Below are 63,695 nucleotides of genomic sequence, written 5' to 3'. Positions count from 1 at the left end.
AACTGCCACAGGAGCTGCTGAAACAGTCTACTCAGTCCGTCATTGAGTCTGTACTTTGTACTTCAATAACTGTCTGGTTTGGTTCAGCAACAAAATCAGACATCAGAAGACTACAGAGAACTGTTCGGACTGCTGAAAGGATTATTGGTGCTCCCCTGCCCACCCTTCAAGAACTGTATACATCCAGAGTGAGGAAAAGGGCTCAGAAAATCACTCTGGATCCCTCACATCCAAGTCACCCCATCTTTGAACTTTTGCCATCTGGTCGGCAAACACCAGAACAGCAAGGCACAAGAACAGTTTCTTCCCCCAGGCAATCTTCCTCATGAACAGTTAAATGTTCCCCACTTATGCTTATGCAAAAAAATGTGCAATATCCTTATATTTATTTGTTACCCCTCCATCATAGTACATCCCTGCATCTTATTCAATCCTATTCCATTATCATTTATAGCACAATTGTGTCTTATTTTTTGCCTAAATATATATATATATATATATATATATATATATATATATATATATATATATATATATATATATATATATATTGTCTGTATGTTATTGTCTCTGTGTACTGGAAGCCTATGTCACTAAAACAAATTCCTTGTATAAGCAAGCATACTTGGCAATAAAGCTCTTTCTGATTCTGATTTGTTCTATCTATGTAACATTTATCTGTTGGTCTATCTATCTATCTATCTATCTATCTATCTATCTATCTATCTATCTATCTATCTATCTATCTATCTATCTATCATTTATCTGTTGGTCTATCAATCTATCTATCTATCTATCTATCTATCTATCTATCTATTCATCAAGCTGTGAGGAAATGCACTATTATATTTTTCTCGAAGTGAAAAATTGGCAAAATTAGCAAAGTTTTCATTTAGTATGTATTTTTTCTTAAAGCTGCCATATGCAAAAGTTGAGGTAAAAATATCCATAACATGACCTACACGCATCAAAAGAATGAGGAGAAATAAGGGCGATGATGTCATAAAAAAAATGTCAAGTTATAGTGCTGCAGAGATATCAACCTTAATTAACATTAGCATTACTAGCCCCGGCCTGACAGGTGTTGTAATACCAGTTTCGGCCATGGGAGGCGATATGCGGGCAACATAACCACCAGCCAACCTGCAATACACGAAAAACTCGCACGGGTTGTGGGCGTACCTGAACCTGATGTCAATCATGTGGAAAGTACAGCCCAGTACTTCATTTCAGTTCAGGGAAGAGAGAGAAAGGATGACTGAAGCCCTTGGCAAGAGACCACCACCGCGCTCGGAATCACAAATCAAATCCGATAAGAAAAGGAGCCGAACCAGAGTAAACATCGGCACTGCTTTTAATCGCTGGAGACAACTGATGGACCTGAGAGAAATGAGGTTCTACTCCGAACTTGCAACATTTATTTTGCATTGGTAAGTTAGATGCTGTTAGTATTTCGCTAGAAGTTTGTTTTCTATGTTTGTGTATTTGTTTTCGGGAAGTTATAACATAGAAATGTATCGAAGGCTGTTCGATAAACATGCTAATGTTAGCGATGGCTAACCGTAGCTGCGTTTGATAATTAGCTAGCTATAACTTAACGTTACCCATTTTATTATATCATAACTAACCTGCTCTGTCTAGTCTGTTGGTCTCCGTGTCGTTGGCGTGAAAGCGTGTGAAAAGAGTCAATTGCGTGTGTCTCACGGTGAATGCTTGAGAGTTGGCACATTAGTTCTCAAGCAGAATAAAGGACAGGTTGATTATTGCTGTTTAGCGTTTGTATTAATCTATGATGTGTAAAAAAAATAAAATTAAAAAATAAATTAAAAGTGATACGTGGACCAAGGTGTCTGAGATTGTTCATTTTAAGTAAAGGATCCTAATATTTCGTCCACAACAATATTTAATGAGGTTAACTTATAACTCCTTGTGGTTAGTCTGCACTAGATCAACAAGCTTGTTTGCTTTGCGGCCGCTTTAAATACAAAATAAGCATTCGATCTACGTTAGAGCATCTGAGTGCTCACAAATCTTTCTGCAGCGTCGTGAGCAGAGCGGCAAGAGTGATTTTTGACGCTCTAGACGCCGGCGGTGTGAACGCACAGTTAGGCTTCAGCTATGGCTGTAGTGTTGTTGTGAAAGTAGTGGCGGAGCATAGAGACTATGCCGTTTCTCGTTTGTTACTCTAGAGTAGACCAATTCACTTTATTGAGGCATACTGCCCCCATCTGGTATGGAATGTGGAGTATGACTTGATTTTTTTTGCCAAACATTACAGATGGCACCTTTAAATGGATTTACAGTAGACATGTGCCATATTCGGTAATGCCATATATCACGAAAATGAATATGCACCATGAGGTTACCGTGGGTTCTTCTAAATACCTTGAATAATTTTATATTGCAAACTATTCAGAATTTGGAATGCATTTTAAGAATAATTTTCCCATCAACTGGTCAAAAAGCAAAACACCGCTCTATGATGCTTGAAAGACACATGTGCTCTGATGTAAATAAGCACGTGGCAGAAGCACATGGAGGAACACGTGAGAGACGCGCTGAAAGAGAACACATTCACTCACTCTCTGACAGCAGATGGCGCTAAACTGCAGAAAATGCAGTCGTTACCCTGGAAACACTATAAATAAAGCAGCTGCTACTTTCTAAAACATATTTAAATCATTTTAAATAACCATTCAGATCTTGTGGATGGTGTTCATCACACAGCACCGAAAATACTTAAATATTTAGACTTAGTAGGCCTTTTTTTTTTTTTTTTTTTCCTTTTCTTTTTTTTTATAATCTGGACTATAACATGCCCTAGATATTGTTTGAAAGTGCTTACATTTTTTATTTTTCATTCACACTTTACATTAGGGCTTCATTAGTTAACATTAGTTAATTCATTATTTAACATAAACTGCCAATGAGAAATTCTTAATCTTAGGTATTCAGATATTTAAGAACTGTTAAAATCGAAAGTTGCAGCTGTGTTATTTAATGCGCTAACATGAACTGACTTTTTTTTTTTTAACAAAGATGAATAACTTCAGGTAGCAAATGTAGCTATTGCTCATTGTGAATTTTAAAGGTTAACTAATGAGGTCTTATTGTAAAGTTTTGGTCTTTCTGGTTCTTCTGCCCTTTAATCTGTGTAAAAAATGATAACTACCTATATATTTTTCTGTATTGCTTTATTGTATTTAAATGATCAGTCATTTTTGATATAATAAAAAAGGGATTTAACCTGTGATACTGTATTATGCCCACTTTTTTAAACTAAATTTCAAAGCATTAGCAATTAATGGCAACAGGAACATTTGATATATCCCGATTTTACAGTGGTGGCTAATATCTAGTTTACTATTAAAATGTGCATCATAATCATGGTTACACTTTAAGGACTGTCATTCTGCTAGAGATCACAGTGAAGCCTGGTCGCCCACTGAAGCTAAGCAGGGTTGAGCTAGTCAGCTCCTGGATGAGAGACTCCTGGGAAAACTATTGCTGTTGGAAGAGTGAGGCCAGCAGGGCCTGCTCACCCTGTGGTCTGTGTGGGTCCTAACGCCCCAGAATACTGATGGGGACACTATACTGTCAAAAAACACCATCCTATGGTTGAGACATCAAACCAAGGTCCTGACTCTCTTTGCCCATTGGCCTCTGACCATCATGGCCTCCTAACAATCCCCATATCTACTGATTGTCTCCTCTCCACCAGTAAGCCTGTGTGTGGTGGCTGCACACTGGTGCTGAATGAGGAGATACCTTCTGACAATTTAAAGCACTTTTAGTGCCTAGAAAAGCACTATATAAAATGTAATGAGTTATTAATATTATTATTATTAAAAATGCATCTTGCGCTATATTGATTTATTAGTTGTGCCTTATTTTAACTTAAATCTTTTTTTTAAAGATTTAACTTTAAAAAAATATATTTTTGTTAAAAAATAATGTTTTCTGTTTGATCCCACACTTGTGCTTTTTTAATCTTATAAATTGGAGGTTGGGCAGTAGCACTTCACTTTGAGACAGAGAATGTGCAGCAGGAAGTTGTTCGAACTAAACACACACACACAAAAAAAATTGATTCATTGAATTCATGCAATCAATTTACTTTAGCTACATTTAATTAACGTATTTTGTTGAAAGTTAGTCAGCTACATTTATTTAAATGTAGCTAAAATAAATTGATTGCAACCCCTTACATTACTTTTTGTTTTTTTTTGTAAATTCAATGAATCATTTATTTTCCATAATAATAATTTTCACATTTTTGTTACCCTGTTTACGAACACTCTCAGAAATTTATTTTCAAAATGTACATCTTTGTACCTCATCTGCCCCTGAGGCGTGCATTGGTACTTATTTTAACTTTTTGAAATGGTTCCGCATTCTGTTTTTTTTAGCGTGAAAAGTATAGTTAAAGAAGTGTTGTTAAAAATCTGATAACAGACTAAAATGTCGGTAATCTTTAAAAAATACGAATAATTTTAAATTAAATGAGGGTACCAACATTTGTTGTCAGTACTTAAAAATGTAAAAATAAAAATAAAAAAAAGAGGTAAAAAACAAAGATGATTCATATTCAACTACTTGCACCTCAGATGTAGATTCCATACAGATTTATAATGGTTTTACAGTAGCAATTTAAACTGTAGTAACTATGGTTAATATAGTAAAACCCCAAACTCTTGGTTTTGTGACGTCTGTTTATTTAAATATCTTTTCTGAGAGATTGAATAGCTCTCCCTAGTGGACAAAACTGTAAATGTATAATATATACTCAGCCGTGTACTATAAATGTTATACTACAAATGATAATTATTATATACATTTATATTAATAATAATATATTAATAACATTTCTCTTTATTATTGATGCTTAAAAAAGTTTGAATATTTTTGTGGTCATTGATTCTGAAGAGAACTTCTCTTGGTTTCTCTGATGAAAAGAAAGTGCAAAAGAACAGCATTAATTTAAAAAATAATACATTTATTTATTAATATAAAAGTCTTTACTGTCACTTTTGATCAATTTAATGCATGCTTTCTGAATAAAAGAAAGGTATTATTTCTTAGATAAAAAATCTAACTAACCCTTAACATTTAACTGTGTGTGAAGAGCACAATAACGGTAACTTTATCACTAAAAACACCAATAAGCGGTATTCTTCATACATAGACATAATGAGAATCCAGAATGTGACGTCAGTGACCACAACAAAAGCTTAAGAGTGAGAATGTGTTTGAAACCTCAGTAACTGCTGAGAATCGCACTCTCTTCTCAGAACTGGGTGATTTCCAGCATTATTTTTCAGGTGCAAGCTAAAGATGCCCTGCACCTGCCTGTACAGAAGACACATGCCGCAGAAAGAGGAGGTTTGTTTAGGGTTATTTATTTGTCCCTACAGTCAGGTTCTATTATAGTGACGTTATGTCACACTCCAAGACTCGTGTTTCGAAGAACAGGCCATCTCTGTATGTGGGCTCTGTTTCACTGTCCCTTGAAGTGCTGTCTGTCATGTGAAAAGGCTCTGGCAGCTGGAGCATCTGTCCTCTGTAGCTAGGATTCGGATAGCAACAGGATTTCATAGAGCTGAAGTCAGTAACTCCACCCTCTCCATCTTCCTCATCCTCCTCTTCAAAGACAACAAGCCCAAAGTCTTGCAGTAAAGTGCTCTGCTCAGGAGTCACGTTCTCCCTGCGTTTGCTGAGATCTTGGCGCAGTAAGAGAATGAACTCATGCACCTCCTCCAACTTCGGCCTCTGGTCCTGCGACACAAACGGTTCTCATTTGGAATAACTTGCACTGATGACTCATGCACAAAACAATTGATTTAATTACAAAATATACTTTGCATTTTTTTGCATCAAATTTATTAGTAGGTCAATCTATAATTTATGTAAATAGGTTGAGCTCTGTGAGATGCGGGACAGCTTTCCTTCACTCTTTTTCTCTGTCCGATAGCTGCTTTCAATGTAAGTCTCTGCAAATGTGCTGATGTGACGTGTTGTGGTTGGTATTTTGAACTCACCACAGATTTTTGTCTGCTGACAGTGAAGGGAGATTTCAGATTTTGGGTCATTATAATATATTCTGTCGAGCCTTTTTAAAAAATTAAGGCTGTTTTGTTGGAAATGCTTTGATTCTTCAGCAGTTCGTGTTACTAACCTGTTCTTCCGGACATCTGAATTCTGCTGCATCGATCACAGGGATGGGTACCTCAGGTAGCAGCTTCAGTCTGGAAAATAAAGAGACAGTCACAGACATTCAACATAAATATGTAAATACGTTAAGCAGAAGTGTAAATATATGTATGTGTGTGTGTGTGAGTTTACAGTTGTGAGTTACAGTGGGTTACACTAGATTAAAGTTGTAATATATTTAATAAAATCTAAATTAGTACAAGAATAGTCAGTATTACAAGAAAAACTATTTTGAAAATAAATTCATAATTACAAAAACAAAATTGTAATAATACAAGAGCAAAGTTGTAATATTTAAAAAATTTAAAAGTCAAAATAATTAGATTCGAGAAGTAGTATTAGAATAAAGTTATAGTATTATAAGAAAAAAGTTGCAATATTAAAACAAAATCAAAAGTCAAAATTATTAAATTAAATAATATTTTGGAATAAAGTTGGAATAAACTAATAAGAAAATTAGAAAAACTAATTTCAAGAATTTATTTTTAATATTTTAAGAATAGTCTAGATTAAGATAAAGATTAAAGTTGTAATGCTTTAACCATAAAGTCAAAATGATGCAAATTAAGTCATTGTATTACAAGAATAAAGTTGTGATATTTTGAAGAAGTCAAAAATATGACCAATACAAGATTAAAGTTGTAATGTTTTGAGAATAAAGTCAAAACGATGAGATGAAGTCACTGTAATATGATATTAAATTCATAATATGAAAAAATTGTAACAATAAGAAGAATAAAGTTTTAATGTTTTAAGAATACATAAAAATTACAAGAATAAAGCAGTATTTTAACAATAAGTTATGACAATATTAGGTTAAAGGTGTAATATTTGGAGAAAAGTTCAAAAATGAGCACATTCAAGATTAAAGTTGTGATAATTTATGAATAAACTCAAAATTATTAGAATATAGTTATTTTGAAAAAAAAAAGTGATATTACGGGATCAAAGTTGTAATATTTTTAGAACTAAGTCAAAATGATCAGAAAATCAGAGCAATACAAGATTGTAATATTTAAGCAGTGGATTAAAATTTACTAGAATAAAGTATTATTTTGAGAGTAAATTTAACGCAGCAATGCGAGAATACAGTTGTAATGTTTTAAGAAAGTCAACATTACAAGAACAATTTATTTATTTTACAGTAATAGTTTGAGAATAAAGTCAAAATTATTAAAATGAAAGTCGCAGCAATACAGTATTTTTTTTTTGGCCTTGCTGGCAGTCGATCCCATGATCTTGGTGGTGCTAGCTCTATGCTCTGCCAGTCAAGCTGCAGGTTATGAACAATATAACATATCTTGGCCTTCAGTCAAGCTTTCTGGTTTATGGTAATCTCACCTCCTGGCAGCTACAGAGCAGATTACAGTACACAAGAGGGCCACCACGCAGACGATCAGGATGGTTTGGTCCTGCCACGATAAGCCTGAATGAAATGGCAGAACACATTTGCTGTTGGCAGGTATATTCTCACACCTCATTGTGTTTCTTTGACAAAAAGCAGACAGTCCAAATAAACCTTTCAGTTCTGCATAATCATTTCTCATTTGGCAGTGACTGTGCTTCAGTACCCATTTCTTTGGAGTGTGTTTCGAAGTTCACCGTTGAGTTCGGCCCATTACCAGCTTTCGTCCTTCCAGATATAGATACAGTGTAAGAGGCCCCTGGGTGGAGCTCCTTGATCAGGAAGCTGCTTTGATTTGCTGGGACTTGATGGAACTCTGAAGCAAGAGGAACAGAAAGCAAAAAATGTATGTCTGTAATGGATTAGACATACAAGTAAAAACTATCTACGGCTGTGACTTCCAAAATAGTAATACTATAAACGTTCAGCTTACTTGTGTTTCCCTGTCCAGATATCCAAATCCAATAATGCTGTAGAAATCCTTGCTGCGCCGCCACAGGAATGGAAAGCCAGCTTAACACAGCTGATTCATGTGTGATATCAGAAATATTCACATTGGCTGGACCATGATTAGGTGCTAAAACAAATGCAAATGTTCCATTGTGAAATTAGAAATCACATTTTTTTAATAACCTACTCTAAATAGTCTAAACAAGGGATGCACCTCATGGTACCATATCAGTTATATTTTAAATTGATCAATATCAGACAATATTGGATATTTAATCATCTAATTTTCATTATTTTGACATTTATTCATCGTGAAACACTTTTTCTAATCTTTCCAACATATCTGAGTGTTAAGCTTCCATATTTGTTGGTTATTTTGCATTTAAAAATGCATGAAAATTTCGTTTTATTTATCTTTGGAATATTTCGCCTATTTTTGGTATAGTGCCTTAAAGCTGCAGTAGGTAACTTTTGACGCTCTAGTGGTTAATAAACAGAACTGCTTGCGTCTTGCAGAAGAACATCGTAGCCGGAACTACTTCTCTCTGTTTATGTCTATGAAGAATCACAAAGGTACTGGGTTACTCCGCCGCGGTACCCCCAAAGCAATCTAAAATAGTCTGAATATAAACACTTATTATAGGTGCACCCTAGTGATTCAGGACAAGCTAAAAACACAGTTTGGAAAATGGATTCATGGTGTACTCGCTTATTATATACACTTTTCTACATTTTGAACACAAACAAAGTTACGGACCGCAGCTCTGATTGGTTGTTTCTTAACGGGAGCTATGTATTTCTGCAAATGGCAATAGCTTGATTTTTTCACACAGTATCTGTCTCATATTCTACTGTCAGGACATTATGACAGCTTTAAGAAATATGTAAAAAATATATTTTTTACAAAAGTTACCTAACTGCAGCTTTAACACAGGAACCTCAATTTTTGTGATGTCAATTTCAAATTTGGAATGTAACAGTTAGACTTGTGTTTTTGATTTTACTTCAGATGTTCAAATATATAAATTTTACATATTGTACATTATAAAGATTACCTTGAAGCATTTTCCGCTTCATTTTAGATGTTACTGTTACATTTTTACACTTTTAAACAAAATCGTATTTTTATTTAAGTCGTTTATTGAGCATAACATGAAATTAATTAACCAAATTTACTGGCATATGAACTTACCTCTCTCTTTTGAGTAAAAAGGACACATAATGGCAGTTTGATACTGTTTATTTCTTATGGTGTGAAGAAAGTAATAATGACGAACATAATTCTCCACCTCTGTAATTAAAATCAGAGACAGGAGTTAGCTAATATGACACATAATAAAATGCTTTAAATTGGATGAATGGACGAATATACCATTTTTAATGTCCTTGATCAATTTTTTGCCTGAGCTCTGTACTGTCTCTGGTCGGGTCTCACCGTCTTCCAGCTTGTACCATTCTAAGCAGGTTTTATTATCAGCCTTGGTGATATTTAAGTGCATGTCAGAGTTGCAATCTGAGAAGACAACATTTCATATGAGTTTCCACTTTAAAGGTTTCCTCTCAAGTTTTTTTTTTCTCAGTTTTACAAAAAAAAAAAAAAAACTTAAGTGGCATATTTTGAATGAGCAATTTTTAACAACACTGAAAGACTCTCAGTCACCAAAAAACCCCACAGCTTGCATCCTGCACACACACACACACACTCTAACACACACTGTACCTGAAAACCCACGCTAACACTTACAGTTCAGATGCTTCACAGCAGGAATGACGATATGCTGTCGTGGTGAATGTCCAACATTGTTAAACGCAACAATGGAAATTTTGACCTCTGAATATGCTATTGTTGTATTATAGCTTTGATCCTTAGTTTTACGTTTCTTTCTCTTGTTTTTCTCACAAGGCCAATCCCAGAATTTCAGGATGTACTTTACACCCCCTGCAGACTCTTCATGGGGTGGAGCCTAAAGAAAACTACATTTTAGCATCATTGAAATCAAATCTGATTTATCTGCGACCCCACAAAATCATTTCTCATGTGCCCTATTCCTTTTTATACTTACATCCCAGAAGAGATTAATTTCCCTGCTACCATTTTTCAGATCCTTTTCTTTCCTGCGTATTACAGGTGCATGCCTTATTTCTGTAAAGAGGTGACATCTGTTAACGAATATTTTCACATATTCACTTGCTTCACACTGGATACAGCTGAAATCGAACCTGAGGGAACATCCAGCGTTTGGCTCCAGTCACTCCAGAGAGCATGTAGTGAGTCTTTACATTGATGTGCATGCAGTTTGGCCTGCCGTCTCAGCTGGATCTGGTAGACAGTCCGGTCCTGTAGATGTAGCATGTGGAAATCTACAAGCACATCTCAATCAGTTTTCTCTATTTTTGGAAGGATGGGCACAAAATTTCAACCTCATTAGAAATACGTGACTGCAAAACCTGTTGCTCTGGTTATATTTTCATGCACTTGTCAGGGTTTGTTGAACAGCACATTGTCATGAAAAAATGTTTGCATGAAATGGTTGCAATAACAGATGGATATTATGTTGCTTGCAGTAGGGCTTTACAAAGATGATTATTTTTAATCAATTCTCTCAGTTTATTAAGCATAATCATCTGTGATCTCTGCCAGTAGATTATTTATGCTGCATTGAATTGGTAACAAGCCTTCACAGTTTTTTAAATAGTTTTACATTAAAATTTCAAGAGTTTAAAATCCCCCAATCAGGCTTATTTATCTTTACCTATACAGACTTTACTTAATCTTCCCAACCTCACACTTTCTCTGGAAAAAGTAAGAAAAATAAGCATTTGAATCTAAAATTGCTGTAATCATTAATGTTATAAGGAACAAAAGTTGTTGGTGTTTTATTGCCTCTTGTATTCATTTCAACTGGAAACTGCCTTTGAAAAGGAACATTTTTGCAGTTTTTGGAGTCACATATTTACAGGAATCCTAGGTTTCTTCTTTCAAATATTAACATAACTATTATGTTTTTTATTATTTATTTTATTATTTTGTATTTTTGCACCAAAAACCGTAGGTGCTACACAAAACCGATTCCCACACTTTACTCTTTATCTTTAGTTTTATAGATTTGAATTTACAGTGTTGACATATTATTAATATTTCTTATTTAGTAACTAAAATTATATATATATATATATATTTATTTATTTATTTATCTCTAGAAATTGCCGAATGTTTCATAGTATTTTTCATAGTATTTCATATTATTTTATAAAAAAATAATAATAATAATAAATAATATATATATATATATATATATATATATTATTATTATTATTATTATTATTTTTATTTTTTTGTTGAAAATGGAAAAAGTCAACTCTTACTTTATAAACACAAGGACAAATCACTGATCAGACCATTCGGACTACTTTATTTCTGCACATGTATAATAATTATTAAAAGAATAAGGACTCTAACCTTCAGTAGTGCTGTCCTTGGTTTCAAAGGTTTTCTACAATCGGAGAACATAACATTAGCAAAATAACAGATTCATTTCAGGATTTTAAAATATCTGATTTTCTGAAACGTCTTACATTCTGCCATTCAGAGTCTCTTTCTCTCCATCTGATCTCATATATAGCACCTCTGTTATCCTTCGGTTTGTCCAGTGTGAGATTCAGGATTCCAGCTGATCTTTTCATGCTGATAATGCAAGGTTTACTGTATTTGACTGTGGGATACATAAGTATACATTAGCAAAATGTTATGCTTCATTGATTTCTGATTCCACCATATGTGTATTGGCCATCATTAATCTAGTATAAATTGACCAAAGTCCCTTCAAGACAAGTCATGTCACTCGACGGCCATCTTTTAAAATGCCTCTCGTTTCATCTCTTTGAATGGGGAAACATCAAATTCTCCAAAACTGTTCACTAAGCTTACGATAAAATTTCATATTTGAAATCACCAATGAAATCTGACAACTATGTCATAAATGTTGTTGCTTTTGCTCAAATAGCTTTATAAGAAGCTTATTATTTTTCAGGCTAAGATCAGCCAGTGCGCATGTCTCCTCTAATGCAGTGACACGCTGACTTTACCAATTAGTGATTGGCTCTTTCATTCAGAAGGCGGGGCTTCTTGTGATGGAGTCGCCATATTAAGGATTGCATTTTTCCCCATTCAAAACTATACGGGTGACACGTCTTGGGTATTCTATAGTCTTTGAAACTTACCCATGCATTCAAGGATGACTGAAGTTTTGGTAGAATTACAGGTGAGGTTGCCCACTTGTGTCTGTACCCATATATCTGTCTTTCTTAACGGGGTTCCTAGATCCTCCAAGAAAATGTCTGCCTGTGCTGGTTTGGTGCACTCCACATGCATACGGAAACTGTTTTTTTCAGGGTCCCTGTGAAAGTTAGATTTATGATGACTGACATGCATTATCAAGCCTCAGTATCTGTTAAATCCAAGTTTTTTTACACACATTGGAAAGCACATACACTTTCTTGCAGCTATAAAGACAACATGATTGGTTTGTGTTACTTTCATGCCTTGTGTTGGTTGAACTCACCAAATATGGAGAGTGTGTTTTTGACCCTTCTCAGGGTTTCTCTCGTCCCATTCACAAATGAAGTCCTCTGAAGGTTTAGTTGAAGATTTGTAACAGTGTGGACTACTTGTAGGAACACATCGGGCTGCTTTAAAAACATTTAAATAATGTAAAAAATCAGCATCTATAAGTTTGACTGTAACTAACTCAGAAATTGAAATCTGAAGGAGCTTTATTGCTACAGTTTGTTTACACACACACAGAAGGCATTTGTCTTGGTGACAGGAGCTTTCACAAAAAGTATAGACATATATATGTATAGAATATGTGTGTCAGCTGTGTGTGTGTGCACTTTGGAGGGGTTCAACGCAGAGCACGAATTCTGAGTAGGTCACCATACTTGGCTGTATGTCAAGTCACTTTCACTTTGTTTTTAGTTTTTTTAAACAAAAACTACAAAAATGAAAAAGACAAATACAATGCATTACAAATTTTTTTTCATAGTTTTTTTAAGAAGTCTCTTTACTTGCCACGGCTGAATTTATTTGATCCAAAATATTGTAGGATCAGTAATACTGAAATATCATTACACTTTTTACATACATTGTAAAAATGTAATTTATTCGTGTAATGCAACGTTGAATTTTCAGCATCATTCGTGACAGAAATTATTCTAATATGATGATTAATAATGTTTAAATGTTTTTGCGGCTTATTATATTTTTTGGAAACCATGTCAAACTAGCATTCAAGTTTGGGGTAAGTATTTTTTTTTAAAGAAAAGTATAAATTTGATATGAAGTGATAGCAAAAAAAATTTATATAAATGCTGTTCTTTTAAATTAACAAATATATATATTTCCACAACAAAATCAAGCAGTAAAAATAGTTTTCATGCATATTTTTATGCACCAGATCGACATTCGACAAAAATTCAGCAGTTCATCACAAGAATAAATTACATTTAAAAATATTTTAAAATAGAAAACCATTTGTTTATATTGTTATAATATTTCACAACTTACTGTATTTTTGATCTAATAAATCTAGTCTTCGCAGTCTTTCAAAAACATTTAAATCTCAATTATTCCAAACCTTCGACCAATCGTGTGTAACCATTTGAAGTCATCTGTTTACATTTCAATGTGACTTTTTAAAGGGGTCTGATGTAATGATAAAAACATCGTCTAAAATGCGTAATTTGTTAACATCCTGTGGTTTATAGATGTTTAATGGCGGTTTTGTCAAATGGCGCTTGTAGGTCACAACACTGATAAAATCTACACACCATCTAACTCAAGAGCACAATCATCTAGAATCTGTATCACTACTTCCATAAAACACTAGCAATCTAATCTCAGTATCATCTATGGTGTTGTGTATGTGCTAACAGGCATGAGTATCAAAGTCAACGACATACATACCTTCAGTCAGACTGACGAAAACAACAAGCACCAGCACAGCCGCTCTCATCCTCATCGCTTCTAGTGTTCAGAAAGCTCCTCACTCGTGAGACATGACCAATACACAGTCGAGCCAGAGTTCACATTAACGGTCCTTGTGTTTAAAGTCATCTAGACAACTGAGAGCTGAAGGTGTTCAGTCTGTGCCGAGCTACTAGTCATGTGTGTTTCTGAGGCAGAATGAACTGCTAACTACTGCAACACCACAAACCACAACATCAGAGCAGCAGGGGAAGCTCGTCTCACTTCATGAGAAAAAACACGTTTGGTTACCTGCTACACTTCTTAATGTCGTGCATTCACATTCAAATGTGAACATGCTGGACGGAGATGCTAGTTGGCTTGTTTACAGATCATAAACCTAAATGTACGAGCCTATTAGGATCGCTTTCCAACCAAATCATCATTAGCCTGACGTGGGCAGCTTTTAGTAAAGTGGTGCTTCAGAGTAATCAGGATTTGATCCCTGAAACCAACTCCATTTTTACATCCTCTTTCATTTGTTAGTATCTCACTCTTCTTGAATCATCATGAACTCAAAAAGAATGTAAATACTTGTAACTATGTTAAAATTTTATACCTGACTCAATAAATGATGGCAAAAATTCCCTATTACTTAAACATCACAGCAGTAATACCTGAAATGATGCATCATCTGTCATCAACTGAACCTTCTATATTACTAATGCCCAATTATTTATTTTATTTTATTGATTTTGTTTTGTTTTCTTATTTTATGTTTTGCTTTGTTTTGCTTTGTTTTGTTTCGTTTTGTTTCGTTTTGTTTTGCTTTGTTTTGGTGTGCGTTTGTTCTCTGAATTCTCGGCCAGGCTTATTTCTATTTTTGAATTTTTTTAAGTATATATAAAAACACACAACAAAATTACTAAAACTTTAACTAAAATTAAAATAATAAGTATAAAAATAAAAAAATTATTCAAAATATTAATTCCAATTTTTATAGTATCTCAATTATACTAAAATAGTAACTATAGTATTTCAATGACAATGATCTCCGCTCAGTCTATGTATGTTTCTTAAGACTACTGTACCTCCTGTGTATTTTACCGTGTCTGTAAACCTATGAAGGTTTCTGTCAAATGATCAGGGCAAGTTGGTTTCACTTCTAATATGTGTTTGTGGGATGAATAGGAAGGCGTCAATTTAACCACACTTTGTGGGTACTCTTACTGTAATATTAACTGCTTCCTGAAGTTATTAATAGTAACTGTGTAGATAAGCAGTGAAGGTATGTTTAAGGTTCATCAGAGAGAAGGGCTTTCCAACTTCATTGATGTCTCTTCAGAAATTAGAATGAAAGTCATATCAAACACTGTACTTTTGTGTCTTTGTGATGACAGCACAAATGTTAAAAAGGTCAATGGAAAGGGTTTCTGGAAATGGTGACATTCATTTCCTGTGACACTGACTCTTGAGAAAATATTTTTTAAAAAATCCAAAAATTTTCTTAAAAAAAAAAAAAAACTGAAACTATTGAAACTAAGATTATCATGCATGCACCGCACTCAGTTTTGTTCTTTTTCCAACTGAGAGAAAGTATTAAAGCAGCTAAATTAATTACAGTACAAATTTAGTTCTGAATCATTACATATATTACATATATTACAAATTAATTAGTTTTATGTTTTATTTACAGTAGAAAATAACTCAAGCGAAAGTGAAAGTGATATACAGCCAAGTATGGTGACCCATACTCAGAATTTGTGCTCTGCATTTAACCCATCCGAAGTGCACACACACACCGTGAACACACACACACTGTGAACACACACCCGGAGCAGTGGGCAGCCATTTATGCTGTGGCGCCTGGGGAGCAGTGCCTTGCTCAAGAGCACCTCAGTCATGGTATTGCCAGCCCGAGACTCAAACCCACAGCTCTAGGGCTAGGAGACAAACTCTCTAACCACTAGGCCACAACTTCCTCTTCTAGAACAGTTTTGACATTAAAATTCTAAATGCAGCAGTTATTCTTAAATCTTGGAAATGTTTGGCATGTAGGTCACGAATTCCATTATCTGTTTTTCAAACTAAAACAAAATCAGTATTATCTTCCTGTTTTTGCACATATAAAGATCACTGCAGATAAAAGTAAATTGAATAAATAACTCTGGGTTTATTTTATTTAAAATAATGAAATGAATGTGATGTCGATAGATCATATTATATTTATAATTTGAGTAAAAATGAGAGGCATGTGATTTTCAGCAATATGTCGCGTTTTGTCGCCATCTCGTGGCCAGAATTTACATTGACAGTATGTTTACCTCTGTAAATCTATAAAAATACATTAATAACTGTTGAATCTTGTAGGTTAACCAGCTAAAAGTTACTAGCAGCATATTCTGAAAACATACGTGACATTGGTAAGTTTTTAAATTGACCTTTAGTATGTGCTGAGAAGCCACAACTTTCTCATTTCAGCATAAGATTTGTAAAGTTTCTATTATTAAAAGCAAGTCTATGAATGATAATGCATGCATAAAAATATGTGTTCATGCTGCAATTAATCAGATTCTACTGTTGCTGTATTGTACCACAAATACATTTTATTTTTAACCCAAAAAACAGAAGTGATTGTGACACAGTTAAGTCATTCTGTGTGTTTGCTGAGTTCACTTCTGTTTATCACCGATTTATAATCAGGAAAAAAAAGAGGTTAAGGAGAAGGTAGGTCCTCATCACCATGGTAACTGAGAGACTTCAGCTCTCTCTTATTTTGCAGTCCTCAACACAGAGAGAAGAGAACAGAAAGAAGAGCCCTAAAATGTTTACCATAATTGCTGTTGATGGTAATATCAACGCCAAGTTACTCAGCCAGAGCATTTTGAAAACTCCTACTTCTATTACATATTTGTGAGAGGATTTAAACTACATATACCCTCTTAAGGAAATGCATGCATTGAATTAGCTCATTGCATTGATGTCTTTTTTTGTAATCAGGAAGCAATTCTTTTGGTATGTGCAAATTGCATGGCTACACGCATGCTTTTGCAGCAAGCAAATGCAATCAGCTGATTGGACAAGAGCTGCCCTGGCCATGAAAACTGTAATCATTAATAACATGCCAAGGCATTGAGACAAAATTTCTTAGACATAATAAAAAAAACAAACCCCAGTAGTGTAGGGACAGTTTCCAGTGGACTCTTTTGAGGGTTTCTGGTGTTGTTTGTTTTGTTTGAGTTAATGCACATTGTTGAAGTATGTTATGGCAAGCCATTTGAACATTTATTCCCTAAATTAACCAATGAATCTATTGTTATGTTGCTAGCACTTATAAATATATATTTTTTAAGATTTATTTTTGGCTTTTTTGCCTTTATTATGATAGGAAAGATCAGAGTTGTTATATACTATGGGGTATCTACAACAGAAAAAGAACATTAACCCCAGAATACATTGAGCAAATAGGGTAAAAAATGAAAAACTATTTCTGTTTTCCACCTTTTTTATGTATGGAAATCACGCTTTCTTTCTCTCTCTCTCTTGCTCCCACATGTTGGTTTCTGTTTAGTTATTGTCTCACCCTATTTGGTTAATTTACTGTCCCTATTAGTTAATCATTGTCCATTTAGTTCATGTGTTGTATAAATCATCTTGTTTGCTTCTTAGTTTGCCTGTCTTTGTAAGTCCTCATTTTCTATACATTCTTTGTCTCAAATTAATGTTGTTTCAATGGTTAATGTGTGTTGATGAATTTGAGACCAAAACAGCAGAACGGACCAAAACAAAATGATAGCTCAGTTCACTACCTTGGCCACCATCAATTCTTCTGGCTCAGGACTAACTACTATCGCCCTGTGGACCTCCCAGACACTACTGGACTATGTTGGAGGGAAGGGGTCTTCCAGCGGCAAGGAACCAAAACTACATCGGTGACAGAATGGAGAAAAACCCTTGGAGCTCTTACAACAATATGGTGAAACTGTGACATTTTAGCTTAAGGTTATCATACTGTCAAAATCCTGACATTTTATCCTACCCGTCAGATTTTCCTACCAGGGTTTACTGTTTATACGCATGTCAATCTTTCTCATGCTGAACAACAATATTTCATTTAGATGCATTACTGTAAAGGTAGGTTTAGGGTTAGGGTAGGTGTAGACTTTATTAAAACGCTAACAACTGTGAATATAACACATAATTACTGTTTTTGCATTACTGTAAGGGTAGGTTTAGGGTTGTGGTAGGCGTAGACGTTAATAAAACATAACTTTACAGGTAGCATTTTTCATTGTCGAATTGTCCTACCTACTGTTTCAATGGGAGGTTGCAAATCTGACAGGGTAGGATAAATCGACAAAACACAGACCCATGCCTAACTGTGAACGTGTTTTTAATTTTTTGCATTTTTGTTTTGCGACTTTTTCATATAAAATAATTGACACCAACTGAAAAGATAAATATAAAACGATTAAATAGTAAAGTTTTAATGAATAGGTTATGTGTTAAAACGGCTTGCCATACAAACAGCTCATTGGTCCAAAGCCGCCCTGATGCGATGAAAACTAATTACATGCTAGGTTATCAAAGTAAAATGTCTCGCATATATTAAACTGGCAGTTTCCAGTGGTCTCTCGGGGTTTTTTGTGGTGTTTTTTTTTCCACCTGTGTGTTGATGCACACCTCCCCTTAACAATCACATGGGAGATGTGACCGCACACCATTCAATCTCAATCATCTTTCACTGGCTCTGCATACCACAGACACCTTCGCTGAAAAACATGATATCACTTTAACTAAAAGTGTTCCTTGAGAATTTGTCTATTTTAAGGAAGTGTCTGCACAAGTGCAGCAGAAAACCTCACGCTGTCGTTTGGCAGATGTTAAACGACGATGTGTAAACAGTGGCACGTTGCCTTCTCGCGTGAGATCTGAAACAAGCTGCTTGTTTTATTTTCACCTGATCGTGCTTCACGGGCTTCTTAGAGATGAAGAGGAGAGACAAGCTGAAAATCCCCTCCCTCACTTTGGAGTAAGCTCAAATATTGTTTTTTTTTTTCGTTATTCAAATGTTGGTGATGAATTATTTACTCACGACGGGGGAATTCCCCCTTGAAGATGGTAAGTTGTGAGAGACGAGTCGAAAGCGATACGCGAATTTGTACAAAAGAATCCCATCGTTTATTCATTTTTCTTCAATTCCTGTGTGTTTTACGGTTTGTGTTGATGTAAATTAAAGAGCGAACAATAAGTAACGTAGTGTCGGTTGCGCGCGTTCTCATTCACAGTGTTTGCTGTATACAGACGAAAATGTTGGAGCCTATACTGGACACAATGGGGTTTTAAACGATAAATGTGTAACAATAAACATTCAAATACCTCATTATGGATTAAATTTATCATTTTGTGACGAGACATAACATTTCCATTTGCTTAATGTGCATTACCCAAACATACAGTCAGATTCTTAAACCACAAAACCCAAAATGAAACATTTCGTGTAATGTCAGGTATAACAACTGCCTATAGCTCTGTTTCAGCTGTATGTTTGTACACTGTAGAAAATGTTTGAAATTTTAATGGAAAAATAATTATACAGTATAACAAGCTTTACCAAACAAACATTTTAATATATTTAAGAGCACATTACATGTAATTTTGCTGTAAACAATACAGTAAAAATGTGTTTTTTGACACAAAAAGTATGAATGACCTTATATTAGAAAATGATATTTAACAAAGCGCATGTACTTTTACAGTAAAATATTGTTAACATAAAACTAAGTACAAAATATAAGCCGCCATGTAATTTACAATGGAAAAACAGTAAAAGTTGTGATGCATTATGCTTTACATTTAAAGATATATATTTTTTTCTTATGCATTACTTATTTTTGATGTTACGTCTTATGTTGTTTAAAGTTTATTGCATTTATTTTAGTTTCGCATGTGTTACCCTAATGTTTGTGTACTGTGTATACAAATATTGGTGATTTATGGATAGGCCCACTTGTTGTTAATGTATTTTTCGAAAACAACAGTTTTTCAGTAAATGTAACAGGACTATGTTGTTTGTTTGCCATTCCCTACTAGTCAGAATTGTCTTCACTACAATCTATTACTGCGAAATGGGCTTTTATTTGGAATAGTTGTGCATCATGTTGCATCACATTACAGTTTAATACCTTAGAGGTTTGCAGATGTTTTCTATTGAGTAAACGCTATGATCACACTTTTCAGGATCCTACTATGAGTCGATCTTTTAAGTGAGAAGACGAGTGACTCTCCTAATTGCATCCCTGTCGTTCGCTCAATGTTTTCCTGACTTTCTGACACTTGCTTCTGCCTGACTTCAACATGATCACTGCAGCTTTCCAAGCCTGTCCTCCCACTCTGAGCACGGAGTGAATATAGCCGAACTCACAGCCCTCTACATTTTCAGTCCTAGTGTGTAGGAGCCAATATCCGGAGCCTTGCTTCAGCAAAAGCATCTCCAAATATGACTGAGGATTAACTGCTGATTTATAGGGATTTAAGCTTTGGGTTCCAATAGCACTGCATGGTATCTATTGGAAGATACAAAGTGCTTTATCAAACACTGCATATTCTGAAAGCAAATGCACAGAGAATGGTTGAAAGCGGCATAACATCAGATTGTCGAGCACAGGGGGGTAGTATTCACAGTTGGGTCGTCTCCAGTTTTCTCTCTTCACCATGACAACATCCTCACACTTCTAGAGCGCTTGTTGCTATCCGTTGCAGTGAGAATATACAAACTGCCAGACGGTGGCAGCCCTATTTGTACAGTCATGCATATTTAACGTTGCTGTTAGCTTTTAGGTCACCACGATACAAATTTGTCACGCAAACCGAAGTTCATCAAAGTTTGGCTCATGCACTTCGGGGGATATTTTAGTGCAAAGTATAGAACGGTCAGTACAAAAACAGCACATTACCCTCATCGAGGTCACAATAATCAATGGCTTCTGCTAACAACATGCTTCAAGTCTATTTTGATTTGCTCCATTAATTCTGCCTTTAGTTTGACATGCAAATGCCTGTTGGGTTATCATGAATATGTTTTAGGCTACTCGGGTGATGACATCATTGAATGGCATGAAGGAACATGAGAAATTGTGCTTCCTGCATCTAATGGCCTTATCTTGATGCCTCTAATGCATTTTGTGGAACCGAAAGACAAGTTATGGAGGCAGTAAACAATAAATGACTTTGAAGGTCACACATTAAGTCATTTACTCAACTTTTATGCTGGAAAACACTTGCTTCCTGAAGAACCAGACTGAGAAGTGTTGACAAAAACGGCGGAAATTTGAGATTATATGGTTGATAGAACCCTTGTAATAATCCAGTGCGTATGCTGTCAGATCTCTGATTATATAAATCATGCACGCATAAAGCTGTTCGTCATACATGACGCATTCCATCTCATCTCCTGTGACATTTTCCATCAGGATAACCGCTAATAGTGGAAATTATGTCATTTAAAGATGCTGTAAGTGAAGTTAGCCACCTTCGCCAGACTAAAACAGAATGTCTCCATCTATTCATCAACAAACCTTGCGAGTCCAAGGGTGCTGATTGGCAAAAAAAAAAACGAGCAGCTATGCTCAGGTTTATTTTACTGTTTAGTGATATTAAAGACATTTAATTTATTACTTTCACTACTGATGTTAATAAGAAGTGTTTATTGAGCTACAGATATCAGAATTATTTCTGAAGGATATGTGATGCTTAAGACTAAAGTAATGATGCTGAAAATACAGCTTTGCATCAAAGGAATAAATTACATTTGTAAACAACTATATATAAAAAAAATTTAATGACATGACTATTACTTTTTTTACTGTATTTTTAAATAGTAAAAAAATGCATTCTTGTTTAGACTTCTATCAAAAACATTTAAACTTCTTCCTGACCCCAAACTTTTAAACACTAGAGTATATCCATCAGGCATTTCCAAATTTAATGCATAATTTTAAAAGAATCGCTTACAGCAGCTTTAAGATGGCTTTTTTAGGGTCCCTTATTCATTCATTCTTGTCATGTTTCATTTGTTGCAGCATCATAATGGCACTTAATGAATCCTTAAAGCACTTTAATTTGCAGTTCTGCTGAAAGCATGAAGAAACACCAACAAAAAACAGTTCACATGCACTTAGTCAGAGCGCTAATGCATGTAAACGTGTCTTGCTTTTCAGTTTGTCACCCAGCCAGAGCCCCATCATCCTGAGTCCATGCAGTCCAGGCAGCCCCTGCAGTCCTTTACAATCCCTTCATCCCTGGAGGTAAGACAGCCGATTCGCACGCCAAAACACAGCATAAACCTGCTCCAGCCCTGCAGAGAGACAGAACTGTCTCCAGTTAGTCAGCATGACAAACACATCTCATTGATTGTTTTTTCATTTAATGGGACCCACACTCATGTGTGCATGTAAAGCTCATGTCATGTATGATTCATTTGGATAAAAGCACCAGAGATGTGCTTGACTGATTTTGGTGCTGTTTATCTCCTTTTTAAAATCCCTTTTGAAACTGTGGTGGCGCACAGGTGGATGTCAGGTTAGGAGAAAGACTCAAGAGGCTGAACTATGGAGGGAATAACATATGCAAAAGCCTGCAAAAGTGTTTGGTCTAAAAAGGCTTTTTGCTTTTTTTGCTTTTATTGTGGAGATTATAACTGTTTAGTGCAAACTGAACGTAGATCTGAGAGAATTCAAATCCTTATAAGAGCAGCTGGGAAATACTTGGATGTGGAGGGCTGATCAGCAACTAAATGAAATTCTCAAGCACCATGTGGTGGGTTGTAATAATGTTGATAGTCCTTCAGTGGAAGTATTATTGCGAAATTTATTGATGATTTGGATCAAAAACCTCAAATAATATGTGTGCAAGAGCCATGGCTAGTGGTTGACTGATATGTGTTTTTTGACAGCCGATGCCGATATCCTGGAAAGCAGGGGGCCTATAGCCGATATGATTTTTTATTTATTATTATTATTAATATTTCAGAAATTTGGAATCATTTGACAATGGATTAAAAAATAAATGTGTTAAAGAAACATTCTTATAATTTAGATGACATTTAATACAAATATAATTAAAAAACCAATAGGGCACTCAGTATTCTAGGAATAATATTTTTCAAATAAAGCCAGTGTAACCCTCATTTTACATACAGCACAGTGAAAATGACATGAATATGACAGTGGACGTATGCATAAAGCGCAGCACGAGTTTAAAGTTTAGAGCATTCAGTTAGAACAGACTGACTGTCACACAGAGAAACACGATCTTGCTGGATTAAATGCACACTTCAAGATCTTACAGCTGGATTCGACTAAGTTTGCAAAGATTGTGAAATTAAATGTTCATTAATCATTCAAAAGATTTGTTTAAATCATTTAAATGCATATTTGCTTAAAGCTGACAACAAACAAGAAAGTATTATAATGTTTGCCTTTCTATTACTAATAGGCCTAATATAAAAGCAGCCCTTATAATACTTTCTGTATACAATACATTAATTCCATTAATACATTAATATTGGCCATTGCCGATATTTGAAAAATTCCAAATATCGGCCGATGTATCGGTTGACCACTAGTCATGGCTCAAACCCTATTTAAAGTTTTGGATTCTAAGGTTATTGGCCTAATGTTAGAAAAGTGGAAAGAGCAGCAAAAAGAAAACGTTGGAGAGAAATTTGTGATAAAATAGGAGGGAAATAGAAATAATAGAAGTATAGGGAATGATCAGGAAGATGGGTGGGATCCAGAGGTGTAGTAATATTCCAGGAATAGTTAGCGAAGGGAGATTGTATATATATATATATTGCTGACGTTGAAAAAGCAGAAGTCTTAGCAAAATCATTTGTGGAAGTGCTTAGTAATGGAAATATTTCTAATGAAATGAGGAATTGCAGAGAGCACAATTTGAGGAAATATCCAAAAGGCAATACTGAAGGTATAATTAATATAACATTTTCAATAAAGGAACTTAAACCAGCATTAGTGAATGTAAGACATACATCACCTGGGAAGGATGAAATTAGTTGTGAAATGATTAAACATCTCTCAGACACTTCTTTAAATATTATATTAAGTCTATTTAACAAGACATGGAAAGAAGTAAACGTGTCATTATCATTCCAATAGCAAAAAATGGAAAAAAAAACTATCAAATCCTTTGAATTAAAGAACTATAGTCCTAACTTCGAATTTATGTAAGTGAATGGAAAGGAGGGTTATGAATCAATGTACTTATGTGCTGGAAAGTAAAGGATTGCTAAAAATATATCAAAGTGGCTTTAGGAAAGTTCACAGTACTATAGACTCAATGATTTGTCTTGAAAATTATATTAGGAAAGTACGAGTAAATAAGTAAGATAAGGTGGGAAAATCATATTCAAAACTTTATTCAACTGAAAAAGGAGTCCCACAAGGATCTAGCCCAATACTTTTTTAATATAATGATGAGTGATGTGTTTCCATAAATAAGTAACCTGAAATAAGTAGAGCAATTTATGCAGATGATGGAGCATTATGGAAGAGAGGAAGACATGTAAATCATGTAGAAAGAAAATTCCAGGAGGCTATAGATGAAGTATGAAAATGGGCTAACTGTTGGGGATTTAGATTTTAGTTTCTAAAACTCAAGTAATATGTTTTTCTAGAAAGAGACAAAACCCGAAAGTTATGTTAAAAATATATAACCAGATGTTAGTGCAGGTTTCTTTGGTTCGATATTTGGAACTATATGGGACGACTCTAAGTTAACATTTGGAATTCATTTTCAAAAAATAACTGACAAATGCAAGAAGGGCATTAATAGATTAAGATGTCTGGCTGGAGCAGAATGGGGAGCTAGTTGACAATCTCTTTGGAGATTAGACTGTGCTTTAAGATCAACAATAGACTATGGTGGTTTTGTATATTGCTCAGCATCAATGTATTTGAGGAAAAACAACTGACAATACAATCTCTACTTATATTTACTAAAGAATTTGTTGTGATGGATTCAGGACATCCCCAGTTGCATCTTTACAAGTATAAATATGGTAAATGCCATTAGAATTTAGAAGAATGCAATTAAAAATGGTGTATTGGATTTCAGTTAAAGGTCATGGCAAAATCCATCCAGTTAAAAAACATGTTGGGAGTATGAGTATTCAAACGTGGAAGGCTATGGCTGGACAGCAGATAAAGAGGCTAAGAGAATGGGAATAATGAAATTGATGTAAATCAAACTGTATACTGTTCCTACATGATTATATACATTACCAGTAGTTGACCTTCAGCTGAAAAACATAATTCTAGAAAAAACAAAAATATATGTGAAAGGAGTTGGCAGTGAGACATTATATAGACATGGAGTATAATTGTTGTTTACAAATATATATATACAGATGGCTTAAAAAGACCCAGCGTCAAATCGAATCACTCCAGCTGTTGTTGTTCCAGAGTTAAATTATACAATAAGTAAAAGCATCACTGATCATTTATCAGTTTATACAGCAGAGATGATTGCAATTATGTTAGCAGTTCAGTGGGTGGAGAACTTGAATCATAAAAATGTTGTAATATGCTCATGACTCATATTCGGTGTTAACAAGTGTAATGTATGGGAAATCTACATCAAGAGAAGATATACTACTAATAGAAATCCTTTTGGGTACAGGGCCTGGAACATGTTGAGGTGGAAGGAAACAAAAGAGCAGATATTTTAGCTAAGACCTTAAAAAATACAGAAATAGGACTTAGTATTCCTTTGAAGTTAAAGGAATAGTAAAAAGAGCCTTTTATGGCAAGAGAGGTGGGATAAGGAGGGAAAGGGAAGACACTTGTATAGAATTCAAAGAGAGTGGTTTGTGGAAATAGGAGGGAAGATGTGATTATTTAACATCTCCGTATAGGCCATATGGCTCTCAACCATTTCTTAAAAATTATTGGGAATCATGAGTTAGGTTTATGTAATAGCTGTAAAAACAACAACAAAAAAACAGAGACAGTAGAGCATGTTCAATTAGAATGCACCAGATATAAAAATTAAAAGTTAAAACTAGAAAATCAAATCAAGTCAATGGGTATAAGTGGTTTGTCAATTAAGAATTTATTAAGAAAGTCATCACAAGTTTTCAATATATTATTAGAATTTAAAGGTCACAGATTTAATTCAATTTTTAAAAAAAATCTGTTATTTTTTTTCATTTTTCTTTCTTATTATTACTTGTTTCACTTAATTGTATTACTTATATTGCTCCACACTCCATCTCAGAAGGTGGCGGAAATGCACTGTAAGTTAGTTTGCCAACCGCGATTAAGATGAAAGAAGAATACTTAGACTCCGCTCCCCCTCTTCACAGCAACATGGTACATCCCCAGCTTATCATCACCCGGCAATCAATCAACAACACGAGAGAAACAACCACAACACAGCAGCATCTTACCTACCAACATGGGCTCTCTATTGCGCCTGTTATCCGATGCAAGGCGCACTTTAGGAAATTAAATAGTTAAACTTTGTGTCAGCCCGAGGTGATATCGGAAGATGATTGAACCAGAATGTAATCGTCTAAACTTTTACCAAGTTGCACGGAGAGTCCTGACAAACAGTCGCACAGAGAACAGAGATGAACCGTTCTCCAGTCAAGAGGCGGATTTATGAATCGCAGGGGGGTTCGACTCTAGTTTTGGTTCTGTATCTCGGTGTTGCTTGCATAGTTGGCACTGTAATCGTCTGCGACTATGTCTGATCCGAGTTCCTGGAGTGCGTTCCCTGGATGCAGCAAATCTCATTTTGTCTCGGGCGCGATGCTCAAGCGATCCAAAAGGTAACATGCGATATCAGACGAGACGTGCACGATCAAAACTTTCTAATGTGTCATCTTTTGACACGTCACGTGGGTAATTCTTGGTCGATTTATGTAATCGCACTGTGGATTTTAAGTTAATGCTATAGTTGCGTCTCAAAACAGGGTGCTGTTTACCACTGTAAAAAATTACGCAGTATATTAGGTTGCATGGCTTTGTCTAAAGCTTTTTTTGAACTGTTGATGTTGGCATAGTGACATATCTCTATGCACTGATAGACATCTGTAGCTGCAGACCAGCTAGAGATGAAAGTGCAATGCATGACTCTGAAAGAGGTGATTGGTGAGCAGCAAGTGATAAATAACATGCACAACTTGAGTCTCTCAATGCAAATGACAGCTGTGTGAAGGACACCGCATATGATGGCCAGAGCCTGCAGATTTTGCAGAATTACTCATAGGATTATTCTTGAATCACAAAAGCCACGTTATTGTAACACTATCGAGAGCGTGCTGATCATTAAATCCTTTGTCACTTTCTGTGTTAACTTTGGTGTCGACCGTAAAGGCTGGGCTGGATTATGTTGAAAGGTTTTTAATAATCCCTCTCCTCTTGTTTGTGTGTTGCAGCTGTCGCAGCAGTAATAGAAAGAGCCTTGGTGTTGGAACACCGTCGCCCACCCGCCCTCTTTCACCTCTGTCCGCACACACAGGTAATACTCGCCGTCACATGACACCCACTCTAGGACAGCTGACATTGTGCTGGCCTGTGACTGTTGAGAGGTTGATGTACCTGCCGTAACATAACCCTGTCCAATCCTCACCTCCTCGTGCCAAACTGCTTCAAAGGGTTTACGTCATCACTCAAAAAAATGTGAAAAAGCCGAACCCGTATGCTGATATTATTTCTGCAGAACACAAAACGAGAAGAGTCTTTTGAAGAGTCTTCACACAGACGTTTGTCAGTAGCGATATCTGTTGACTACATAAAAAGCACAATGGAAGTCAATCATATACCTTTCCATATCCTGCTATAGGATTGTTTGAGGAAAAGACAGACACTTAAACCATTTTGCATTGGTAATCTTCCTCTACAGTGATTTAAGCATTTGAATAGTGACTTTAACTTGAGATATGAATCAGTAACAGAATAAAGAATCATGATTAAACTGTATGATTTGATCACAGATCTAATCATCAGAATAATTTATCATCAAATCAGCTGAATGAGTTGTTGAATCTTCTGAATGAGTTTCTTGAACTGTATCAATCTTCTGAACCATTTGCTTGTGATTCGGCTGTTGAAATCCAAGAGCTTTCTGACCCTGCATAGACCGCAACACAACTACCACATTTAAAGCCCAGAAAGGAAGTGAGGACATCATTAAAATGGGCCTTGAATGTGTGTGGTTGCTTTGCTGTCTATGGAGGATCAGAAAGCTCTTGAATTTCATCCAAAATATCTTAATTTGTGTTACGAAAACGAACAAAGGTCTAACAAGTTCGGAAAGACGTGAGGGTGAGTCATTTATTTTCATTTTGGGGTTAACTATCTCTTTAACTAAATTCATTAACTATAGCTCATCGACTTGTTTTTTACATTTTACATCTGTTTGTTATTTTGGTGCAAATAATGACTGTTTTCAAACAGGTTTCCCTGGAACAGAAAAACACCTAGCCATGTCTGGCTGCTCAAACAAAGTTGCTTGCACCACTTGGAAAGTCAGCCTACGAATGGCTTACTTCTAGTCGTCTCTGCTTGTTAAGTTTAGAGATTATATTTTAAAACATTGGAAAAATTACACACGTCAGTTTTAAACTCCAAAGACATTGAATTAGACGCATATTATTGTTCTGAAAGGAGATAAATGTCCTAAAGTGTGTGATTTGTGAAACATCTGAGGTCATCTGACATATATTAAATCCTCTAGCTTACGTAACACTGTGTGCTCTGTTGAAATTTCCTCTTGTTCCCCTTCCAGCTGCCAGCAGCCCTCTGGACAGCCCACGAAATGTGTCCACTGCTATTTGCTCTCTCAACTTTCCTTTCGCCCGCAGGTAAACAAACGCTCTTTATCATGTTTTTCTCGTTCATTAGACACATGACAGACCAGCATTCTGGATATTCTTCAGTATTTACCAAATTGTTAATTACCTAAGTGTCAGGATCGCCTAAGTGACAGGATGCACTGTTGACTCATTTATTCTTATGAATCTTTCTAAATAGAGCTCACTAAGCGTGTCGCCTATTTTCTCTCTCTTCATCCCTGTTTATTTCTTCTCAGCCACCTGGCTCGAGCTGACAGGTAGCCAATCTCTTTTTCACACAATGACGCAGCCGAACCTCAATCAACTTCACTATTTTTGGGACTCTGTGTACTCTTCATAAACTTTCTGTTATTTTGTGTATTTATTTTTTGCCTTGATGCTTTGCTTCACCATTTTTAAAAACAATTCCCATTGTTTTTGCCATAAATATAGGCTTTAACGCTGATATTGCAAAAAATAATAATAATAGTGTGCGAGATACCATTTCTGCCAGCCTCTGAATGCAAATTTAGCTTTCTTTTTATTTGAAAGTGCATGTCAGAAGCTTTTTAATTGAGGAACTCTCAAGGTGACTTAGTATTAGCGGTGGTAAAGATGCATATTGTGAGTGATGTTAGTATGGGATTATATTAGCAGGGGAAAAAATATATATTTCATATAGTCTATAAATAATAGTAAGTTTGTGATTGAATATCATTCTCTGTCCTGAATTACTCTTTCTTTTCTCTCGGCAGAGCGGAAGGGAGACGGTGGTCTCTGGCTTCACTTCCATCCTCAGGTTATGGGACCAACCCTCCCAGCTCAACCGTCTCTGTACGTGTCTCTCGTTTATCTACAATTAAATCTTGTATGTTCCATTGAATTAAAATTTGGTTTGGAATAACAAGAGGATGCATAAAAAAAATGACAGAATTGTCCATTAAATCATTTTAATAGTAAAAGAGCAAAGCAGGTGGAAATGTTCCTGATTTGGAAGGATGTTTTATGTTCGTTGTGGCCATGTGTTTGTGATGGATTTATGTGTTTATTGGTTGCTTTGCAGTCATCTTCCTCATCTCAAGAACGACTGCACCAGCTTCCATACCAACCCACACAGGACGAGCTTCATTTTCTGTTCAGACACTTCAGAAGTTCGGAGAGCATGACTGATGAAGATGGCCGGCCCTCCCCGTTTATACGACCCCGGTCACGTAGCCTTAGGTAAACAAAAACGCACATGCACCCATTAATCGCAACATAGGATGTCTTTGTTTCCATTTCATTAATATGGCTATTAGGGTTTAATAATTTCTTGATTTGATTTAGAGTTTATTATATATGCATTGACTGTCTCAGTGGTTCTCCCCTTAAAAAAGGAAATTACCTAATCAGAATACACCAACCAGTTAAGTGGGTAGGATCATTACATTTACAAACTAATCAAAACCAATGATTTTAATTACCCATATTTGCATACAGGTGGTTATAAATATAGATGACCACTCTTAAAATAAACACAGTAATGAACTACAACGGGATTAATCACTCTAGAAATAATGTAAAGACTTAATTAACCCAAGTTTACCCAAGGTTATAGCTGTAATGTGTATAGTCACTTTATTTTAAATGTAACATTAAAGGAAGATTTCTCTCATTATTTGCATTGTTCCAAACCCATATGACCTTTTTTGCGTAATGTAAATACTTTCATGTTCTTTTCTATGGATTTCCAATTAACAAGAACGTTTTTTTGTAAAAAACATTCGAAATTTAAGAAGATATTTAGAAATTTGAACATTCATCTTGTTTTTTTGTTTGTTTTTTGTCGATTAAAAAGTTGCACTGATTTGGTTCAACTTTTTTTACTCAATTTGAATTATGATTTGTCCATAATGCAAAGCTATTGTGTGACTTCTGAAAACTTGGAATACATATTTTTTAAAGGGAAAGTATACCCCCAAATTTAAATTGTATTATTTACTCACCCTCAAGTTGTTCCAAACCTGTATGAGTTTCTTTCTTCTGTTGAACAGAAAAGAAGATCTTTTAAAGAATGCTGGTAACAGTTGATCCCCATATACTTCCATATTCTACATTATGTAAAAAATAAAAAATAAAAAAATGGGAGTCAATGGTATCCAGAAGCTGCTTGGTTTTGTGTTTAACAGAAGAAAGAAATTCATGAAAATGTAGAAAAGCCTGAGGATGTGTGAATGATGACAGCATTTTATTTTTGGGGTGAAATGTCCCTTTTAAAGTGCACTTTTTTATATTTCTGTGGTGCTTTTGTACCCTTTTTTAAACAATTTTAACCCCCCATTCATTGTAACTGCATCAACCAGAAACAACCAGAAAGTCGTATGGGTTTGAAATGATGTGAGGATGAGTAAATCATGGCAGATTTGTCATTGTTGAGTGAACAATCTCTTTCCGTGCTGTTTGTTGCCAGACTTGTTGTCAGATGAGTGGACTCCTGACTAATAGAAATATCCAGGCTTTCCCCATTAAAACGAAACAAAAAGAGCTTTTTTGTTTTGCAAGAGAACCTCCCTTGAGTCTGAGTCCGAGAAGAGACCGTTTTCACTATGGTATAATTGAACACTGGGGTTTGAAATTTGCATCTGGCCAATTATTATGCAAGAGGTAGAGTCTAAAGTAGAAACTGAAATTTGATTAGGGTTTTTTTGTTTATGACACCCATTCTGAGCGAGTCTACAGACTGCAGTGCAACACCTCACCTTTACCCCACATCTCTGCAGGATTCAGAGGTTTAGATGTCCACCCACAATGCATCATGCTTCAAAGAGGGTGCTTGCACAAACAAACCTCTGCTCATTTGGTTTTTGAAAGTAGAGGATAGTGGGTATATTTGTCAGTAAAGTATTTAACCAACAATGAACATACTGGCAGTTTTCATTAGTGATGCAATGGCATATTTTCTTCCAAAACAGCCATTTTTTGGTTTTGAGTCAGAATAGTTTTGAAGTGGCAAAATCATTAAAAGGGACAGGGACGTTTAATTAGCATTTCTCTGATGACACATTTTTATGGAGCCAGTGTCTATTTTGTGACACAAATGCTTTGCGAATGCTAGTCCTGAATTAACAAAACCGATTTCTTGTTTTTAATCGATACTGATATGGATTCTTAAATCTCAAGAGCCATCTTTAATCTGTGCTGTTTTCTGTTGATGCATGAACATCACTACTAAAAACTTAATTTGTAGCATCTGTTATCACTATAAGGTTTGTGCTAATATTTAATATGAAATACCACAAATATTTATCAGAAAATAAAAAAGTGTCTTTGTTCAAGCAGCAACCATTCATATCTTTCTCTTTATTACCATTTTTAACAAGAAAAAAACATTAACGAACATTATAATGTATATTGCATTATATTACAGAAGATTCATTATATTTTTACAGAACCTGTTGTCTTAATTATTTAATGTATGCTTGAATTGTCATGAAAAAGTTTACAGCCATCGTTTAAATGTTCATGATTGAACAAAAAAATTGGAAAAACTCAATTGGGTTGGGATTTTGGCTGTTGGAAAAATTTGAAAACATTTGGGAGTTTTTTCAGTCCAGTGGATCATTATTTATCGTCTGTTGTTCTCCTTGTTTTAGCCCTGGACGAACTGGCAGCTCCTTTGATAATGAAATTATAATGATGAATCATGTCTATAAGGAACGCTTTCCAAAGGTATGTATCGCCAACAGGTTGTTTCCAGTTTCTACTCTACAAATCTGAGATGCCTAATGTTCTCTCTGCTGTGCAGGCCACCGCTCAGATGGAGGAGCATTTGCTGGAAGTCATCAGGCAGTTTTCCCCAGACAGCACCCTTCCGCTGGGAGATGGGGTCTTGGGATTTATCCAGCACCAGTTGGTGGAGTTGGCCAGGGACTGTCTGGATAAATCTCAGAAGGGCCTGATCACATCTCTGTACTTCATAGAGCTACAGGATAAACTGGAAAAAATGCTGCATGAGGTGAGGCGGGAATTTCTGAAAATCTCTTTCCAGTTCAGTGAATCCAGGCAATTGTTTGTATGTGAGACTTTGTTGATGTTGGAGAAGTGGCCTGGTGGGAAGCGCACAGGCTCTAACATGTGGCACCTGCATACCGGCGACCCATGTACATAAAAACTAAAAAAGAAATGTTACAGTGACACAGTGGCTACATTAAAAAATTGTGCAAGAATTCTGATGAAATGTAAAAAAAAAAAAAAAAAATGGTTTAGTAATCATGGTTAAATTTTAAGTAAAATAATTATCTCTGTTTAACCATTATCGGCTAGCAGACTAGCACTAGTCAGTCAGTTAAAGAATACTAAATGTATGCACTGAAAAAAATTGGTTTGGGTTTTAAGGTCCTTGCGCAACGATATTTTCATCTGAATTTTTTTTTCCGTCTACATCAAACCTTAAAACATTATCACACACAGAAACATTGTATACTGAGTCCGATGCATATTAATTAATACGTTGCAAAAAAAATCATAAAATGATACAAAATGGAGTCTTCTAGCAGGGAGGATGATTTTGTTGTCGTCTTTCTACTTAAAAAGAGTAAAAGAAAGAGGAGTATTGGGTCCATCCAATCCTGAGATATAGAGAAGGACTTCCACCTTCTATTAAGGAGCTGTGGGATTATTACGGGTGATTCAGACTTTACTTCAGGATGTCAGTGGCTCAGTTTTGATGCTTGCGAAAATGGAGCCACAAATTAAAAAGACCACCAATTTTTTCGTGTGCAATGACAGTGCTTTGTGCTGCGAGACAAAGTGTATCAATTTGTCAGACGCCATTCTAGATTTTCGAATTTTCAAATTATTTGCTGTAATATGCTTGCTGTAGATTAAAAAAAATATATAATAAATCAAACCCGATCCAATTTTTTTTTTTTTTTTTATGTATTTTAGTGTGTAAACGTGATTAACATAATGTGATGTCATATTATTTTTTAACATGCAAAAATTTCAAGCTATGTGTGCAATAACATTTACTTCGAAAAACGTTTAACCTAGAAATTGCCGGTAAATGTCGCAAATAATCAAAGAAATGGCAAGTAACAAATTGAATGAAGACTCAAGTAAAACATACTCCAGACTCCAATCTTTGTTTCATTTACGACTTCGTAAAAACATTTTTTATGTCTGTGCACCATTTTAAATCTAGCTTGACTTTGGCTGAGTCCTTGTCGTATGCATGAACAACCATTTTCTGCTGCTTTAGCCAATGTCAGCTTGGTGATGCTGTCCTTTTCTGATTATGCCAAAGCCAACAGGTGGTCTGAGATGGTGGTTGTGGTTAAGCAGGAATGCAGGCTTCTCAAAAGAAACTGTGACCATTTCCCCTAACAAGTGTGAAATCCACCTCATCCCCCAAGGTGTTTTTACTCTATAAATACTTTCAGATTTGTTTTACACCCAGCAAAAAAAAAGAGCATCCTCGAGCTGCGTGCTTGTACATTTGCATACACGTGAGCATTTGCGTGCGTGTGTAATTGCACATCGTTTGTGTATGAATGTGTGTGTACCCTGCAGCAGAGGGTTTGATTAGAAATCTAGATCTCCCCGTTCAAGCTCCACGCTCATCTTTGCAACTACAGGGTGTTAGTTTCCATAGCAACCCTTACGCCCACCCTGTATGTAATGTTCAGACAACCCCAGGCAAGACTGAGCGCGCTGTCAGATCTCTGCTGTGCGGTGGATGTCGTGCTCATAGATGAGGCTATTAAAGTGTTTCCCACTTCCCTTAGTCAGCGGTGCCCTGATGCTGCAGTTTAACAGCTCTAACTGTTCGATCAAGCTGTTGTGATTGATGGTCAAATCCTGTAGTTTTGTGTTGGTTTGTGGTTACATCAGTCCGCTCTGTGCTGTTACTGTCAATCTCTGCTCCTTTCTGGGATTGCATAGTCTTTGCTGCTTTATCTTCACTGGCATTATGCTTAAAACTATTGGTGGCTTATATTTTGCTGATTTATACAGCGCAAGATGAGTTTAATGTTACACATAGGGCTGGGTGATATGGCCCAAAATATATACTTTAAAATATTATAACAGTATTTTTAGCATATCATACAATATTGCAATTTTATTTATTTTTTTACCATTAATAGGGAAGGAAATGCTTTACACGTTTGTTAGACCTTGAGATTGAACACTATTAAACTCCTAGCCATGAAATCAATTTTATTTTCCTAAATTCTGCATTTCCATTTTATTTTTTTTCTGTGTTTAATGATTTAATAGAAATGCATTATCAAAATTTTTTATTTTAATAATCTATTTTAATAATATTTCATAATGTAATAAAAAATTCATTTTTAACAAAATTCAAATTTAATCTTAAAATTTCAAAGTTAATTTGGTGGTTTGTAGTGAAGGTCTTTGAGTATCAGTGTTTGATGTTTTTTTAACTTTTTTGAGAAAGAAAAAAAAACTGAAGTTGCGTCGGTGTATAAGTCACATACAATATTAAACGTTCAACATTATTAAACATTAAAATGTTTACAAAAATTATACATTTAAATTTAATGGAACAGACGGAAATGAAAAGTAAAAGTATAAAACAAACAAATTACAGTGCAATTCCTTGTAAACTACTTATTTTATAAATGTCAAGGTTAAACTAATTTATGTAAAGCAAAAGTTAAACTACTGGTGTAGAGATCGACCGATATGGGTTTTTCTATAGCCGATGCCGATGTTTAGAGGTCAGGGTCAGCCGATGGCCGATATGTGCTGCCGATTTTTAGGGCCGATATCTTGGAGTTTTCCCCTTGATTTGCATGCTAAAATGTCACACTAATAATAAGTGGATGCACAACACATTTTTTCTAAACCTATCATAATTTATTGAGCACTGACTTGAACCATCTCTTTATTCATCTTAATTTAGTGCACTGCACTGTATTAAAATAAAAAAAATGTATCCAAAGTTAACCAAACAAATTAATAAACTGACCAAGTATTAAATATATAAAACAGGTAATATATATATTTAACAGGAAAAATATAAAAAAATAAATATATAAAAAATAAATAACAGTAGTGCTGCAAAGACACTAGCAACCAGCAACATTTGTGTTTGGTATAAATGACAGAACATCTAAAGTGCATTCTAATTTCGAACTTACATCGCAGTCTGTTCATTATTAAAATAAAGTACAGTTAACCAAACATTTAAAAAGTTACACTGGTCAGTTTAAATACACCGTATACCGCTCCACTCTGCTGTTATGCCAAGGACGTTTTTGCTCATGTGAAGAGGATGATTTTTTCCGTCTAGTTTACATTAAAATAAATATTATAGTTTAACATTCAAATACATTGCGAATATGGAAACATTTCGATATGTGCAGAACGAGACGTGAGCAATAACCTCCAAATAAATCTAGTCTACTCAACGCTTGTCCTCGTATGGACTTAGTGCACATGGCATAATATCTTCTTTTTAACATAATAATAAGGACTTCTCATCTCCCAGTCTGCTGTGATGAAGTGAGCAGTTATCGTCACAGAGCTCTCCGTCCCCCTGGACGTCCACCCCTCTATTGTGAGCGCAACAGAGGATGCTCGGGATAGTTTATCCACAACTTTTTTTTTCTCCTGTTCATAAAGATCTGGCACAATCTTTTCACTCTAACCTCTTTCCTTCATCATTATATCTGACAGGGAAGCCAAAATGCGTGGGGCGTTCAAGCTCCTCCACTCGGCATTATCACTGAGTGTGGACTGAACATGCGCAACTTATTATTATTTTTTTTTCATAAATCAATCCGCGGGTCACGCGTATGCCGAACTGAAGATATTGATCGGAATGGATCACGGATCAATGATGATCCGTTGCACCACTACTATAGTGTCATTTGAAAACATTGCAGTTGCGTTTCAAAATACAACAACGAGCACCACGAAACCATTTAAAGAGGCACATTCAGCGGTCTCCTTTACAGGAAACATTCAGCAAAGTAAAATGATCTCAAACGTATGGCGCGCTCTCTTCATTTTATCAAACGATCATAATCACATTTATTCATTTTACAGTCCTGCTACTAGCATTTTATTCATACTAAAACCCCCTTTAATTCAGGTGAGAAAGCTTTTTTTCCAAGTGGCTTTTGCACATAATAATAATACCGCTGCAGACGCATTTTGCAGCATTAAGATTATTACTTGATCGTTAATTTAAACGACAATCGATCATGGAAATTATCAAATATTGACATCCCTAAATACAAATGAGTTGGATGGAAAACTGGTTATTGTCTGCATCAAACCATGCTTCCGAACAAATGTCATTCACCGTTCTGGGCAGCTCCAGGACAGCTGTCTCTCCGAGCGCGGTGCTGTCTGTGAGCGGGGCGGAGTAACAGAGCACTCAATCACGCTGCAGTGTTTGTGAGAGCTGACAACTTCTCCACCCCATTTACAGAGTGAAATTCTTTGACTACCTTTATCTCGAAGGTCTGTTTTTGAATCTTCCAAAAGTTTTGGCTCGGGGTGCTTTACATGCAGTGGCTGCAGCAGCACTTTCCACCGCGCCAATAACGCGGGGCTGCCCGCCGACGTGCCTGACTTTAAATCGGCGCTACTAAGCACGGATATCGGCCGATGTATTAAAAAATGACAAATATCGGTCTATACTGGTGTAAAAGGTACTGCACAAATAATTTGGGCTCATTAAGCTCTTATTCAGCATAAATTTTTGTAATCTGTGTTCTTGACATTTAGTTTTATAATATAAATAACTTTGAATTAGAAATCGCAGCACATTTCAGATCATTCCAGAAACAAATGCATTTATATTTTCAGTATGGTGCAGAATCAGTTTTAACTTTTAATAAAATTGTTATCATTGATTAAATTTGTATTTTTTTTGTTTTAAAATGTTGGAAAAAAATTGTTTTACATACTAAGACACCACTGTAGTTAATAACAAAATAATTTATTATACTAATTTGTCATCATATTGAACTGTTTATTATCGGTTTCATGAATTATCATGAAATGTCACAAATGGAATCCCAATCATAATTAGATGTTGAATTTCCACATGTGAACAGTAAGGACAGCTTGCAGCTGGGCATCATTATAAAGCTCTGTGCTGAAAGGGCACAAGTCACAGTCGAGTCTGTGCTGCAATCTTATGACGGAAAGAGACTCGCTGGCTACAGTGCTAAAAAAGGAAATGGTTAATTGTTTTGATGTGACGGATTGGTGCCGAGTTCGAATCATCCTTGTTTCCCTCAAACCCTCTTGCAGTGGCATTTTGACTTTCTGTGAAACATGAGTCACACATCTTATCACATCTTTAATGCTGATTTGATAGCATGTCTCCCTCAATTTGTTCTGCTTCATCAAATGCATAAAAGTTCAGTCATTTTAGTTTTTCGTCTGACCGAGCGTCATCCTTTGTTTACTCTGCTTTTCTCCTTACGTGAGGAGACAGCAGCTCAAGATAGATTAAAAATGTTTTTATGCATTCTTTTACAGATGCTTATGTTTATGATATTTGAATATGTCTTTCACATCCTTCATATTTTGCTATCTATTGCATCTAAAATCCAGATACTGTTGTGTACACAGAGTTGATTTAAATTCTTCAGGCTAAGGTTGACTTGCACAAGTGGCTCATTTCTTCCCACTTCCACATCCCACAAGCCACAGATTCCCCTGAACAAGCAAGAAATAACATTCCAGTCACTTCGCCAAATACTGTCCAGTGTTCAGAACGGATACAGTCATCTTCTGTGTATCTGATGATCAGCGCACAGTATGCTGCTGAATTATTTTCCACCCTCTCTCTGACTCTTTTAATTCAATGGTTTTTTAAAAAGAGAAATTTGAGAAAAGGTTCCATTAAATTGATCAAAAGTGACAGCAAAAACTTTTATGGTGTTAATAATAAATGTAATAAATGGTGTTCTTTTGAACTTTATCAAAGAATCCTAAAAAAGTTTTACAGTTTGCATAAAAAATATGAAACCGCACAATGGTTTTCAACATTGATAATAATAAGAAATGTTTCTTGAGCAGCAAATCTGCATATTCAAATGATCTCCGAAGGAACTTTAATGATGCTGAAAATTCAGCTTTGCATCAAAGGAATAAAATACATTTTAAAATATATTCAAATAGAAAACAGTTCTTTTGAATTGTAATAATATTTAACAATATCTCTTTTTACGTAAAGGGACCGCTCTCCCCAAAATTACAAATTCTGTCAATAGTTTATGTAGTTTAAAGCTGTAATCTGGAATGTTTAATAATTTTTAAGTCAAATCATGCAAACCTCTATTTTCCCACATGTGTCATCCAGTCCAGTAGGTGGCAGAAATAAAAGCTTTTACCCTGGTTTGCCACCTGCCATTAAAACTGCAGAAGAACAAGATGCTGCAACTCTAAATTCATCCCCCTTATTGTTGTCAAAAATATGAATATTGTAAAAATTATCTAAAAGCTAAAAAATTTTGCTGTGAGCTAAAAACGTAATATTTACCTCAGGAAAACCATTCACGGTCCATATCTTTTTAGCAAGATAGGGAAAAAAATAACTCTACACTTTATATGCTATATAATATAATTCCGTTTTCCTTTTTTTGCGAAATATAAGTGCTAGTTGTTTTGGTTAGGGAGTTGAATTTCAAATATTTGCGTTTACCGAAATTACATTGCATCACTAACTATCGCTTTGTTGAAAATTATACACTTTGTACTAAATAGAATGCAAAAAAAACTGTATGCCAAGAGTATAGTACATCTCAATTCATATATATATTATTTGAAGAACAGAATGCAAAAAGTATGCAGTTGACCTACTACTTCTGATGGCAAACTGAAATGCACAACTCATTACTATCCCATGAGGCCAGAGACGAGGGTTTATGAATAGCATTAAAGCAATGCAACTGACGTTGGTAGTTCATGTGATCGTAACGATTTTATATATATCACACACACGACTCAAAACTATTTCAGTAGATCAAGACATGCGGTATCCCTGTAACAGACTGTGTATGTCTCGCTTAGGCTCTGGAGCGCTCCGAGAGTGAGGAGGTTTCAGTAATCACCCAGCTGGTGAAGAAGATCCTCATCATCATCTCACGACCCGCACGACTGCTGGAGTGTCTGGTGAGATTCTGCACTCCACTGATCCACGGTGAATATTCCTAACGCTCTTGACATTCCCAAAACTGTGCTCCTGATTTTCACTTCCCTAGGAGTTTGACCCTGAGGAGTTTTACCATCTTCTGCAGGCCGCAGAAGGACACGCCAAAGTCGGCCAAGGCATCAAAACCGATATTCCCCGCTACATAATCAGCCAGCTAGGACTCAACCGAGATCCCCTTGATGGTGCGATTATCTTGTGGTGGTTTTGTTTTGAAAGCATGTCAGTTTCTCTCAGGCTCATGTTGTTGTGTCCTTCATCTCTTTTGACAGAAGTGGTTCAGCTCGAGGAGCAGTATGACTCTGGCCCCACACTCACGGTCGATTCGGAAGAATCCACGGAGGTAAATGCACCTCAAAAAGAGCTGAAGCATTAAATAGCCTTGCTAGATTTCATAAGACGTCGCTAACGATACATCTCCTGTTGCTTACAGCAGAATAAATCTTTACCCACACCACTACGAAGAAAACCACAGGAGAGTGATTTTGAGACTATTAAACTCATCAGCAATGGGGCTTATGGGTAAGCAAATCACATCATGACTACAGGTAAAAAAGTGATTACTATAGAAAGGCATAAGGGCAAAACATGATTTGAATGAAAACCCAGCTTTATTAATCATTCTAGCTTACTATAGCTTTTAAATCCCGACAAAACAGGCTCCTGAACTGGAGGATGGTTTATTGTTACAATCACGAAGGCAGTTTCTTTTTCTGGTTTTGCTAGCTGCCAACAGGACCTACTTAAAATGATAGGTCTCCCAAAGATGCAAAATCTGTCATTAATTACTCAACCTCATGTCGTTCCAAACTCATGAGACCTTTGTTTATCTTTGGAACACAAATAAAGATATTTTTGATGAAATCCGAGAGCTTTCTGAACCTACGTAGACCACATGGAAACTACCACGTTCAAGGCCCAGAAACTTAGTAAAGACATTTTTAAAATGGTCCATTTGACATCAGTGGTTCAACTGTGAATTTATGAAGCATGAGAATACCTTTTTTGTGTGCAAAGAAAACAAAAATTACAACTTTATTCAACAATCTCTTCACTTCAGGTCAGTCTCCGCCGCCACTTACGAGAGTACTACTCAATCAAGTGTTGATTAAAAAAAAATGCATGAAGCTATAAAACATTGGCATAATGCATGTTAAGATATTCATTCAACAGAATATTATGGGGGTCATGATTATTTTGTGGAAATAATAAAAAATGTTGGCAGTAGCTGGTGAAGAAAAGTTAAACTGAGGCAAAGTAGCTAATAATTAAACAATTTTTTAGCACAGTTTCTTAGAATATGTAAAGGAAAATATTGAGTTACAGTCTGGGGGTAGATGGGTTTATGTCTGAAAATGCAATGTCATAATTCTGAAAGTCAATGTAGTACATTTGTGTTAAGAAGATTCTAGTGATCTTCTGATTAGTTTCTTCTGATTAGGAAATGTTGGCAATTAAAAGGGATCGTTCTCCCAAAAATAAAAAAAATGTCCTCATTTACTCACCCTCCTGTTGTTCCAAACCTATATGAATATCTTCTTTCTGTTGAACACAAAAGAAGATATTTTGAAGAATGTTTGTAATCTTACAGTTACAGGTTCCCATTGACTACCATTGTTTTGGGTAAAAAAAACTACTATGTAAATCAATGGCGAGCAGAAACTGTTTGGTTACCACACTCTTCATAATAACTTCTGGAATAATAGCTTGAGGAATTGTGCAAATTGTGATAGAATTTTCATTTTTGGGTGAACTATCCTTTTAATAACTAAATTAGTGAAAACTAAATTTTGTAGCTGTTTTATTCAATCTCTCAAGAATTAGTGCTCTGTGTCTTCAAGGTCAGGAAGCTCCCAGAACATTACCCAAGCATCCTACTGCTATGTTCTCCATTTCTCCTGCAGGGCTGTGTATCTGGTGAGGCATAAAGAAACTCGGCAACGGTTTGCCATGAAAAAGATCAACCGACAAAACCTGATTCTGCGGAACCAGATCCAGCAGGTGTTTGTGGAGCGAGATATCCTGACATTTGCAGAGAATCCCTTTGTGGTCAGCATGTTCTGCTCCTTCGAGACCCGCAGACACCTGTGCATGGTCATGGAGTACGTGGAAGGTAAGGGCTACGCTACACAACATTTTTAAGCCACGGTTAAAAGTTAATGAAAGTCAGAGCGAGTCTGTAGATTTTAGTTAACGGGTTCCATTGAAAATCTTGTTTCTACGACTCTGACTGTGATTCCATCCGGTCAGAGGATATCAAACATGTTTCTGCGTGACTTTGTTGTGATCGGAAGGACTTTAAGTCTGGTAATGTGTGATCCTCAATGTATCTCTACTTCTGTTATACCTTTACACCGGAGACTTCTTAGGAAAAAGTCTTCTGAATATTTATTTTCTTGCAAGAAAAGTTCAACAGACATCCTAGGTGACTGCAGAGTGCGACCAAGAGGCAAACATCCAGATGAGTTTCTGAGAATTTAATGCAAATAATTTTCTAAGAAGCCAGGATGTCGTAAGAAACTAAAATAACATTTCTGTCTCACACTTATCTTGCGCACACACACACACACACACACCAGGTTTCCTGTTGTCTCTCAGCTCATCGAAAACTCATAAAGAACACTCTTTAGTACAGTGGAGTTAATAATACTAATAATAATGTTAATGTTTCATATGAAGATAAGATTTCCTCCACATCTTATAGCCGAGTTCTTTTGTGAATGATATTCTGCATCAGATGGTTTGGAGGCTAGCTTGCAGCAACTGTAGCAACGTTAGATTGCTTTCAGATTTATAATATTATTTGATTTGGAAATATATACTTAAAACCATTTCATTTGTTATTTCGGTTTATGTCATCCCCTGGATAATTTAATTTATTTTATTTGTTGCTGTGATGATTGTAATAGTGAGTACAGCAGTAAATTTTATTTACTATGGGAAAGATTACACGAACACAAAATATACAGTATTGTTCAAAATAATAGCAGTACAATGTGACTAACCAGAATAATCAAGGTTTTTCGTATATTTTTTTATTGCTACGTGGCCAACAAGTTACCAGTAGGTTCAGTAGATTCTCAGAAAACAAATGAGACCCAGCATTCATGATATGCACGCTCTTAAGGCTGTGCAATTGGGCAATTAGTTGAATTAGTTGAAAGGGGTGTGTTCAAAAAAATAGCAGTGTGGCATTCAATCACTGATGTCATCAATTTTGTGAAGAAACAGGTGTGAATCAGGTGGCCCCTATTTAAGGATGAAGCCAACACTTGTTGAACATGCATTTGAAAGCTGAGGAAAATGGGTCGTTCAAGACATTGTTCAGAAGAACAGCGTACTTTGATTAAAAAGTTGATTAGAGAGGGGAAAACCTATAAAGAGGTGCAAAAAATGATAGGCTGTTCAGCTAAAATGATCTCCAATGCCTTAAAATGGAGAGCAAAACCAGAGAGACGTGGAAGAAAACGGAAGACAACCATCAAAATGGATAGAAGAATAACCAGAATGGCAAAGGCTCAGCCAATGATCACCTCCAGGATGATCAAAGACAGTCTGGAGTTACCTGTAAGTACTGTGACAGTTAGAAGACGTCTGTGTGAAGCTAATCTATTTTCAAGAATCCCCCGCAAAGTCCCTCTGTTAAAAAAAAGGCATGTGCAGAAGAGGTTACAATTTGCCAAAGAACACATCAACTGGCCTAAAGAGAAATGGAGGAACATTTTGTGGACTGATGAGAGTAAAATTGTTCTTTTTGGGTCCAAGGGCCACAGGCAGTTTGTGAGACGACCCCCAAACTCTGAATTCAAGCCACAGTACACAGTGAAGACAGTGAAGCATGGAGGTGCAAGCATCATGATATGGGCATGTTTCTCCTACTATGGTGTTGGGCCTATTTATCGCATACCAGGGATCATGGATCAGTTTGCATATGTTAAAATACTTGAAGAGGTCATGTTGCCCTATGCTGAAGAGGACATGCCCTTGAAATGGTTGTTTCAACAAGACAATGACCCAAAACACACTAGTAAACGGGCAAAGTCTTGGTTCCAAACCAACAAAATTAATGTTATGGAGTGGCCAGCCCAATCTCCAGACCTTAATCCAATTGAGAACTTGTGGGGTGATATCAAAAATGCTGTTTCTGAAGCAAAACCAAGAAATGTGAATGAATTGTGGAATGTTGTTAAAGAATCATGGAGTGGAATAACAGCTGAGAGGTGCCACAAGTTGGTTGACTCCATGCCACACAGAAAAAAACTGTGGTCATACAACTAAATATTAGTTTAGTGATTCACAGGATTGCTAAATCCCAGAAAAAAAAAATGTTTGTACAAAATAGTTTTGAGTTTGTACAGTCAAAGGTAGACACTGCTATTTTTTTGAACACACCCCTTTCAACTAATTGCCCAATTGCACAGCCTTAAGAGCGTGCATATCATGAATGCTGGGTCTTGTTTGTTTTCTGACAATCTACTGAACCTACTGGTAACTTGTTTGCCACGTAGCAATAAAAAATATACTAAAAACCTTGATTATTCTGGTTAGTCACATTGTACTGCTATTATTTTGAACAATACTGTATAAATATTCTCATATTAAGGGAAGTTTTGCATGCATAAATGCAAGCATTCTGAAAAGAACCCTGATATTATCCAGTTTAAAAATAAAACCACTTTATATTTATATTGAAACAATGCCAGAAGGACCGTCGTCAACCGCCTTTAATTCCTCTGTTTAATTTGACTTTACATGTATACTCTTTTTCTTTGTGAATGATTATTGTGATATGATCATTTGTATTTTGTTTATTTTGAGACCATATGCAGTGATATCTAAAAAAAAAAAACAGCTGCTCTGCGGTTTATAATAAACACAAATATTTATTTACACTGTAAAAGCATTTTATGTAAACTTAATATATTTATTATTCATTTATGAATTATATTCTGTAATGTTTTTTTAAAAATAAAGCAGAAAAATATAGACCCCATTTTATTGATATTTAAATAGTACAAGCTTGTTTTGTTGAACTTTATTCGTGTATATAGTCTACAGGCGCTGTATTAAGCAGTACCAAAATCTCCTAGTCTTTGGCAGTAGCTACATAAATATATTGAATGAAAAGGCATTTTCTTTTGTAAAGTGCTTTCGAACATGATTTTTCTCCAATGAGGGGGAGGAATATTTGGCAAATTACGCTGCAGGACTTTTATTATTGCACTGGTTGGCTATTAACTGTGAGGAGACAGTGTCATTCAATGCATTGGAGAATAGAATACAGTGAACATAAATAAAGAAACAAAGTTGCTTGTCAAATTTCCTTAACAAGCAAACCATTTTTTTATATATATATATATATATATATATATATATATATATATATATATATATATATATATATATATATATATATTAGGGGTGTAACGATACGCGTATTCGTATTGAACCGTTCGGTACGACGCTTTCGGTTCGGTACGCGGTACGCATTATGTATACCGAACGGTTCGTTGGAGTAATTAATTATATTTGAAAAAAAAAAAAAAGAGAGAGAAAGAAATATAATGATATGCGTTCAACAAGGTAGCCCAATAACCCAAACAACGTAACAGGCAACGCCCCTGACACTCCCGAAGAAGAAAAAAACACCATCTTATATGTTTATGTTAGGCTACTCAGCAGGCGCTCGCTCACTCAGTACGCGCTGAAGGCTCGTTGCAAAATAGCCAATGCGTTTAACAGACTAGAAATGAGAAGATCCTCCAATAACCAACAGGTCTGGTGTTTGGGTGCACTTTGGATTCCCTTTAAGCTATAATGGTGATGGCAAGAGAGTGGTGGATAAAAAAACAACGGTATGTCGCATCTGCAACATGACAGGGTACACCAGCGGGATTACAAAAAAAAAAAAAAAAAAAAAAACACCAGCGGGAATATCTGGGATATATGCGTCAGTACTATCTGGGAAAAGACGAAAAAAAGGAGAAACATGCACGCAGCAAACTATCCCTGCAGCATTTAGACACTATAGCTTACAGGGAATCCAACCCAAACACCAGACCTGTTGGTTATTTTAGGATCTTATATTTCTGGTCTGTTAAATGCATTAGACATTTTGCAACGAGCCTTCAGCGCGTGCTGAGTGAGCGAGCGCCTTAGGGGCCGTTCACATATCGTGCCTAAAAACGCATGGAAAACGCTAAGCGCGTCTTTCTCCTCCTTTCCAAAGCGCTCGGGCAGAAGCGCTCATGAGGCGTCTGTCTTTGCTAAGCAACAATGACGTGCTCTCTCCATGAGACGCGGAAATTTCACCGAAGGATAAATGGATTTGCAGCTCTAAAAATCGCTTGCAGTAGCTCTGCTACTGAATTTATTTCAAAATTGCAATCCATATACAACTATGATCAGCTGATCCTTCATCTTGGCTGAGCTCTCAACGTTGTTACGGGAAAGGATGAAGCTGATTGGTTGGTTCTTGTCACATGACCCGCGGTGCGCTTGCGGCATTCTGAAAAGTTGAGATGTTTTTACATTTTGCTGTATCTAAAACGTATCGAACCGAACCGAACCGAACCGTGACATCAGTGTATCGTATCGAACCGAACCGTGAATTTTGTGAACCGTTACACCCCTAATATATATATATATATATATATATATATATATATATATATATATATATATATATATATATATATATATATATATATATATATATAAATATACATATAAGCCCAAAAAACCACCACCGGTGACCTGGATTTTTACACGCAACTTTACAAAATAAAAAGCCCAAAGTCACGTTTAATACTTGGACTTGGTAACTGTGTGGTGGAGGTAATAGTACCCTGTTTCACGTCAGAATGGAAGTTGTATGACATCATGTGAAAAGGGTCTATGGACAGTTTTTTTTTCTGTGTTTGATGCCTAACGTTATAAAAAATCTGGATTTTAAATTGTGCTGTGTATTCCAGCTTTTAAGGCAACAGAACTCAAATATAACCTGTAAACGTATCTTTTAAACGAATATTGTCATATGAACAGTCAAAGCTCACAAAGAGAATATAGACATTTATATATATACATTTAAATAGTTTTATTCAGTGACTAAGGTCCTTCTCCTCTGGATGGTCGGTAGAAATGGAAATCTCTTGTAACAATATACATCACTGTTCAAAAGTTTGTGGGCAGTATTTCTTTTTGGAAAAAATATATATCCATGTGATAAAATGATCAAAAGTGATTGTAAAGGTCTATATTGTTAGAAAAGATAAAATGCTGTCATTTTTCATTTTTTATTCATCAAAGAATCTTGAAAAAAGTACCCCAGCTTCCAAAAAATATTATATCAACATTGATAATAAATCAGCATATTAGACTGATTTCTGTAGAATCATGTGACACTGAAGACTGGAGAAATGGATGATGAAAATTCTGCTTTGCATCACAGAAATAAATTATATTTTAAAGTATATTAAAATAGAAAAGCATTGTTTTTAATTGCAGTATGTCACAATATTACTGTTTTTCTTAATACCTGTACATCTATTTATTAAGAAAGTGTAATGCATTAAAACATGACAAGCAAAATTTCTAATATTATGATGCGTTTTAACTGTGGTTACCATTATTTATGGAAAGATATAATGCATTACATAATAGATTACAAATATGTTTATTATGCATTATACATAAAGGCTTTGAGTAAAGTGTTAGCATTGCTCAAATGCTAACATAAATTATTAATAATACATGTGTATGTGTATGTTGCTCATATAAATATGTCTGGGCTGATGTGATCTCCAGGTGGTGACTGTGCCACTCTGCTTAAGAACATGGGGCCACTTCCTGTGGAAATGACCAGGATGTACTTTGCGGAGACGGTTCTAGCGCTGGAGTACCTCCACAGTTATGGCATTGTGCACAGAGATCTCAAACCAGACAAGTGAGAAAAGAACTGCAGACTTCATTCATGCAAGCGTATGTCAGTGTAACTGTTGTTTACCAGTTCTGTTAACCCTTCGCAGCCTCTTGATCACTTCAATGGGACATATTAAACTCACTGACTTCGGGCTCTCCAAAATCGGCCTCATGAACATGACAACTAATCTGTACGAGGGCCACATTGAGAAAGACACTAGGGAGTTTATCGATAAGCAGGTGGGCAAGAACTAATACTCAATCTATGCTAATTTTCAATACACTTTATTGATATTAATATAGAATCTGTCTTCGTTTTGCATTGTTTTATTTGTTGTATTCGTAGGTTTGTGGCACCCCGGAGTACATTGCTCCAGAAGTGATCTTGCGGCAGGGCTACGGGAAGCCTGTCGATTGGTGGGCCATGGGCGTCATCCTGTACGAGTTTCTGGTGGGATGTGTGCCGTTCTTCGGAGACACACCAGAAGAGCTTTTTGGACAGGTTGTGAGTGGTGAGTTCAGATGAACAGGACACAGATACCATTAAAGGATCAGGAAGCTTTACCAACTGGTTTAAAATGAAACCATGCCATGAAAGGATTTGATACACTGTGTTCCTTATGCAGATGAGATTATCTGGCCAGATGGAGACGATGCCCTTCCTGTAGACGCCCAGGACTTGATCACACGATTACTGAACCAAAACCCACAGGAGAGGCTTGGAAGAGGTGCTTCGACATTCATTTGTAGCCGATAGGAATTGTTAAAAAACCTCTTTAGTGTAATTACGTTAACTAGGTATAATTATCTCGTTATTTTTTCCAAAGGTTCATAAGTGTATTTTTAATAAAAGAGCATGTATTGAAACAAAGCTGATAAAACACATCGTTCTGCACTTCAACAAATTTATCTAGCTGTTTTTAATTTAGAATTTTTATCAATTATATATTTTTTAAAATTAGTCAATTATATTTTAGATTTTTTTTTTATAAGTATACATTTATTTTTTATAATTTGTAATTTTTATTTAATTTTAGAATTTTATATATTATGAATTTTTATTATATATATAAAAAAAATGTAAAAATGATTTTGTATGATATATATATATATATATATATATATATATATATATATATATATATATATATAATTTAAAAATAATTAAATTAAAAATATGAATTAAATTATAAATATTTTTTTATATAAAATATTTTTTTTGCTTCGGCAAATTGACAAAAATGGTCATGAAAATACAATTAATATTGTATGAAAAACCAACTTTACCTCGTAAAAATAAATGACTAATTGAAGTTCAAAATAAATGTTTAGATAAATTAGATCAAAAATCATGCAAAAATCATTCAAGAGTTTTCTGTGAGCTGTGTTCAGATTTGATGTATTCACGTGTGTTTGTAGGTGGGGCTCCAGAAGTAAAGCAGCACATGTTCTTCAGTGGTCTGGACTGGAACGGACTCCTGCGTCAGAAAGCCGAGTTCATCCCTCAGCTGGAGGCCGAAGACGACACTAGTTATTTTGACAGTGAGTCTCACTAATTCAGCACAGGGTGGAGATTCGGTGAGCTTCACAAAGGCCTGGAGCGAAGCGCTCTGGAAATGTCAGCTCATTCTTGCGGCGTGTGCACTGAGATGCTGTTATTATGTCTTCATTGTACTTGCCTATTACTCCCTAAATCCTTTTTTGTTTGTTTCTTTTTTCCCCCCATGCAGCTCGATCTGAACGCTACCATCATTTGGCCTCTGATGAAGATGATGAAACTAATGATGAAGAGTCTTCCCTAGAAATACGAGGGTTTTCCTCTTGGTCAAATCGTTTCAGCAAGGTTGGCTCCTTCAGCTGTCTGCACACTTTTTTTTTAAATTGTAGTTTGATTTTTTTTAATTGTGACCCTGGAGCACAAAACCAGTCTTAAGTCGCTTGGGTGTTTTTGTAGCAATATTCAAAAATAGATTGTATTGGTCAAAATTATAGTTTTCTTTTATGCCAAAAATCATTAGGATATTAAGTAAAGATCATGTTCCATGAAGATATATTGTTAATTTCCTCCCATAAATATATCAAAACTTCATTTTTGATTAGCAATATGCATGGCTAAAGACTTCATTTGGACAACTTTAAAGGTGATTTTCTCAATATTTTTTTTTTTGCACCGTTAGATTCCAGATTTTCAAATAGTTGCATCTTGGACAAATATTGTCTTATCATAACAAACCATACGCCAATGGAAAGCTTATTTATTCAACTTTCAAATTATGTATAAAACCCAATTTTGAAAAAATTTACACTTGGTTTTGTGCTCCAGGGTCACAATTTAGTTACATTTTTTGATATTTTTTTTTTCTCTCTGACATTTCTTATGCACATTTCTGTAGGTGTACAGCAGCACCGAGCACCTGGCCACCCCATCCAACCTGAGCTTCTCCTCTGACCGCAGTCACAGTGAAGAGCTGGAGGACGGCAGGGACACTCACTCACATGGAGAGATCCAGCGGCAGGCCTCCACTGGAGACAAGAGGCTTTCGGCTCAGAGGGCAAGGTAGGAAAAGACGAATAAAGAAATCAGTTCACTCAAAAAACTGACATGTCATTACAATCGAATAGAACATGTTATACACAATACAGAAAAATAAACTATATATGTTGTGTATGTTACAGTCAGTTTTCATTCATCACTATTGGTACTATTGTAGATTTGAATTAATATTTTAAATTATGGTTTCATTTTATTTCTAAACTATTGGATTTTGTATTTTTTATTACAAAAATTTTAGAATATGCACTTGTCAAATATTGTAGATACTTTCTGTATGAATTACTTCAAAAAATTGCATTACAGATGTCTGGTATTTTAACCAAAGTTATGTGGAAGGCAATTTTGACTAATAAGTTAACAGCAGGTATCTAAAATAAAATTTTGTCTAAAAATTGTATTTTTATTTTCAGCAATTCTGCGACTTAATTTAGACTAGTTAAAATGCGACAATGATAAAAATGTAATTGAGTAATCAAATTAAGATGACCTTAGGTCAAATTGCATTTTTACTTGTAAAAATTATTAACATTTGGTTGTTTTGTCTGTATATTCATATTTATTTACTCATATTTATTTTATTTTTTAATTTTAGTACAAGTTGAACTAAATGATGTGTATATATGTGACTCGGACCACAAAAACAGTCTTAAGTGTAATTTCTTTCTAAATTGAGATTTATGCATCATCTGAAAGCTGAATAAACAATCTTTCCATTGGTGTATGGTTTGTTAGGATCAGACAATATTTTCTCTGAGACACAACTATATGAAAATCTGGAATCTGAGGGTGCAAAAAATATTCTAAATAGCGGTACTGAGAAAATCTACTTTGAAGTTGTCCAAATTAATTCTTAGTAATGGATATTACTAATCAAAAATATAGTTTTGATGTAATTTAGAAAATATCTTCATGGAACATGATCTTTACTTAATCCTAATGATTTAAAAAAAAAAAGAAAAAAATTGATAATTTTGACCCATACAATGTTTTTTTGGCTATTGCTAAAAACACATCCCAGCGACTTAAGACATGGTTTTGTGCTCTAGAGTCACATATATAGACAGATAGTTAGATATAGATGTAGAAATATAAAATGTATTTCTTTTTTTGGTTCACTTTAAATGAAAATGTTTCTTATGGTTGCAAAACGGTATACCCAATCTAGAATTGCATTAGCAGTAGTATATAATGTTAGTATATTGTTTTGATGTTTGTGGCTCAGTCACAGTAGATGTTATTTTCCAGCAGTCTGAAAGTGTGTTTGATGTCTTCCAGTCTGCGCCCTCGCACTTCCTCCAGCTCCTCTCAGCCTGAGCGAGCGGTGAGCCCCCTAGTGGTGAGCAGCACACACAGCCTGGAGGCCATGCCTCGATTCGCCCTCTCCACAGACGACGAGGGTAAGCTGAGCCTCAGAATCTGACACATTCTATGAGATTTATGTCATCAAATTTATTGGCCTTCACAAATTTCACAGAACCTGCCAGTGAGCAACTTGAGAGCATCCATCATGCATCCATCCAGCGTTTGTCAGTATAGACCTTTTTCCTGAGTAAACAATGAACGCAACCATTACGGATTCAAATAGTGCCCATCTGTTTTTTAATGTGGCTAATGTCGGCAGCTTCGTCTCATCCACGCACTCATTAAACCTTGAGGTCCTTTACGGTCATGGTGCTATGGAGCTATGTGCTTTTTTTTTTAAAACACTTTAATAAGTTTAACATTAGATTATCAGCTCAGAATATACGTTAATTTGACTAGAAACACCAGAGACTGGAAATGCAAAGCATCCTTCTGGTTAAGAGTCATGCGTGACCTCAGCATTCAGTAAAAATATCTGTAACAGTGGAATTAATTGAGTTTAATTAAATTAAATAGTTTTTAGAATTATATTTTAGGGCTGAACTGTGGATCATGATTTCTGCTTCTCTCAATTTATTAAGCATAATCGTTATTTTTCCTGAAAATTGTCATTTTCATTTTAGATTTCAACAGTTTAAATCTCCCATAAAAATAATAAATGGATACTTTTTTGCCCAGAGATTATACGTAATCTTCCCAACCTGGCAACCATGTGCACACGCTCTCTCTACATTATTGAAAAAGCTGAAAAACCGTCAATATTATGAGGTCTGTTTTGATTTATGCTTATGTGAAAGTGCAAAAATTCTATGAAAGGAAAAAAAAGACAATCATGATTAACATCTGTGGTTTATATTTTTTAGCAAAATAATTGATTAAATGTTTAACCACCATCTTGTAGCCCTATTATATATAATTTTGTAATTTTAGTATTTTTTAATGCTTTTTTCCCACATTGCATGTTTTCTACCATACACATGAAGTTTGAGTTGAAGGGTTTGCTTCCGATCTCTCATGATTCTATCATGTTGGTCCCTTACATCCTATTCTCTTTTTGCCTTTCTATAAAACCTCCCTTTGAAAGAGAATCTCTCACTATATTTGCTTATCTATACAGACTTGTATTTAGGTGGACATTCATTTGAACATGGCTAGGGCACACATTTACTATACAAGAACGCTTCATTCACAAGGGTGGAGGAGTGTTTTGATGCAAACCTTTTTTCTGCAGCTGAAGTTGTCGTATCCAAACTGCGACGAATCAGACTACGTAGCAACAGCACAGGAACGAAACACTCATCGCCGAAGGAGCAAGGGAGTCCTCAGAGCTTTGGAAACCAGCTGGAGACACCTGACAGACATCGGCTCTCACCAGGACGCAAAGTTCCCAAATCTGCATCAGTGTCTACACTCTCGCTCATCATCACTCCAGGTCAGAGCCCACAGTCACCACTGCAGTCATGAAAAATATATCTCTTCTCCTCGTAGCTAGAGAGTGATCAGATTACTTGTAAATTGTAGTCTGTTACGGATTACAAATGACATCATGAAAATCGTACATCATTATGTAATCTATTAGATTCACTCATTTTTAGCCAGCATTTCAGATTTTTTTTTTAAATATATATTAAATAGATTAATATCAATATAAATATATACATGTAAATATTTCCAAAATACATACTGTGTGTGTTTATGTATGTGTGTGTGTTTATATGTAATCAAATAAAATATATAGAATATAAGTTTTATTGAACAAAAGTGTTCAAATACACACAAATACATGTAATAAAACAATATAATAAATTATATACATTGTTTTATATCAAATCCCTGCAGAAAGTGCCAACAACCTGACAATTACCTCTAATCTAATCCTTGTTTAATATTGAATAAACATTATTTGCCCATTTCTTTATGACAGAAATGCTACAGCCACTGAGATTTCTTGAATATGTGGATATCAAAACTTTTATTTTAAAGTGTCAATGAACAGTTAGCGTTGTTAAAAAGATAACGCTAAATTCTTCTGTATTCGCGTAGGCTTATAAATGATTTACCTTCAGATCTAATCGAAAGCTATTCATGGATTCTTGTCTGTGGAGTGTGCCATTTCTGCTATTTTTCTGTTTTTTTTTTATAATCGATGGAATCATATAATGACATAAATGCGCTATGGGTGTCCCGAGTTTGAATCCTGGGTCGAGGACCTTTCCCGATCCCACCCCTCTCTCTCCCACTTCACTTTTCGTCAACTCTACACTGTCCTGTCCTAATAAAGGCAGAATTCCAAAACTAAAAAAGTTCCTACATCTATATTATTTTTATTTTTTTCCCCATTTCTCCAGATGATGGCGGTGGCAGCCTGCAAGCGCACTCTATTTCCCCTCGATCGTTTTCCTCCAACCCATCATCCCGAGACTCCTCCCCCAATCGAGACCTGTCACTCAGCATCAGCAGGCTCCGCCCCCCCATCATCATCCACAGCTCTGGGAAGAAATACGGCTTCACCCTGCAGACCATTCGTGTGTACATGGGGACCAGCGACATCTACACCATACACCACATGGTCTCGGTGAGCAGAGTATCCTTCCTACACCCAGACCCCGAGCTTTACAGGTGCTGGTTATTCTGATCGCTCTTGCTCTTGCTCTTTCTGTCAGGGTGTGGAGGAGAGCAGCCCTGGCCACGAGGCTGGACTGCGAGCAGGTGATCTGATCACTCATGTGAATGGAGAGTCAGTGCAGGGTCTAGTGCACACAGAGATGATGGAGCTGCTTTTGAAGGTATTCGAACTGAAGCACGCTGGGATTCACTGAACTAGACCAAAGATAAATTGTCATTTGAAGGATTTCACAGAAAACACAACCGTTTTGATCTTTTCAGGGATTTTTACCATGGCTAAGGGTTGTTGTTGTTGTCACAGTCTCAACTGGCTTATTGGTTTTATAAAATTTAGGGAACAACAAAATGAAAGTGGACACAGACGTTAACAAATAAATGTATTAAATACAAAAATAAAATGCAAAAAAAAAAAAGTACTTTTTACAATTTTAAACTGATAAAAATTATACTACTTTGAACATAAATTATGTATCATAAATAGTCATACATTCTTACTAAGCGTTTTACTACCGTATTTTCCAGACTATAAGTCGCACTTTTTTTCATAGTTTGGCTGGTCCTGCGACTTATAGTCAGGTGCGACTTATTTATCAAAATTAATTTGACATGAACTAAGAGAAAACATTACCATCTACAGCCACGAGAGGGCGCTCTATGCTATTCATTGTTCCTGTAGATTGTAATGCTTTCTCTTGGTTCTTAATAAATGCGACTTATAGTCCAGTGTGACTTATGTTTTTTTCCTCATCTTGACGTATTTTTGGACTGGTGCGACTTATAGTCCGAAAAATACGGTAGTCTGATGTAATTACAGATGTCAACATGGTAATGAAAATAGTAATGAATTGGTAATATGAAATAGTATCTAATAGTAATGAATTAGTCATATACTAATATAAATAAACAAGAGTATTTACTAGTCTATTACATAATAGATATCTGCTCTATGAAGAATAAGTAGTCAAAGTTGCAGTAAAACTCTAAAACTGATTTTTACTATCTGGAATTTTTTTCACAATATCTGCAATTTAATTTGAGCTAGTAAAATTAATGCTAGTCAAACCATTGCAGGTATCTTTTGTTCTGTGTAGTTCAAATTGCATTATTGCTAAGTTTTGTTTTTTAATATCAGGAAGTTTTAAACGATAAAATGGTTTGCTACAAAATAAAGATTATGTCAGATTACATTTGCATTCATTCTGGTTCTCTCAATACACAGAGCGGTAACCAGGTGGCCCTGCAGACCATCGCACTGGAGGACACGTCGATAAAGATTGGGCCGGCACGCAAGCGCAGCTGTAAAGGAAAGATGGCTCGCCGCTGTAAGAGGAGCAAATGGAAGGAAAGTCAGGACCGGTCAGAAGAACTCTTGAATTTTTTTTTTTTTAAGCTCCCATATCATTTTGTATAATATTATTATTACAAATTTTTTTTTTCATTGGCCAATCCCAATACGCAGAGTGCAGAAAAAATAATTCCATAAATAACGCTTCTGCATACATAATACAATTCAGTGAATGCAAATTAGATGCAAATTACTGAAATTGAATTGTTTGTTTTAAACCGTATTTACAATATTTAATGTCCTAGCAGATATGGTTTGATGTCACTTGCAAGAGATGGAGATCCGTCATTAATGTTTCTTTAACCTGAATAATGTCTGGCGTTCTTCCAGGAGGCGCAGTATGCTGAAGAAGCTGTCCAAACAGAGCACCGTCATGCACAGCAGCCGCAGTTTCTCCTCCGGCCTGCATCACTCCGTGTCCTCCAGCGAGAGTCTGCCAGGCTCTCCCACACACAGCCTTTCCTCCGGACCCACAACACCCTGCCGGAGCCCCGTTCCCGACCACACCGCTGGTATGGCATGATCTGAACACGTATGGAAGAAGTTTGAAAATAAGATAAATATTAAATAAAATGAAGAAAGGCAAAATAAGATGAATTTCACTAATTCAATTAATATTCAAATATTTTTATTTTTAAATATAATTCTTATAATCATATTAAATATAATTCTGTTTTTATTTATATGATAAAATGAAGAGCTATTTCTTTATTTTTATATTTGGCATTATTTGTAATGCACTTATTAAATTAGAAAGTAGCAAAAAAGTTTGGTAAATGTTTTGGCTATTATATTATGTAGATGTTTTAAAAACATGGAGATAGACATATAGAAATATCTTGACACTTTAAATTATATTTTCATTTGTTTATTAATTGGTTATATTGTAAAATAAAGAAATGTGTAAGATTCTGCCTCATTTCTAAATCACATGTTTAGAAAATGCAAAATAAGGTAAGACTGCGCACTAGTTTTAGTTCCCTTATTTGATTTTTAAATGACAAAAAGTTTTGTTGAATATATTGCATATATTTATATTATTTCTCTTTATATTGTTAAATAAATATTTGAGATTTCTAGTTCCATTATTCAATTAGAAAAATGCAAAAAATGTTTCGTTGTCGAATATTGTTTATTGTAATATGCAGATTGCTTTGTTTATTTTCAAACCTTTTTTTAAAAAGAAATTCAAAATATTTCTCTTTATATTGAAGAAATATTTAATAATATGCACATAATTTCTAGTTTACTTACTCTTATTACAAAACGGCAAAAAGGCTGTTTATATTTGTATTTTGTTACAAATTGTCATAAAACATTGCCATCTGTTCAGATGCCAGCCTGCCCCAGAACGCCTCTCCGTGCTCCAGCTCTCCCAGTTCACCGGTGGTCCAAATGCGGCCCAGCTCTCTGCACGGCCTCGGGTCTAAACTCAGCAACCAGCGCTACACTAAAGCGGGGAGACGCAAGTCCACCAGCAATATCCCACCCTCACCTCTGGCCTGCACCTCCTCACCGCAGGCCCTGTCCCCTCAGCGCTCCCCCTCTCCCTTACCCAGCATCTCCAAAACCCTCCACTCCTTCCACGGAAAGACCCTGTCGCCCCCCACCATCATTCGGCATGTGGTCCGACCCCGGAGTGCAGAACCTCCACGTTCCCCTCTGCTAAAGAGAGTCCAGTCTGCGGAGAAACTCTCGGGGGCTTTATTTGCTGACAAAAAGCCCCACGCAGCCCGCAGACACACGCTGGAGGTCCCGCACTGCGAGGTGGACGTCCCGGGAGAAGCCGAGGCCGAGGGGGCCTGTGGAGCCACATACATGGCGGATCACAGCAGGCTGGGTGGGTATCTTTGCGCCCAGAGATTTAGGGACTGGCCCGGCGAGCGGATGGAGCAGATGGTCGTAATGCGCAAGCTGAATCTCTGCGAACGTCGAGATTCCTTCAAGAAACAAGAAGCTGTGCAGGAGGTGAGCTTTGACGAGCCGGATGACCGGGCTCCTCAGATGCCCCCTCAGACGCCCGCATCCGCTGGCACACGGCCCAGGCACGTGATGGGTGAGACGCAGTCGGAGGAGGAGTGCATGGCGAGGAGGAATCCGCTGGTTCCCCAGATCGCCGTGCAAGGATCAGAGAGCGAGGAAGCTGATGACTGGAGGCTTTGCTCAGATGAAGACGAGCAAGAGGATGAAGAAATTGTGAATCGAGGCGATCCTGCCAACAAAGACGACCCACACTCCTCAGCAGCCGCCGAGACAGCGAAGCAGGAAACGCATCAGAGTCCAGATAAACACAAACTGAAAGAGAGATAAATGACTGAAGACTGTTACATATCCGCAGGCTTCTCAGCTCACCCACTGAGATGTTTGTTGCCACGCAGACCAAGTAGAGTATTTTATTAGTGTGCAAATGGAAGTAAGCTAGTTTTATGCAGGGAATATTTATGCTTTTTTTAATTTATAATGTACACTGGTGACATACTGTTGGCCAAAAAGAAAACTTAACGGTTGCTTGTACGTTTTTCTCACCTTGTGTAAACTTGTTGAGGAGGGAAACTGAATGTCTTGATTTTTCTATGAAAATGTGCAAATGCTTAAATTAATTTCATCCTCCCATGAGCTTTTCATTTTTGCACCAACTTTGTGATTTTAAAAGCTTTTGAATGGAATTGTCATTTGACCCTCGTTATCTATTATTTTATCATTTCAAAGCGTTTCCAGAGCATTTGAAATGATACATGTGAAGTAAAAAAGGGCTCTGTTGTGCTGAACATTTGCACTTCGAGTAACTTGACATTTTCGTCAAGGTGTCCAAAAAAACCAATAGTGTATTTGTGGATTTCATGCATCAAACCAAACAGGACATTGTATTTGTCCTTTTTTTTAAAGGTGAATTTAGATTTTAAATATTTTAAACTACAGGGATAGTTCACCAAAAAATAAAAAACATCTGTCATTTCAAGAATTCCAAAAGATATTTTGAAGAAGGTCCCCATTGACTTGCTTAGTATTTTATTTTCCGTACTATGGGAGTAAGTGGAAACCAAAAACTGGTTCCCTGCATTCTTTAAAATATAATCTGTTATGTTCAGGTTTGGAACATCATGGGGTTGAGTACATGATGAGAGAGTTTTGGGGTGAACTATCCCTTTAAATTCCTTTCCTGACACTCTGTGCTTCATAAATTACATTTTTAAGTTTATAAAATGTATTATTTTATTTAACATCCAAATGTCATTAATTCAGTTTTGAAGTATACTTTCACAGTTCTCACTATTATTATAACTTTTTTTTTTTTTGCATGCCTACAATTTTGTTTAAATACTCTTTCTGTAAAAAAAAAATTCTCCCATCTTTGCATGTTATTTTCAGTTCCCATGTTTTTTTAATGCATGTCTTTTATTTTGTCTTAAATTTTCTTTCTGTACATTTTTTTCACCCAACTTTGCACGGTAATTTCACAGTTCCAACCTTTTTTTTTAATACGTCTTTAATTTTCCTTTATTTATGCTGTAAATTTTTTTCACCAAACATTGCATGTTATTTTCAGTTCCCACTATTTCTTCATGCATGTCTTTAATTTCTTTCTGCACATTTTTTTTTCACACAACTTTGCATGTTATTTTCACAGATCCCACAATTTTTTTTTATTTAATTTTCCTTAAGTATTCTTTCTGTAAAATAAGAATATTTATTTCACCCAGAGTTGCATGTTTACCTGCAACCTAAAAAAAATCTTCACAGGTGCTAAGATGAACGGGCTCACAGACACCTTTGAAAAAAAAAAAAAAAAGGTAAAGCATGCAGTCACACATTTCAAACTAACTAGAACTTAACTCGCGTGTGCTCTTACAAGAAATCAATGCGTAACAAACTACGTTATCCTGAGTTTTCCATGGACCGTTGGCTGTCAGCAGTCCTCACAAGCTTTTGTACTTGGAATAATGTTTACATTTTTCATATATTGGAATTTCTACTGTGTGAGGGCAGCTGTATGGCCTGTTTTAACTTGATTACAAATGTGTTCAGACAGTGGGTGGAGGCTTCAGTTAGATTATGCTTTTAAAGTTCAGTTGATGTCATTGTTAATAGGCAAATCTCTCTAATGTTGCACATGTCAGACTGGAAGTTTTTGTGTTCATATGCATGACTCCCCTCCAAAACACTTTTTCTAAGCTGTATATGTGGTTATTTGAATCTAATGGACAGTATTTTTATTGCATGAGAAGGTGCAACAGTCAACTGGAAGTTGTCAGTCAGTCGGGTGTTAATATATGTTCACAAGTTCAACATTTGTAACATTTTTAAAGTTTATTGTTATTGCGACCTCTGTGTAAGGTTTTTTTTTTTTTTTTTTGCATCAGGCTACTGTAATTGTAATACCAGTTTGTCTAAATGAATAGGTCGTATTTTTCTGCCTGTCAGCCGATCATTTGCATGGTGCATGTTCAGTGAATACACAGTGCACATTGGCATGGCATCCTGAGTGCAATATGTGTTTAATGGTCAAGTATAACCAAGCTTTGGAATTACAGTAATTTTTCAAACAATTTCATGTTATGCAGACCCTGTTGTGACCTTTTATCCCTCTGTAATCACAGACTTTAGTGGATGAAGTGTTTGTCATGTGTAATCGTGTTCAGACGGGACGGGGTCACTATCTGCTCTTACATTCACACTAGAGCTTCACAGCACTGGAAATCCATCATATACATATCCTGGTGTGCTGCTGGTTTCTTCCATTTTTCCAGAATTGTCAAGACTTACTGATTATTGGTGTGTGTTTGTAAAAAAGATTAAAAAAACTTTTTATAAATATTTTTTAATGTTCTGACTGTTCGTAGGATGATGTTTTGTAATAAATCATTCACTGGTTAAGAGGGAATATCATGACTTGTTTTTCTTTTAAAAAAAATTTTACACATAAAAATTTAAGTTGGATTGCGATATGGCTTTATATTAGCATGGCTGTGATCTGGCCGTGTATAAACAATAGCTGTAGTATTTATGAATATTTAGTATTGGGAAAAGGTGTGTATGTATGTTGCTGTACAGTGTTATGCCATTAGATGGCACTTCTCTTCGGAAAGGGGTGGCCACACTGCACTTTCAGCATCTTTTTAAAAACCTAATTCAACAATGATAATACACCTTAAATGTAAAAACCTACAATCTACTCCATTTTCCTGCAGTGCTGCATTTTTTTTTTAATTCAGATGAGGTGATGCTGTGATGTATCGATCTGTCATTGGTCACACAGTGTCACTTGATGTGAATTCGCAGGCCCGAATTCAAGTTTAAACCTTTATAAAACGCAGTGAAAAGTGAATCGCACGGCCTTGCATCGAACCCCCAGCTGCTCCTGGGTGCTGCAGCATAAATGGCTGCCCACTGCTCTGTGTGTGTGTGTGTGTGTGTGTGTGTGTGCGCACTTTGGATGGGTTAAATGCAGAGCACGAATTCTGAGTATGGGGCACCATACTTGGCTGAATGTCACGTCACTTTGCGGCGCTCAAAAAATCTTAAGACCCTTTGTTTTTCAGTAATTCACTGCCAGCGTTCTGTGTAAACAAGGAATTAATAAACTTAACCTGAGAATCTGTTGTAGGAATAAGTTACTCACAGAGACACTCCATTGTTGTTTCCTGTATATTTACACACTTATGCCATCCAACTGTTAAATAAAAACAATATCACTCTTATAGCAATGTGATACGGCTCTATATCAGCACGGCTGAGCTTACTCAAGGCACTTGGCCAATGGTCAAATCACAGCCTTATTAATCTTATGATTAACATGTTTTACCACCATTTACCTTTAATACTGCTGCCGATCACCTTAGAATGTAATTATTGAAGTCTCCAGTTGAATGCCATCTATGTATAAAAACATCTGCTAGCTGATTTTGGGGAATTAGGATGTTGCTACCTAGTTGTTGTTTTTTTTTACATATAAACTCCATGAAAGAGAGATACCATCCACATTTAATCTTAACTTCTTAAAAAATTAAAGTTCTTTATTGGCATTGGTGGTTCCATGAGGAACCTTTAACATTTATAGAACCTTTCCATTCCACAAAAGTTTCTTCAGAATGTTACAAATTTTTCACACAAAGAAAGAATGTTTTTTTAAGAACGTATTGCTGAAAGGTTCTTTAATGAGCTAAACATGGTTCTTTAATATTATCTCTGCAAAACCCACCTGCATTTATTTTATTATATTTATTTTTAATAGCTTTTCCATCAAAGTAAATTAAAAAAAAATCTACTTGTTGGATCTCTTAGTTAGGTTACAAGATTCCCATTTTTGAATCTGTCAATGTTTAACCTGGCCTGTCACACTGTTTGTTTTTGTGTGGACTAATCCGTGTACTTTGGCCATTTCAAAACATCTGCTTTGAGTTCCACTGCACAAATCCTTCTTCATGGTTGACTTACTAAGACGACTAGAATACAGCATTTAAGCATGGGAAATCATCCCTGCACTCCATCTCCAGCAACTATAGACAGCATTTACAGGGTTGCCCAGGACAGTGGGATCCTCCCTGACATCACCCTTGATGGGACGGTGGCAAACCTCCTGTCGCTCAATTCCAGCACTGCCCTCAACCTGCAGTACACAGCTGTCCAGCAAACCCTGACCACAGACCAGCTGGTGGCTTTCAACTCCAACCTCACCTCTATTTTTGGACAAAGCACAAATGTATCTTATGGAGGTGTTGGAGTTGTGGCTCTCGCTTTATCTTTCCTTTTAGATGCTCTAGTGTCCAGTATTATCATTCAGAAGGATGGAGTTACCACGGACCCGTTTAAGAAGCCATTCGGATTAGACAACTCTTCGGAAATCGGCAGTATTGCGAGTGAGTACCTCAAACTGGTGTCTAAGAGGGCCAATGACATTGATGAAATGGGAGAAATAACCGAACTGTACGACCAGAAGCTGAAATACGTTCTGATCGAGCTCTTTGAGAGCATGACTGTGGATCATCAGCTGAACTCCTATAGCATTAAGCAGTGGATCAATGGAGCAGCCATCCACCTGCACATGAGGATTCATGGGATTCGTTTGGCATCCGTACCTAAAGGCACGGCCGAATCGCTGCGTTTGTCATACCGAACAGGTTTGACAAAGATAATGCAGCTCTACACGGCGTACTTGAGGCAGTATGTAAGGGAACGGTCCACCACACAAGGTCCTCCGGTAAAGGCGGGATTCTTAATCATTGAACCCGGTAAGAAGGTCAGACACCGCGTGGTCCATAACACCTGCCAATCACAGGCTATTGCCTCAGCGGTTGTGGCCCGAATTTTATCTGCGCAGAATATTGGAAAGATCGAACAATTTTTTGATGAAGCTGGTCAAATCTTAGACAGCTTACTTCAACAAAGAGACACATTTGATTTTCACAGACGACAGTGAATGAAATGTTAATTTCATGATTTACTGAGCTGTTTTTTCTGATTCTACATATATTTTGTTTTTTAAAACACTACTACATGTTTCGTAATAGTTGCACATCTGCCGTTTTTGTCGAGTTTGAATAACATTGCCATTTTATGTTACTTATATGCTGGATGTATTAGCATTACTTGCCTTGCCGTTAATAAATAAAGAAGATAAAACCAGTATCATGGTGGTGTTGTATTATATAGTAATTGTTACTTTTGTGTTGCTTTCATTTATGTGGAGCATAAGAAATGCAAGAAATATAATATGCTGTTAACCCACTTAATGATGCTAATATAAAGATTATACATATTGGTTGTAAAACTTCATAAATGAAAGGTCCCATATTGTACACTTTTCTGGAGTTTTATTTTAGGTT

The 63,695-nt window shown here is 35.9% G+C and overlaps 2 protein-coding genes across 6 annotated transcripts; one reads left to right on the top strand and one right to left on the bottom strand.

Annotated features, from left to right (window-relative positions):
- Nucleotides 1-5,103: 5,103 nt before the first annotated feature.
- On the bottom strand, nucleotides 5,104-14,230 carry LOC113110655 (interleukin-6 receptor subunit beta). Its single transcript, XM_026274783.1, has 15 exons — nucleotides 14,031-14,230; nucleotides 12,628-12,754; nucleotides 12,287-12,462; nucleotides 11,642-11,778; nucleotides 11,526-11,559; nucleotides 10,286-10,426; nucleotides 10,129-10,208; nucleotides 9,810-10,029; nucleotides 9,438-9,578; nucleotides 9,258-9,356; nucleotides 8,049-8,192; nucleotides 7,782-7,931; nucleotides 7,552-7,636; nucleotides 6,176-6,245; nucleotides 5,104-5,775 (listed from the first exon to the last, which is right to left on the bottom strand). The coding sequence occupies exons 1-15, from the start codon at nucleotides 14,083-14,085 to the stop codon at nucleotides 5,425-5,427; spliced, it is 2,010 nt and encodes a 669-aa protein (XP_026130568.1). The 5' UTR covers nucleotides 14,086-14,230; the 3' UTR covers nucleotides 5,104-5,424.
- A 4,533-nt stretch (nucleotides 14,231-18,763) lies between these two features.
- On the top strand, nucleotides 18,764-60,754 carry LOC113110640 (microtubule-associated serine/threonine-protein kinase 3-like). 5 transcript variants are annotated; one of them, XM_026274758.1, is made up of 28 exons: nucleotides 18,764-19,062; nucleotides 22,250-22,336; nucleotides 27,490-27,572; nucleotides 28,842-28,917; nucleotides 29,145-29,165; nucleotides 29,643-29,721; nucleotides 29,951-30,108; nucleotides 32,520-32,595; nucleotides 32,672-32,881; nucleotides 39,928-40,029; nucleotides 40,119-40,251; nucleotides 40,339-40,409; nucleotides 40,503-40,588; nucleotides 41,971-42,179; nucleotides 47,873-48,011; nucleotides 48,094-48,226; nucleotides 48,333-48,498; nucleotides 48,613-48,714; nucleotides 49,406-49,528; nucleotides 49,717-49,829; nucleotides 50,380-50,543; nucleotides 51,816-51,937; nucleotides 53,134-53,334; nucleotides 54,251-54,477; nucleotides 54,566-54,688; nucleotides 55,747-55,883; nucleotides 56,203-56,384; nucleotides 57,206-60,754. In XM_026274758.1, the coding sequence occupies exons 1-28, from the start codon at nucleotides 19,019-19,021 to the stop codon at nucleotides 58,180-58,182; spliced, it is 4,344 nt and encodes a 1,447-aa protein (XP_026130543.1). In that variant the 5' UTR covers nucleotides 18,764-19,018; the 3' UTR covers nucleotides 58,183-60,754. The 5 variants fall into 5 exon arrangements, with proteins under 5 accessions (XP_026130543.1, XP_026130542.1, XP_026130545.1 ...); XM_026274757.1 differs by having other exon boundaries at nucleotides 40,500-40,588; XM_026274760.1 differs by lacking the exon at nucleotides 29,145-29,165.
- Nucleotides 60,755-63,695: the final 2,941 nt, after the last annotated feature.

Source organism: Carassius auratus, chromosome 11, assembly GCF_003368295.1.
Source record: "Carassius auratus strain Wakin chromosome 11, ASM336829v1, whole genome shotgun sequence".
In the NCBI taxonomy this organism is placed as follows: Eukaryota; Metazoa; Chordata; class Actinopteri; order Cypriniformes; family Cyprinidae; genus Carassius; species Carassius auratus.
This window is presented reverse-complemented; position numbering and strand designations above follow the sequence as displayed.

Bases quoted from the DNA above. Each gene is read 5' to 3' on its own strand.
- LOC113110655 (XM_026274783.1), bottom strand. From the start codon at position 14,085: ATGAGGATGAGAGCGGCTGTGCTGGTGCTTGTTGTTTTCGTCAGTCTG. The intron at 12,755-14,030 runs GTATGTATGTCG...ATGTTTTTAAAG, and splicing joins TTTCGTCAGTCTGACTGAAG to CAGCCCGATGTGTTCCTACA. The intron at 10,030-10,128 runs GTAAGTATAAAA...AGTTTTCTTTAG, and splicing joins AAATTAATCTCTTCTGGGAT to GCTCCACCCCATGAAGAGTC.
- LOC113110640 (XM_026274757.1), top strand. From the start codon at position 19,019: ATGAAGAGGAGAGACAAGCTGAAAATCCCCTCCCTCACTTTGGA. The intron at 27,573-28,841 runs GTAATACTCGCC...TTCCCCTTCCAG, and splicing joins ACCTCTGTCCGCACACACAG to CTGCCAGCAGCCCTCTGGAC. The intron at 49,830-50,379 runs GTTGGCTCCTTC...ACATTTCTGTAG, and splicing joins GGTCAAATCGTTTCAGCAAG to GTGTACAGCAGCACCGAGCA.